This window comes from Mya arenaria, chromosome 5, assembly GCF_026914265.1.
Source record: "Mya arenaria isolate MELC-2E11 chromosome 5, ASM2691426v1".
NCBI classification, from domain to species: domain Eukaryota; kingdom Metazoa; phylum Mollusca; class Bivalvia; order Myida; family Myidae; genus Mya; species Mya arenaria.
This window is the reverse complement of record NC_069126.1, coordinates 33,707,321-33,779,409: the sequence shown is the minus strand read 5'-3', so window position 1 is coordinate 33,779,409 and position 72,089 is coordinate 33,707,321. Positions and strand designations below refer to the sequence as shown.

Here is a 72,089-nt window from a genome sequence, read left to right as displayed (position 1 = left end):
TGAGTTTTGCATCTGGGATTAATTTTATAATATTTCTGAGAAACACTCGACATCGAAGAATTTAATGAAGATTTTTTTCTGTAAAGGTTCTGTCTCGACAGTTTTTTCTTTTTAAAGGCATTAAGCAACACAAATTCACCAAATCTGAACAAAATAAAACTAAAATAAATTGATCTTCATTCGCTGGACTTTGAATCGGCGGTTTAGACAAGTTTTTGCACAAATCTCGTAAGTCGTACATTGTGGTACAACAGCCCTGAATATTGTCGCATTTTCCGTATGTAATCGCCTGTCCTCACCATCCAAAACAATGGTCAAATCACGGGCCACAAAATACGAGAATCGGAGACAATAATGATAACTAGGACTCACTCGACCTTTCTTCGAATATTAATCGCAATTCCACGTCAATTCGTGCGTCTTCACGAGCGTGACAAGCAGTCAGTAATGCTATATGCAAATCAGTATTAAATTTTATCATTTCAACATCCTTTTTGCAAATGGTAAAAATGTTCATAACTCACATTCAATCATTTTTAGTCTCACGAATACTGTACCAATTTCCGCAGTGTATTTTACAATATTGCATCGACTTGTGCATTTAATCGTATAAACACATTGTACATCGTGCTGTTACTGTACACAAACTCGTGCAAAGTCGCATAAATATCAAATGAGCATCGTTCTTATATCGACGAAACACTGTGACAGCAGTGAATTTATTGTTTTGATGTTTCAATACGCATTTGGATCAATTTTTCTCTTATCTCACAATTTTCGTTGGCAATTCTACATTTTTTCTGACAGTGTGACTTGGTACTATTCAACTAATCTCGCAACTAACAATGTATTGTCGCCTATTGTGGTGTTATCTCGCATAGTTCTTACACCCAAAAGCCACAGTCGAGGCATTGTCACAAAATACGACACAAGGCGCGTAACATACGACTTGTTCCGACAAAATGTTCGGAGTATTGGCGGTTTCCCTTCTACCATTCTTCGAATATCTTCGATATCTATACGACTGAATGCGCGTTCTTCGTCTCATGTTTTAGCATTCATTTCAAAACGTAGATTAAAGCGTGATAATCTATTTTGCACCGCATATGGTTGTGTTAAATATTGCCGGAAAAAGTCGTCCAAGTATCGTATCAATTGCCCTGACATGTTATAGTTATGACCTATAATTATCATGCATAGGTTTAGAGCAAACATTGCGCAGACAACTCATTGCCACAAGCCGTGAATTGTGGAAGGTTTATAGTGCCGGCTTTATATACATTGCCGCATTAAGCAGCATGTAGCGAGAAATATCGTGATAGTGAGACAGGTGTTTAAACAACAAATCGTACAAATTAATGTGGAGTACTATGTGTTGATATAAATCTTTGCAAACTTTTGTAGTTAATGAAAGCAAATTTAAACATTGTACTTATTATTTTACTCCTTCACAAGTGTGTTAGGGACTATCTGACACACATTGTAAACTGTCAAAAGAGGATATTTCTTAAAGGAAATCCCTACAATCAAGGCAAACCACCATCACTTCAGCTTTTCTGAACCAAATATCTCACCCTTAAAATCGCTCACTTACCCTCCTCACTCATCTTTACTCCACTCCACGTTATCTATGTACTTATTTATCATTGTATTAAAGCTGCACTCTCACAGATTTACCATTTTTACAACTTTTTTTATTTTTTGTCTTGGAAAGGGCAATATTTTGCGTATATATCTGCAAACCAATGATATAAGATTGCTGACAAAAACTCAGATCGTAGATTTTTATATTTCCGATCGAAAATTAATGTTTTATGGCATGAACCGTTACTAACGGTTTAAGGAAAAATGCATAAAACATCAACTTTTGAACTAAAATATAAAAATCTGCGATCTATTTTTCTGTCAGGAGTCTTATAGAACTGGTTTTCATGGATTTTCGCAAAAAAAATGGTTCGTTCCAAGACAAAAAAATAAAAAAAGGTGTCAAAACGTTCAATCTGTAAGATTGCTGCTTTAAGTATGTTAATTGAGTTTTGACGTGATTTCTACAGCTATTTTCTATCTTTGTTTACTCGATATTTGCTGCCAACAACAAGCCATGTTCCAATTACATGCTGTTGCTTTCTGTAGTGTAGATTACATTGTGATGTGGGATCAATTTGTTGAAATTTAGAATATTATTTGTAGTGTCAGGTGTTCGGTCTAATTGTTAAAATTCAAAATTCATTGTGAATAAATCTTAGCTTATGCTGTCTCCCCTATTTTGACTATTTTGATTAGGAACAAAATGGTCTACTCACCGTCCTTGTAAGTAAAACACATTCAAACATTGTATTTAGATTAACTAGGAGCATGTTTTCATTAGATAACACCAGTATGCGTGTTTATATAGGCTTAAAAAGAAAGATAACTCAAACAAAAGTCACAGATTATGTTCGTTGCCCTTGTTTTTCAAATGAAATGTCTTCAAATGAATTGTTTGTTTGTGTGACACAATCGTAAAACGACATATCCTCAAAACCAATTAATTAAGAGTCATCATAAATCTGATCATTCTTTAAAATAAATATATTTTTAAAATATGTATATATATTGTATGAAATTGACGTCAGAATGAACCAGAAATTGCCGAATGTTGAAGGAAATAATCTCAGTGCAGTGCACTGCGTAGTACATCATGATGGTTTTCATTTTCTTGTTTGCAAGTTTTATCGTGTTTCTTTCTTCGTTTGAATCATTGATTTATTAAAACATTAAATGAAAGTGCATGGATCGTGCTTTACAGTCAATGACAGAAATAGAATTCAAACACACTGCTGTTATATTAACACGCAGGTATAGAAGTGAAACTACATGCATGCCTAACACAAAGGCGTTATATTTGAACCAAATCCTACCACTAAATTAAACTTCCGTGCTCGCATCATGCTTTAGAATGTAATAACATTGTTTCATCGCCATATTTGTTATACCAGATGCGTGTTTTTAACACTTAACCAATCCGGACGTGCATAAACAATGTTGAAAGCTTATTTGCCGGTGGTTCATTGAAGGTAAATGGCCTGTTTTTCATTGTACATTTTATTTCCTTCATCTATTCATCTGGATATTCTACAAACAGAGCCTAACGAGTTTTTATGAACAATGGTCGCATGGAACGCTAAAACTCATATTATATAAACGCATTTCATTCTCAAAAAGATGGAGTTGGATGATTATATGTTCGTTCTAGCAGTTCTTATTGTACACGTGAACATATCGATGAGCTTATCTAGATGTGGACCCGAACTAAAATGTTCTTGCGTGACGAGTCCATCAGGAACAATTGCAATGGATTGTAAAGCAAGAAAAGTTAACATTCGTCAGGTTTGCGAAAGCATTGCGCAAATATACCCAAATGTGTCGGATCTTAATATTGCACGGAATAACATTGGTAACTTTAATGCCGAAGACGTGAACAACTGTCGAAACATCAGTAGTTTGAATATGAATTACAACCAGATTTCGTCACTGCATAGTGGTGTCTTTAAGGATTTTCAGAATATATTGGCCCTTGATTTGAGCGATAACGTGCTCGATATTTTCAACAAGACGGCGTTTGACCCTGGGTTTTTTCCGTCAACTCTAAGAATCCTCAAACTATTTGGCAATTTTCCAGAGGATAACGAGATTGAAAGGAGCTTTGACTACCCAAATCTCACTTATTTACAGAAACTTGAGGTGTTGGAGATGGATGGCATTGAAACAGATATAGGTCTGGAATATGAAAACAGCAGCGTCAGGAATTTAACTCTATCATCAAAAGGACCTTTGGGTTTCTGCTCCATAAAGGAAATTTTTCCGACCACATTTTACTCGCTTGTAAATGTACGTGTGCTAGATATATCCTCGTGCAAAATTGAAAATATTTACAGAGATGCCTTTAAAAACTTGGTGAGTCTTGAAATCCTAGACCTTTCTTTGAACAGGCGTCTTGGATTTAGCTCCCTGATGAACGTTTCCTATTCGCTTCAGTTTACAAATATCCAGTTTCTGAATTACTCACGGGTTTATACAACATTTGGCGTTGGGACCATAATTCTGAACAGAGATATATGCTACCTTCGAAATACATCTCTGAAAGCAATTGCATTTGATGGCAACAAGGTCCAAATGGTAGAAAAGAACACCTTTGTATTATTTCCGAAGCACTTGGAAACAATTTACGCACAAGAGAATAAATTCTCTTTTGGATTATACCTGTTTCAATTTGGTTGCCTGGAAAACGTTCTACAAATCGATGCAAATAATCAAAACAAAATGCACGCGCCTATAAAATACCTTGCGGAACCCAAATCAAAAGACGACAACGATCGAAGCAGGGATTCGAAATGTCAATATATGACGGAAGAAAGTTTGAAGACCATTGCGAAAGAAATCCCTGACTGTACGTATGTTCCACCAAATGAAACAGCTGGTGATTTAAAACCACAGTTTTCTAGGTCTCTCAAAAGAGTTTATTTCTCCGGCTGCAATATGGTTTATAACCTTGACAAAACAGAATTCACTATAAATCCATCAAATAACTCACTGGAAGTGTTGGATTCTTCAAAAAACGCTTATCCTTCCTTGAGGGGCAGGATTGGTCCATTTCCAAATCTAAAGTTTCTGTCGTTTTCACGTTCTTACTGTTCATTCATTAGTTCAGACTTTTTGTCAATGTACAAACTTGAGAACCTTCAGCTAGATCGAAATTATTTGGGAGGAATGTTTGCACATCCGGGAGGTGGAGACACGTTTAAATATCTAACCAATTTGAAAATGCTAAATCTGTCAACAAACCGCATTACACACCTCAAAAGGAGTATATTTAGTCGTCTCGGAAAGATTGAAGAAATTGACCTAAGCGGTAACAGCATCGAACAAATTGACATTGATGTACAGCCTTTAAAAAATCTACTTCATTTGAACTTTCGAGGTAACGCAGTTCATACGCTTAATAAAGATATAACGCAACTTCTTGAAGACAATTCAGAGCGTATAGGAAAGAATTTTACTCTGGATTTGCGAAACAATTCAATCGAATACAGCTGTAGCAATCAGATTTTTTTGTACTGGTTGGTTGATCATAAAGAAAGGTTACAAGGTTTTCATGAGATGGTTTTCTATAGGTTAAATGGGAGCTCTGTAGATGCAAATGGATTTCTGCGCGATGTGCCCCACTTGCGTGCACAATGCAGATCATATACAGTTGCGATTTTACTGTCCGCGTTTAGTGTATTGTCAGCCTGTTCAATTATATTTGGAGTCATTTTGTACAAAAAGAGATGGAAACTTCGGTATTGGTACTACATGACAAAGCAAAGTTATTTTGGCTACCGCCGACTAGTAAACGACGATGAATATGAAAATTACCGATACGATGCATTTATATCTTATTCAGATCATGACTTACATTTTATTCGAGCCGATATAATACCACGATTGGAAGGCAGAGGGATGAAGCTGTGTGTACACCAACGGGATTTTCTACCAGGCATACCGATACAGGACAACATAGTGGATGCGATACGCACAAGCAAGAAAACAGTGGTGATCCTCTCTAAAGCTTTTATAAAGAAGCAGTGGTGCATATTTGAGTTCAACATGGCAAGAATGGAAAGTATTGGCAATCGAGAGTGCGTGAATGGGTGTTTAGTAATTGTACTGTACGAGAATGTTCCCACGAAAGAATTACCGCTAGAAATAATGGATTGGATGGACAATCATTCGTACATTAGTTATACACGCAATCCAGACGGGCAGCTATTGTTTTGGGAAAATCTGACCACAGCCATTGAACGTTGATGTCCATTATAAACTAAATACTTGCAAGCATTGCTATTGTAATTGGTTTTATATTGTAGTAGCTTCTCGATATCTTTATCTGGTTGAATTACAAATACATATAAATTTATAATATTGATGCTAGCATAGTTCAATTGCCTATTTGTATGTTTTAAAATGTTTCGCCCATGTATCTGATAATGTATTCATGATGGCATCCGTACATTAGTGTAAGGAACGTGTATGTAAACTTATTTGTATGTAAAGTGTTTGATGATATGAATGGAATGTAATAAAACATTAACTTTCATGTTGTTCTTTAGAGAGATCGAACTTAACTTGATTGATCTGTTTCCGCTCATTCTGATATGAGTAATGCAAATAAACAGGGATTGACGATTCCAAAAGTCACCCATTTAATGTAAATTTTATGTTGCATAGATACGAATGGAAATGCGAAACAGACAACCAAGAGATACACAAGAAAAACAACAACACTACACAGTCCAACAAACACTATGATATCGTTTATAAAAACACGGAGTTTTCACCTTGGATTGATCGGCGAAAGCAGGGTTTCATAACTAAGATTTCAGTCCTTTGATTGTTTATGAAGATTTTGCTAACTCATGTTATCTTTAAAACCGTGTTTGGCTATCACGTTTTTGGCTGACTCGGAGTGTTTTGGCATGTGATTTCATTTTCTTCAAATATTTTACATTTTCAAACCATTTGGAAGGAATGATTAGCGAATATTTGATTTAAATAATGTTTTCTTTATTTGTTCCCAGTTTTAGTACAATGATGCTTTTTATGATAAAACTCTATGATCACATAGTTTTAAAACTTTTATTTTATAAGGCAGACTGTGTGGGATATTTATAGTTTCTAACAATGACTGCATCGTACCTTTGAAAAGTTTTTGCATTAGGCGCTCTGAATATTTTCCCTCCGACTGCAGATAGAGTTGGGATCTCTTATCATAGAAGTACTTGGGGTTTACCTATACGTTTATTATCATTTGTTTTATTGATAAGTTTCCTCACGTTACTTTCACGTCCATTTACCTATTGTGTTTTATCTTTATTAGGGATTGTTGTGATAAGAGTAAGGTTTGTGCACATAAACTGGTTTAAACCCCCAGTCAGTTTACATTTTACTGACCGTTCCAAGGCGGTACCTTATAATTCTTGATAAACATGTTTGGTGGTTACTGTTTACATCGCCCAACTTCACACTTTCTCTTGTCCAATGATTCCAGGGCTTCCGGTAACTGCTTACTCAACTTCCCACTATGACATGTCCAAGCATTTCAGTGTTTGGGGTAACTGCTTACTCAACTTTTGTTCGAGCATTGCATAAACAGGGTTTGTGGTCACTGTTTACATCGCTCACACTTGTCCAAGCATTTCAGGGTTTGGGATCAGTGTATTTATTGCTCAACTTCCCACTTTGTCTTGTCCAATCATTTTTTTTAAATTAAATCAAAAACCTAACGGCCTTGATCCAGCATCAATTTTAAAGACAATAAAGTATAAAGCGCAACAACTTATTCAATTACTTCACTTACTTAACTACCGCTATTCAACAATTTGTTCTTGTCCACATGACTACAACGTTAAGCTTCAATCAGTCTTGGACGTATGGATTACAACTAAAGGGAGTTGACAAAACAACTCAAAATTAATCACATGTACGTGTTTATCTGTATGCATTTATTGATTTAAACGTTGCAAGGACCGATGCTGTCGGGCGGTCACTTTTAAAAATAAAAAGGATATATCGTATTAATTCGAACAATACCGTTTAACCAACCTCGTTTGCTTTCGTTCCTTTAAAAGTCTCGAATAAATAGTGGAGCATTATTGTATCATTGTCGAAAAAAGTCGTAAAGTTACGTATTAATGGCTTACAAATATTTCACAGATGGTGAAGACATCTCAGACATACGTTTGAACAGACTTTGCGAAGACAACTTATTACCACACACTATGATTTATGTGAGGATTATCTTGCCATATTGAAGACTCGTCTTAAGAATAGTGCTGCATTTCGCAAGAAATTCGTTACAGTGTGCTATGGGTATAAACAACAAATCGTTAAATTTTAGAATTTGGTGTAATTTGTGTCGATAAAATATTTTCAAACCCTTGTAGTAAATTGATTTTTTTACTTGCTTACGATGCAAAAGTGAATATTTATTGTTTGTGTATACTAACAATTGTTCAAGTTCCAGGTAGTCAAATAACTTTGCTTTCTTAGTATTCGGCCTCTACCTCTGTCGTCTAGGCGTCTCAATGGAGAACAACGTTTCAGGCTAGACTCTCAGGGACCAGGCAATGACCTCTTACATTGTGACGTGATTTCCGGTATTGCACGCGACCATAAAGAATCTCAAAAAGTTGTACGGTGAATGGGTAGGAGATGCTATAAATAATTTATCTGGAAATATATCGGAAATTAATTGCATATGTGTTTTTCTTAATGAACTGGGTTTGGAGTGGAGTGGAGTGGAAAGGAGTGGAGTGCAGTGGAGTGGAGGAGGGAAGGAGGCAAGGAGTGAGTGCAGTAATCACACACTTGTCCCAATATTTATACTTTTTTATTAAATTCAATATGTATACTTGCATTTTAAATATATGTTCTTGTTTAAGTACATTCATATAATATCATGTCATATCGAACCTAAAAGGACAATAATAACGTAACCAGCCTAAAATCTAATTTCCTTTAGCCTGTATTACCTTTTTAAATGATCAAAGATACAATTTATATATAATATAAATGTCAGACTGTTATCGGTTTAAATAGGTTTTGTAAATTATTGAGCTATTACTTGAATATTTTCGAGCAATTGGGGCATGTTATTTTGTGTAAATTTTCTTCATTTGCAAGAACGCGTTCTCGATGTTCTTTTATTCGACTGGCGTTTCTTAAATCAGTTCAATGATAAGTCAAACCCTTTGGGAATCTACCACTCCACACAACCAGCATTCTTATAAATGAAAATACGTTTCATTGTCATTATTGTTATACCAGATGCGTGTAGAGAGTTCTAAAATAAATCGGAAGCACATGGTTATTGTTTTTATTTATTGAAAGTTTGAAGTCCATTGCGAAATATATTCCGCATTGTACGTACATCCCAAAAAATGAAACCATTACTGACATGAAACCGCGTTTTCCCAGATCACTCAAAAGCATTTATTTCTCAGATTGCAACATGGCATACAACATTGACAATACGCAAATCAATATAAATCCATCAAATAACTCACTTGAAGTAATGGACTTTTCAAGAAACGCTTATCATTCCTTGAGCGGCAAGCTTGGTCCGTTTCCAAATCTTAAGTTTTTTTTCTATCTCCCGTTCTCATTGTTCATTCACAAGCTCAGACATTTTGTCGATGGACAATCTTGAAAACCTTCAGCTTGATCAAAATTATTTGGGAGGAATGTTTGTGCAGCAAAAAGAAGGAGACACGTTTGAATATCTAATTTAAAAACGCTAAATCTTTCCACAAACCGCATAACACTCCTCCAAAAGAATATCTTTATTCGTCTCAAAAATGTCGAAAAAAAATGATTTAAGCTATAACAATATCGAAGTATTTGACGTTGATGTAAAAACTTTGAACAATCTGCTTCATTTGAATTTTCGAGGTAACGCTGTTCATAAACTGAACCATTTAGTAAGACAACTTCTCGAAGATAATTCAGAGCGAATAGGAAAGAATTTTACTCTGGACTTGAGGAACAATTCAATCGAATACAGTTGTACCAATCAAAGGTTTTTGTATTGGTTGCTTGATCATAAAGAAAGGTTACACGGTTTTCATGAGATGGTTTTCTATAGGTAAAATGGAAGCTCTGTAGATGCAAATGGATTTCTGCGCGATGTGCCCCACTTGCGTGCACAATGCAGATCATATACAGTTGCGATTTTACTGTCCGCGTTTAGTGTATTGTCAGCCTGTTCAATTATATTTGGAGTCATTTTGTACAAAAAGAGATGGAAACTTCGGTATTGGTACTACATGACAAAGCAAAATTACTTGGCTACCGGCGACTAGTAAACGACTTTAAAGCTGAAAATTACCGATATGATGCGTTTATATCTTATTCAGATCATGACTTACATTTTATTCGAGACGAAAATATACCAAGACTGGAGGACACACAGGGATGAAGCTGTGTGTACACCAACGGGACTTCCTACCTGGTATACCGATACAGGATAACATAGTGGATGCGATACGAACAAGCAAGAAAACGGTAGTGATTCTCTCAAAAAACTTTGTAATGAAGCAATGGGGCATTTTTGAATTCAACATGGCAAGAATGGAAAGCATTGACAAGCGTGTGAGCGAGAATGGGTGTTTAGTGATTGTACTGTACGAGAATGTTCCCGCCAAAATAATGCCTCTCGAAATTCTGGATTGGATAGAACATCATTCGTACATTTCCTATACAAGCGACCCGGACGGCCAGCCATTGTTTTGGGAAAATATGACAACAGCCATAAAGCGTTGATGTCCAATATCAATTAAAATTGAACGCTCATTTCCAGCGCTTTTGACATAAAATTTTGGCTCATTATGACGATCCCTCCAGCAACCACACCGAACATGAGCCATACTGAAGAAGCAGAAATATAAACAAATGGTTAACAACTTGATACTCTTTATATGTCAAATGCAAAGAACTTTGTTGTTATAATTTCATTGCATGTAAAGTTCAAATGGATATATTATGATGGCATGAAACTGTTTTAAAACTAGCGATTGATAACATTACTAAGGTGCTATTTTAATTGCAGCTTAATCTTACAAAATATAGAGCTATGTACATTAATTTTAATTAATTTATTGCCCATATATCTAATAATTGAATTCAAGACGGTTTGTACTTAAATGTAAAGCGTTTATTTGAAATCGTATTTGTATATAATGATCATATGAATCGAATGTAATAAAAGGAATCTGTCCTTTTGTTTAATGGAGCTCCTATGTTCGGTTTTCTATAACATTATGGTTGGTGTTTTGGGCAGTGGAACATAACTGATTCAAATATGGAAGGGATTATCCGCCATTTAATGCATGCTGCTTTATGACATTTCACATTTTAAATTGCAAGTGCATTCGTCTAAATGGCAGGTGCCTTCGTGCAAATGATGAATATTAATTTAGCTTTCAATAGTCTTATTACAGTATATAAATACTACATGTTATTTAGTATTTATAGATAAGTTGTAGTTTTGTACACAGTTTAGTAATCAAGTTAATTAAATGTTTGAACTTGATACATGTCATATGTCGTTTAGACGTAAACACTAAGCAATAAAGTTAAGGCAATTTACAGTTGTAAACATAGACAAATGCGTTTGTCAATAACAAATAGGCACGAAGCAATTGCACGAAGGCACCAGTAGTCAAGGCTGGGAGTATAGTCCAGTTTTTTTTTCTTCTTTATCTATATAAAGCGGCCATTTTGAATGAGGGAAAAATGAGGGATTTTTCGCAACCGCTCTTGCGTAACCGGATCGAACCGGCGCAGATGAATACCGACGTTATTGCAGACGATAGTTTTATTAGTGAATGGCAGAGTTTATGTGGCGGGTTAATAATACGGCTAACATGCTTAGACATGTACTCCGAAGTATAAATAAATATATCGCTATTAATTAGCAGACGAATTTTAACTGCCATTATGACGGGATACGATACAACGGGAGACAGGGTGAAACCAGTTCAGGCTTGTTTATTTATTTCAAAGTATTGTGCAATCTTAACATGCTTAGACATGTACTCCGCTGTATAAACAATACAGCGCTCTTAATTAGCAGACGAATTTTAACTGCCATTATGACGGGATACGATACAACGGGCGACAGGGTGAAACCAGTTCAGACTTGTTTATATATTTCAAAGTATTGTGCAATCTTTTCCCCAGTTTATCATATACTATACTTTATTATTAAATCGGAATCCGAGCAGTGAACATCACCGCTGAATAACACTATTGGTTTTACAGCTAGAAAAGTCGTCTAAATTAAGGTGAGTTTTTCACTAATATTTGCCTCAATTGTACAAATCGTCCAATCAGAAATCAGCATGTTATAGGATATTATACAATTCGCTCAGTCGTTGTTTAACCATCATAGAGTTAACATCGGTTACATAGGTAGTTTAGTAGAGCGTTTAAACCACTTATTAAAGGTAGTGTTTGCAAGCAGACGATACATTGCTCTGTGATATAGGCTAGTTTATTGCGCGGGCGCATCGGCGCCCGGCGCATATATTGATTGTTTTAGAAGTGTCCCTGGTGCAATGGGCTTGCGCATGCGGCGTTTTCATTTTTTGATCGCGCATGCGCCGTTTCTTACCGTCCGCTCTCGGATAATTCCGAAGCAGTTCGCCATTAGACTGGTTCCTGCTCGATTTTGCAATAGAAGATTGGTAATCTTCTAATATGTGAAGCTTTGAAAATATAAGGCAAATTAAAACCAGAGATTTTTTTAAATAACTCTTTTAGAGAAAAAATATCATAAATGCACAGTTGTTGAGAAAACTTCTCTTTTTTATTTAAATATTTTTACATAAAAGAACAAACCACGAATGCGCAGAATGTATCTTACAATAATCTTAGAAAATCGGTGAACCAGTCTATTATCTGATTACCCGGTTATGACACGTACGGGTCAGATACAAGCGTCCAGTAGACTAGGGATATCGAGGTCAACACGGTGGCGGTTGGGGAAAGGTATTTTCTTTTTACGTACATTTGTAGTGAACTGAAAAACTATTGTTATTTATCATTTTTAAAGCAGGTTTCGCGTCTTTCGATTTAAACAGTAGCACGTTTTTTTTTGCGGTATTCCTACTTTCATTTTGGACAACATTTGAAGGCTTTTCCAAACTGCGTCATTAAAACCAGGAATGATAGCCGTCCAATGAAAACGCTTCTTGCATTTCAGACATAGGCGAGTGTGCGGTCAGGGTCAAAATTGCGAGAGGGTGATTCGAAGTGAAATACCGCAACAAAATTTGGACATCAACGCGTCTAACTAAATGAGTCACAATGGTAGGGATGATATTTCAAGCCCTTCTTTGTAATGCATGCGCCAAGTTTGCATGTCAGTCTGTATGTAACGAGTTTAAGGTGATTTGTTCGTAGTCATTAATTTTTTGCATCGTTTTCATTTAGTCATTCTAAAATGCCGTCCAGGCTTTTTTTTAATGATGGCTAGCCTGGAAACCATCATTTAAAAAAAAGCCTGGACGGCATTTTAGAATGACTACGTTTTCATTATGCACCAGTTATTATTTTAGACTAATGCATCAGTCAATTGAAACCACGCCTCCCACCCCCCAACCCCGGTCAGGGGAATAGCGAGGACCCTGACCATAGGTCCAGCCAACCTTGGCTAAAATCCCGTCCTGCGAGGATGAACAGATGGTTTAATCTCGCCAAATTCCCCCGCACCCCAGGGGCCCTAGGTAAGGCCCATTCCCTGCTATATTTAAAGCGAAGACATAACCATCCCATTCACCCGGCAATGCAGGGCCACCTGAAAGTTAAAAACATGGTCCATTTCCCCGGCTATCCCCCCGGACCTTGGGGTCGTGGTTACAATTGACTGGTGCATTAGTTTAAAATAATAAACATGTTTTACGCGATTCTGTCTCAATAAAATGTATATTTATATTTATCATCCTACATTCCAGTTTCTACCACAAGAGTTGTAAATATTGAACAGATAGGGCTTCATCTTCAAGATGAAAACTGCAAAAAATGGCCACCAACAATAATGGGCCAGGACTGAGGAGTTCCAAGAAATGAGTATTCTTCAGCCTACAAATATCAGTGCTGCCCCGCTGCCCAAAACCAGGTTTGTTCTCTTTCTTAGTTTCCTGTTAACTTTATGGTTTCTGAACAATAGCCAGCATTCATATTAAAAATGAAATCCCAAACCTTCTGCATTTTGTGTTGTTATGTAACACAACAAAAGCTAGGCAAATCTTTTGCTAAATTTTTAACTGCAACTTAAAAATAACATTGCTTTTGATATTAACATTCAACCTTTAATAAAACAAAAACATATGGATGTTTCAATGCATTTCAATAAATAATTGAATGTATTTACAATTATTCACAATTTCATATAATGTTTAAAAAAAATTAACTCTACAAGCTTACATTATTTCACAATATAATCTTTTTTTAGACATCATTTTGATATTTATTTCCCACAAAATACATGACCTATAAACAAGCCTTCCTAAAAATTAATAACATTTTTTTCACTTTTTCTAACAAAATTGCTTAACTCAATAGCTGAATAAAGGAATGAAATCATTACTTGTATATAAATACTTAATCTTAATTATTATTCTGCAATCTATGCATCAATGTTTGATTTGTATAACCTGATTCAGAATTGACATCAAATTGCAAATTTCCTGTCAATAAACATTTCGAATAAAGCTTATGAAATCAACCTTGAAACCTAACAAATTCACCTCAGTTTAATGTTTAGTTATTTTATTTCTCATGTTTCATGTTATCAAGTCTTCAGTGCTACATTCACTTATCATGATATCATAACAAACTCCTTTCATATCTTTTTAGAGTGTGGCAACAAGTAAATGGACCTTGACAAGTGTATCAAACTTAGGTTAAAGTTTTAGGGCAGGTTGGGATATTTATTAATAACTTCTCTACCATTCGTTCATTTAACTTAATACTTGACACATTTGTTCAGGACCATCACACAATGAGGTTACATAACTCTGTATTATCCTTAATACAAGTTATAGCCCCTGATTGACTTAGGTTAAAGGTTTAGGGCAGGTTAAAGTTAAAGAACAAATTGGGACTTTCACTAATAAGTCCAATACCCTTCATTCAATTGACTTAATACTTTACACAGTTGTTCAGTGCCATCACATAATTAGGTAAGATAACTCCATATCATATTTCATACACATAATGGCATCTGATTGACTATGGAACTTAGGTTAAAATTTTAGGGCAGGTTGATATATTTATTGATAACTTCTATACCCTTCATTCATATAATCCTTAATACAAGTTATGGCCCCTGATTGACTTAAGTTAAAGTTTTAGGGCAAGTTGAAGTTTTAGGGCAAGTTGGGATTTTAATTAAAAAACTTCTATACCTTCATTCAATGCACTTAATACTTCGCAGAATTATTGACAACCATCTTACACTAAGGAACATAACTTCATGTTAGCCCTAAATACAAATAATTGCCCTTGAATGTTTTTTTTTCTTTTTAACTCTTCTTTTAATTTCTTTTGAAAGGCACATTTTTATATTCCTAACCACATTTTCATAAAGGGAAAACAAGATATTTGAATGACCTGTGTCATTGTTCGGGCGGGCTGGTGTTAGAGCAGCAGTTTCCTTATGTATCGAATAATTTTAGCTAGGTTTGACATAAAGAGACCAAACTTGGTATATGCAAAGAGTTTATGGAGACCTTTCATGGGAATGCGTTTGAGGACCCTATGATCAAGGTCAAGGTTACTATTAATAGAAAAAGGGTTGGTTTTGAATAACTTAAGTAAGGGTCTTCTAATTGGTACCAAATTTGGTATATAGGAAGAGTTTATAGAGACCTTTCCTGAGATTGTTTTTTTGGCCCCAAGAGTTATGGTCTAGGTCAAGGTCAAAATAGAATTATGGTAAGTACTGAATAACTCAAGTAAGGGTTGACATAGTGTGACCAAACTTGGTATATAGGACAAGTTTATACAGAGCTTTAATGGATGCTTTTTGGCCCCCTAGGTTCGTTGTCACTGTTACTAAAAATAGATTACTGTTTCAGTTAAGGCTGACATACTGTGACCAAACGTGATATATGTAGGAAGAGTTTATAGCGCGGACACGAGTATGTGTACTCTGACATTTAAATATCTAGTGTTACTTTGATTTTTGAGTTATGGACCCTGGTCAATGTCACTGCTCATCGTCTCAATGAGGACAACATCTGTACCAAGCAAGGTGGTAATCCATCAATGCATAAGTAAGTTATAGCACAGACACGAAATGTTACAGCCAGACGGACAGACAAACTGATGAAGTGTTTCTGTAATCCCCTCCCCACTCCGTGGCGGGGGATTTGAAATTTGATATTTATAAAATATAAATTTTTGCCATTGTTGTGTTTTACCATTCTTTCAATATGTTAGGTTACAGTTGAGCCAATATCTTACAGTCACCATATATGACTTTACAGAACTAAACATTATTTAATAACCTCATCATAATGATTACTTATCTTCCTATTGTTTTATTAAATGTTCTGCAATTTCAATAATTATCAAAACATGTTCCTAAAATCAGAGACATTTGACAGTATTATAAGACTTCTCATTCAAGGTTTTTTTCTATCTGAACACTGATGTTGACATAATGCTCTGTAGATATCACTATGCTTTTGCTAAGTTTAATTCTCATTAATGTTTAAATTAATGTCTTATATGTACATATATTTAACAATGTTCTTTTTTTTTCAACATCTCACTTAAACAGTTACAAAATGTTAATTTACAAGAATTACTTGTATTTATATCACTATGTCATTTTGCCATGTCACCCTTCTTTACTTCCTGTTATGCTTAAAGCTGCACTCTCACAGATTTACCATTTGTACAACATTTTTTATTGTTTGTCTTGGAAAGAGCAAATTTTGTGTAAATATCCCCACAAATGATTTAAGATTACTGACAAAAGATCAAATCACAGATTTTCATATGAAAACTAACAGTTTAAGAAAATTGCATAAAACATCAATTTTTTAACTTAAGTATAAAAATCTGCAATCTTTTTTGTCAGCAGTCTTATATAACTGGTTTCAATGGATTTTCGCAAAATATGGCTCGTTCTAAGTCAAAAAATGAAAAAGTTGTCAAAACGTTCAATGTGTGAGAGTGCAGCTTTAACTCTGATGAATATATCATTCAATGTCTCTTTTATAGGCACTGACTCTCCATTTACAAACATTAGAATTCATAATGCTTAAAAAAGTATTCCTGTTTCAACTTCTCAACTTACCCTGGTTTTTTTTACATGACCCTTAACCATTCTATTGTGTGTTGATGTTTTTCATTTTCGTGATTTATGACTTTTCAAACTTTAAAAAATAATGGCCTTTTGGCTATCAACCATAACAGCAATGCTTATACTGATAATATAAAACTCCAGGCATATCATTTATAGTTTTGGGTTTGACAACTTTCAACTTTTAAGTTAGTAAATCATTTAACAAATATACCTATTTTCAACCCAATTCATTCCAACATAACAACTGAAACTGAGTCTTTTTAAGCCCCCCCCCCCAATGTAAAAGATATTTATCACCCTATAAATAGTTTCATTCAAATACTGTGCATTTGCATGCTAGGTACATATTACTAGGTTTTCATGCATTTTCATTTATATTCTGTTCTTTCATACCTGTTCTATTTCATTGCTTATGAAATAGTGGCAGCATGTATTTTAGTATTGTATTAATTTGTCTGTGTGCATTCTTATTCCAAGTATTGGTCATAATGTATATGTCGCACTTACACCAAATTATAACAAATATTCTTTCTATTGTTTATTACATTTCAGTACAACTCTACCATTCCCAGCATACATACTAACTCTGTATATTTTGTTATCATGCTTATTACTCTTTGTTGTATACAAAATGTATATAAAATGTCATATTGCTCATGTTATTTCTTGTTTGTACATATGTTCACATTTCAGTAATATTCAATGCAGTATTTATTCTTATATTTCAATGTCATATTTTAAGTGTCAGTATATGCTAAACTTGTTTCCTTTGTTTAAAACATTCTGCATGCCTATAAATCATCTACGCCACAGAACATGAAAAATTACATTAATAATGATGATCAGACTTCTTTCTTTCAGCTCATGTATAACCAACTTCTTTTAGTTTATGTTAAATGTATTTTTTAATTGTGTTAAAATCTGTTACATAAGCAAACAGTTTTATGTGTTTTTCAGTTAGAAACAATAGCTTTGTTACACTTAATTATAACGGTCAACTTGTTTCGCGGATTATTAGACAAAAGTAAACATTGTTTTAAGCACATGTCCTTAATTAGTTTTTTGGATAAACATTTGGTGGTTCTCCTGTTTAAAGTCAACATTTCACCAAAGTACTTCAAATTCTCAACGTTTCGAACTTTGCCCAGAACTTAGCAAATCATGTTGGCATATTTAACATTTCAGCTATCATATCAGCCACTCCAAAAGAAAACCACCACTGTGGCCATGTTGTATTTTTATAAATGTGTGTATATTGATACAGTTCATGAATAAAGTTATTTGATACAATTATGGTTTCTGTCATAGATATACCATCAGTTGTACAATTGTTATTGTGTTACGTTTTTTTTTCTCATTTCAGAAACAACAGCCCAATTCTGTCATCTTTTAATCAACTTTATTTCACTGACATCTACAATCAATGCTAGTCCTTACTTTATTTCCTTCGTTCTGACCCTACATATAGAATTGCATAACCAATAGTTGGCCCGCGCTAACATCCAATTGCTGCATCTTGCAGCAACTTTTGTACTTGTATATTCAATGTGTGATTTAAACCAATGCAGTGCATTGGGTTAACTTTAAACGTACAACAAAGATATTGAAGTGTCTAAACATTTTATTTACATCATATTTACAGTAAATAATACATGATACATCATAATTATAATGCAATTTATTAAACATATATGTACAAGTATAGACAACATAGTTGGTCATTTATCATTAGTCAAAATCACTCGCTTTGACCCAGCTGTTAAATTTACGAGGGTAGTATTTCCACTTTACAAAATACTGTTGATTTAGTCCCTTGCCTTTCGTTTTCAATATTTTCTCAATTTTGAATGCACTGTTTTCATTATACGATGTCTTCTGAAGTTCACTTTGATAAAATGTTCCGGTAATATCTTCATCTTGTAAATCCCGTAGTCTGTAAACAGGTAATGCTCCTCTGTAATAATGTTTGTGCACTTTAAAAACTTCACCAGTGTATGTCTCATCATACGCACGTGTAAACACATTTCGCAGGTGACTGATGCGGACAAAATCGCCCACTTTAAGTTTAAACTGTTTTAGTTTGGGTCCTTGTTTTTTAGACTTTGGATTCCGTGTAAAATATGTGGCCAGACGTACTTCTTCCTGATTTGAGGCTTTTACGTCCACTGGTCGCATCCCAATTGTTCTATGATGGGTCTTATTATAACTGTCAGCGATGTCTTGTATCACTGGTAGGAATGTTGCCGTTTCTTTGTACGAAAAATAGCGCATGAGACGAGTTTTGATGGTTAGAATAGCTCGTTCCGACGTCGAGGCTTTTGTTTCGTTTTGAGTTGGGAAGTAGTGGATTTCTTCTTTCTTCATGAGATTTTGGACTTTCTTAGCTCTAAATTCTTGCCCTGAAAATATATAGTCTGATATTATTATATTTGTAAAATTACAATATGCATAAACGTACCGAACAATTTCAAACAGTAAATTAAGATCTAGCGCGTTAAAAGACAAATTCCAATTCAAATATTAAATATGCATAATATACCTTTATCAGTAATCAGCTTGGTCGGGGAACGATTAGAAGTTGTAAATATTTTCTCAAACGCACGAGCAACTTCATCGCCGGTCTTGTATTTCAGCGGTTGTAACCAAACGTACTTTGAGAATGTGTCAATCACCAACAGGATGTATTTGAAACCCTGGTTCCAATCAGAAACTTGACCATATCGATTAAATCAGCCATCCATAGATCGTCTTTACCGGCGCTCACGACATGGTTTCTTTGAAAGCGTCTTCTAGCAGGTTTATGAAGACTGTATGATTCTTGATCATGCAAGAACCGTCGTATTCGGTGCATACCAATGTTAAACTTTCCTTCATTTTTCACCACCTTGTAAAGTTTTTGCGGTCCGGCAAATGCTGCTGCGTGTTCAGGGTTATAATATATGTTTTTAAATAGTCCTTCCAATCATCCATGCTTACAGTTCAGAGTCCACAACACAAATAAACATTCACAAATAAACGTATCTATTTATACATTTTCTTCTCCACTGGCGTCAGACTCCTCCCCACTTTCTTCTTCTTCATCTTCGGACGATTCCAAATCAAATAAATCCTCAAAATATTTCCTGTGTTTTCTAATAACTTTTGTCGCGGCTGAAGTGGTGCTATGTCCTTTAGAAATCAGTTTATCTACTTGAGACATAATTTGCGTGTGCAATCTACTGTTTCTTAGTGGCAAAATGTAGCGATCTATCAGAGATGTGTATAAGCCCAAAAACCCTTTCTCAGTATAGGGTTGTATGCGGTCATCTGCTGATTCTTTCGCTTCGACACTTTCCTCGCCAATGTCGATTAATTTGTTGTAAATTTGATCATATTTTCTCTCATTATGTGTCCGGGCTACTTTCCACAACTTTACATATCCCTCATTATCCTCTACAGGCTCCTCTTGCTCGCTATCGCTTATCTCTTCGTGGGGGCGTTTCTTAGACTCCCTGTGTTCGGGGCACCAACCATTTTTAACGTGTCTCTGCACGTCATGTGTGGTATCAAATAACTGCCCACAATCGTCGCAAGCTTGTCCTTTATCCATATTTTCTGGCTCTTCTGCGATGTTATCCGTTTGAGTACTCGTTGATGAATGACCCGTTTCTTGCAAATTTGCTTCATTTATAGTTTTTCCACCGGTCACGTGACTGATTGCATTTCCTTTTGTAGAACAAAACGCATTTCAATCTTGCATTTTCTTGTGTAAACGGCTTTAAATCCACCAATAAATGTCCGTAAGGATACTTTGTAGCCTTTGAAAACTGTTTCATGAATATGTCAGATTGCCCGGGATACATTTGTCTGGCCAATGTCATCACTGATTGTTTATCGACGGGGTTATTAAATAGGACTAAATAATGACAATTTCGGCGCTGAGTCTGGTCTTTGTTTCCAAATAAATTCTGGTTGATTGAGATCACGGACAGGGACCTGTGGTGAGAACCCTCTGTGAACAAATCTGTGACCCGTTTGTCCCTGCCAGCTTCGGAGAATAAATCATCCAATATCAACAAGTTGCTGATTCTGAAATCATCGTCTTCCAGATCGGTGGGAATTCCTTGCACAAACTCCACTCTCGGTAACACGGTCTCCTTGATAATCGAGTACAGCGGTTGCCATATTTTGTAAAGCCAGACTATGCGTTGAACATTTGGCTGTATATTTGTACTATGATTCTGCAACAATTCTTTGACCATTGTCGTTTTTCCACATGCCGTTGGCCCGGATATCATCATTGTGAATGGATGTTGAAACAGAACATTTTTGTTTCCCTCTGGTGGTGGAAGTGAAGATAAAAACGCTCCCAAATGTTTTCCTAAGTGCGCTTCCGGTGGTGGTGCTTGCGCTCCACTATGCGCTCCTGGTGACCCTACATGCGCTCCTACATGCGCGCCTCCATGCGCTCCTTGCGCTCCTACATGCGCTCCGAAATGCGCGCCTCCATGCGCGCCTCCATGCGCTCCTGGTGCTCCTACATGCGCTCCGAAATGCGCGCCTCCATGCCATCCTGGCGCTCCTACAGCCGATTCTTCATGCGCTCCTGGGTGGAAATAAATCTCTTTATTTTCATAATGGAACTGTTTCCGGTGTCTCAACATATTATATCTACTGCAAAATGACTTGTTACACACTGGGCAAGTAATGTTTTCCATGTTAGCTCTCTGGTGGCTTACTTCAGAATGATGTGGTGTTACCCGACCCCTATTTATATCCATATCTTTACCTTTTAGCCAATCAAATGCATTCATTTAGAACGAAATGAGTATAAAGATGTTTGAAATCACATAAAATTTCATTTCTATTCTGTGAGTCGAAACGATAAGAGGAATATTAGAAATAAAATAAGGTAAATAGACATGCTTTTATTTGTTGTCTCGCCTGGCTTTATGTAGTCTCGCCTGGCTTTTTTGTTGTCTCGCCTGGTGTCTTAGTGATGGTTAAACACGAAACAAATGCTGAAATATATGGGGGTTTTTAATTGTATTCGATGTATATAAACTCGAGACAAATCACACAACCTCATTATATTTTCAGACCATGGTACTAAGGTGAGGAATGCATTATAAATACCTCCCAAAGACGTTAACTTTAATCATGATAAACAATGAAAAACTTTCAGTGCAATCGCTCGATCAAACATCTAAAGGGTATGTATGGTTTCGTCGTCGGATACACTCAACTGACCCATTCCGTTATACTCAATTCTTCGTGGGTTTCCGACGAGAGTTTGTGTTATGAAACATTATCAACATTTTGTAAAGTTTGTCAACAGTATGTTTCACGGGTTATGATTGACCCCGTCCGGTCAATGCTTGTATTAATTCATGGTCTATGCTTTTTGAACTAAAGGAATCCCTAATATGCGATTCTCTACCATGTTCCAAGCTCCTGTGGTTTGGCTTGTTTTCTTTATATAAAATACTGCATATCCTTAAAAGCCCGGTTGCCTGACCCCAAATATCCTACCGGACAGCAATTAAGCCACCCCGTCCGGTCAATGCTTGTATTAATTCATGGTCTATGCTTTTTGAACTAAAGGAATCCCTAAGATGCGATTCTCTACCATGTTCCAAGCTCCTGTGTTTTGGCTTGTTCTCTTAATATGAAATACTGCATATCCTTAAAAGCTCGGTTGCCTGACCCCAAATATCCTACCGGACAGCAATTAAGCCTATTTGGCAGAGGATGCGTGGTTAATCAGGTTTATGAGGTTTGTTCTGGTCAGCAATTTTGATTGTAAACATTTACATGGCTTGTGGTATTATATGATTCTGATAGAGTGGTACAGACGAATTTGTCCATTAGTTTCTCATTTGAGATGAGATTAATAAAGTCTCATATACCATACCATATATCATTGACCAATACTTCAATGAATTGTGTTATAATAAGACATTTGATAATATATATCACCCTCAGATAATGGCTGTTTCCCATCATATGGCAGTTACAACCTCATACTATGATGGTAAACCTGTAGTAAACAGGAATTGGTATTGAAATTCAGTTGGCAGTAGAGGGTCATGAACTTTCAAGATCTCTCAATCAACATTGCTGGGAAATTTAAATTTGTTTGACAGTTAAGAAAACAAATATTTGAAAGTAGTATTATTAACTGTTTGTGAGCCTTGAAATTCACACGATATGTATATAATACATTCAATTAACCATCTGGCAAATTTTAGCAATATTTGTTTGTTAATTATTTGAATATTTGAAAAAAATGTACTGGCAGTCTGTACTAGCAGACAGCTCTGTGAGGTTAAGTGAAGTGGCCATTGTTCTGACTGTCTGCCTTTTATACTATTATCCCGGCCTTTAAAATAGAAAATATTTTGAATATTTAAATAAGATCATACACTATGCAAAATATTGGAATTACACAGTTTGCACGAAACAAGCAGGGCTTACATATACTAACGTCTTGAGTTTTATACTTGATATTGATATTGATGAAATGATATTAAATATAGAAGTTCCAATATATTTCAGCAAGGGATGGTTATTTTTTATGTTATGATTATTCTGTTTTAATAATACATCAAAAATCACCTTGCCCGGACGATACTGCCTCCGATAAAAGTCTTGAATAAAAAAAGTTTTCTGGATATTTGTCCCCCAAAAAATACGATTTTCTTTTAAAGACTACGACTGTCTGTGCACCCACTATGTATTCAAACCGGTAGATACGCTAGATTCATCATTCTAGATTCTAGATACGACATCAAAGATATTTTCTATGTTGTAATTCCAATGATATTGAAGATGAATTTCATTTTGTCTGTGTATGTCCGTCTTTTAATGATATTAGAAGGCAATATATTAAAAAAAATGCTATTGTATAAGACCGTCATTAATTAATATTTTACAATTACTGCAATCATATAAACGACCTGAGATGATTAACTAAGTATGTTTGTTAAAGACTCTCTTACAGTAAGATCTTCTATAATACATGTTAGAACTTAATATGGTGAAATTGGTCATCCTCTGACTTAGATAGATTAAAACAATTAGAACAGTTAACCAATTTGTTGTAACGTACTAAATGTGTTTTTTTTATACTCGTTTGTACTACAATGTTTGTTGCTTGCATACACGTTGGCATTGATCATTATAAACATAATGTATTGTTGACGATATACATTGTACAAGTCAAAATAAAATGTCTGTCTGTCTGTCTGTCTGTCTGTCTGTCTGTCTGATATAAAAACTTGTTCGTTTTTTCACCCTTGCTCAGATGCAACTGAATAATGGCTTGCTCGGGTTCTTTTTTTCTGCAACTGGACAATCAAAGTCTCCGGTTTTGGCCCTTTTGATCGTATATGTGACAAAGTGTTCAATGACAATGTTTGTTGCTATACAAATTTTCCACTTTATCAAATTACACCCTTTAGTAGTATATGTCTGCTTGTTTAGTTATATAATTGTTTACGACCACTTGCGCTTGGGGTGGGAAGAGAAACATGGGTATGAAGACTCAAAATCAGATGATATTTCAGTCTCTTTAATTTTGCATTAAAACTGAATTAAGACGAAAACGTAAGCGAATAAAATGGCAGTTTCTGGTAAAAGAACACTGATAAAATTGATTATAAAAATAGTAATTTTATCTATAGTATACATTACAAAAAGGGTGAAACCCGCTTTAGCATTGATGAGATGTATCTTACCAATAGATAATTTGGTCTGATTAAATTTGTTTATTGGCCTAAGTGACACGCCAGTAAAATAATGTAGTTAAATTATGATGCAGTTAGTAGAACATGAAAATAGGTTGAACTGAATAACTAAATTACGATAACTTGGCATAGATATATAAAAATTCGGTATACTCGAACAAGTGAATAATTCATATCCTTTAATACTAGAATATAACCTATACATTGTATGTAAGAAAACATGACAAAGTTTTACCAAAATCTTATATAAGAAATACCTTTTAAATAACATAAATATGAAGACTCCAAGGGTGCGTTTCAGATAGATTTTACGATCTGCCATTATCGTAAATTTACGATCATAATAACGACCAACTTAACGATAATCATAAAGGCGTTTCAGAAACGTCTCGTAAACTCTCCGGTCGTACGTAAAAAATAACGATAAAGCACAGCGTTAAAGCGAGTGACCCAGTCTGAAGTGAAATGACGTTACGTCATATTAACCTGATGAGCACCTGTCTTTTTTAATAATAATAATAATAATAATAATAATAATAATAATAATAATAATAATAATAATAATGATAATCTCTTGAAGGGAATCAATTAATGTAACTCTCCTTTTTATAATGATTGACACAAATGATACAAACTCGTGGTCTCTATTCTGATTAACCATCTGCTATTTATGTTACAATTGTATCTTAAGTACATCATCATCCGTGATTTTTTGTGATGGAGGCAGTGGCGGGTTCAGATCGACGTTCCCTTTAAAATTTGTATAATTATAATGAAAATTGGACAACAACAAAATACGTTTTTTTTTCAGGCTGGTGATTTTACTTTGATAAGTAAAATATTATAGTATGCGTATTATGAATGTTCTGTAAAGTAAATGCAAACGTGCAGCATGGTGCTGATGATGATAGTCACGAAGATGCGACGACAACGACAATGATGATTTAATAATAATAATGCGACAACGACACTATAATCATAATAATGGTGATGCGATGACGACGATAGTGATAATGCGGCGACGACGATTAAGATGATGATGATAATAATAATGATGATGCGACGACGGCAATGATACTAATTATGATGTGACGATGACGACAATGACCATGACGAGATGATGATGCGTAGATGTTGCTGATGATTGATTTGGATGATGATGAAGGTGGTTAAGTTGGTGGTGGTGGTGGTTGTGTATGTGTGGTGGATGATGATGATGATGATGATGATGATGATGATGATGATGATGATGATGATGATGATGATGATGATGATGATGATTACTGATTCCAATCATCAACAACCGGCCTTAGTTCAGATAACGAGTAATGAAAACTATATCTCTCTATTAAAGGCTTTAAATTCACAGCGAGGCGGTCTGTTCATGTGCATTATTAATGTTTCAATGGTCTTTTAATTAAAATTATTTTTTCTATGGTCTTTTTTCTATGGTCTATTATTAATGTTTCTATGGTCGACAAAAATACGCCAGCTCGTTAACGTTTTCTGACAATGATCTTCAGAATTGGGTGCCTAAATGTCTTACGATATAGTATCGGCAATGTGATGCGTAAGTATGATAAACGTTTGAAAAGCTATTTTTTGTTATAAATGTATTCAGTGCTAACATTGTTCTATGTTACAAATATTCGTTCTGCATGTTCTGTTGCAATAAGGAAAATAACACAAACCATACAACGAACTGAACATAATGGAACATAAGACAGAGTTCGCATAACACAACTAACCTCTCGATTCTTTTATCCCTAATTTTTTGTAAGACAGTTTTTTTTCTTTTTTAAAGGCACTCACTCATATATTGTTTTACTGTTGAAATTTAGTCGTATTAATAACTTTTATGTACAACCACCAAACAGCAACTCGCAGATACCCGTTTGAGCAAAATATTCTAAATTCAAACATAAGACAATTCAATTTTAATAGGTTTAATAAGTTTAAAACAAATATATTTTCAGAGGTTATTAACATATTTCGGTCCAACATAACTTTTTTCTGTAACGTGATTCAATTAGTATTTACAGCAGAGCACTGTTTATCACGTTTGATGCATTCGGAGCACCTCGGCCAATTTTCATCGAAAACAACCTCGGATGTATTTGGACGGTTTACGATGTCAAAAACCTTTACATTTTACTACGCTGCAAGTAGATCGCGTAGTAATTTTAATTTAGCAATTCAACTTTGTGACTTTACTCTTAGGAATCTCAATTATGTATGCAACAATACACATCACTGGCAAGCATTTCAAACTAGGATTTAAACTACTATAAATGATTAATACTATTATCTAAAAAAATACTAACTACTTCTACTGATGTACCGGCATGTAACCTAGGTTGTTTTCGATGGAAAATGACCGGGGTGTTCCGAATAATGTGTTATCATTGTAACAAACGTTTTATTTATATTTTAACAAAATGATTTGTTTCGATGCCTGACTCGACGAACATAAACGAGTTCCTTTAAACCAAAAGCTTGTCTGTCAGAACAAGCAAGAAATAATGCTAATAAATGAATCATCCGATGACTTGGCTTATATTATATTACACAAAGCCAAACTAATGTGCATTTTATCAAACGAAATCTTTTTCGTCCATTGTTTTCACGTTATCACTCCTAGTCTTTTCAAGTGCTCACAAGGACAAGCAATACTGGCCTGAATTGGGATAGATTGAGGAAAAATGGAAAACCAGCACAGTGTAAGTGTTAAGTAAACAAACAAATTAGGTAAAAAAAATAAGGAAAGTTGGAACGGGCGAGGCGAGCTAGTCGTACTAAGTTTCAAGATTTTACCCAACATGTTTAAAATATCTTATAGCTAAAAGGCGCGTAGCTGCCTATACGCGAGTACGCGGCGGAATACACATGATTCTGACAAAAAAACAGCCAAAATTGCAGTATGCGTACTTGACTACATGATTCTAAAACCGTCCATTTTCTAGTCCTAAGTAAAGCAACTCAGAACGCCCAGAATGCACAAGACTGCACCATGGTTTTCAAAATAATCCGAGGGGGCATGTCCCTGAACCCCCCCTTGCATAATTATATGAATCCACATGAATAAAGGGCTAGCTACGCCCCTGGTGTATAACCTGTTTCGCTTTCTCCGCCCAGCTTGATCTTTGAGATTGTATCTTATATGTTGTAAATGTCTTAGACCCAATTTGAGAAGGCGGGGAACCAAATTAAATGTCATTTCTGTAAAATTGTTAAACTACAAATCTTAATAACGACTAGTCTTGGTACTAATCAAAGACTGAAAATGTAGGTTATAATTCAACAATAATCTCTGCTGCCTACCAAATGTTCGCATTTTAAATGATTGAAAATGTTCATGTTCATTGTACATGTATAGATTATGTTTGTATATTTTCTATATGTTCGAGAGGACCTAAATGCATTGTTAGAATAATCGGTAGTTGAGGAATGGCCACTTTAAATAATTTATAATTAAAAACAATATGCAACCACAGATATGGCACTTGAGTTGCTTTTGCCAACCGAGGGAGACAAGAACTAGTCTCACCCCGCCCCCCAATTTGAATTATTACCCGCCCCCCAATTTGAATTATTACCCGTCTTCGGGAAACTTCCCCCAGGCAAATCTACCACCAATAATGACCCTCATTGCCCTCCCTCTAAGAGTGCGGACTCTGCAGACCCCACTGGCGGTGTGACTACATCATCCTCTGAATTAGGCACCTAAACCTTCATATTTGCCCCATTTTCAGTTAGAGATACCATGACAACGAATGGTTGAACCTGTACCAGGCGTGGATCAGACACAGAAACAGCCTGTTTGGCCAAACGTTACCTGGGAGAATTCTCTGAACTTTATTTTGGGCCCGGAGACTGTTCAGCCTCGGCAAAAATGAAATCTCTACTCTTGTACGACAGATAAAGCACCCATCCCTTTTCCAAAAGGACGGACCCCCGAACGTGCCCCACCCCTCTCGAAGTTACTACCAGAGGAAGCATTTCTACCTCTCTGAGCTAACCATTTGACCGACAAATTGGCATTATTTGCACAAACAAACCTAGCTACCCGCCTCTCAGACTTCAAATACTTTCCAATTAGAGGACCATCAAACTTTACCCCCACGGTTTATCTTGGGCCTTCCTAACTTTCGCCCCCGGGGCTGCATGATTCAGGTTCAACCATCTTGTCATTATGAACCACGTCAAATCTCCCCCTTCGCGCGTACTCTTACGAATTCCTATTAGGGTTTAGCCACCTCCAATTCCCTTGGTCGGCCTCCTGGTGTTACCAGAAAATCCGATAAGTTCAAGTTCAACCCAGCCGGTAGAGTCGTAGGAATATAAGTAATCCCCTAACATGTGTCTTAACCACTACCTACAGGTGTGAAACTCAGATATCTCACCTCAGATTATATAAACCCATAGAACCATGCAATCACCCACAGGGGTCATATTCCCCCGCGTATTCCGCCCCATAGCTCGCGGTCCATTGTCGGAGTCAAGGTAAAAACCCTAAGTTAACACCCGATCCTGGACATGGCGAACCAATAGCAACATTTTAATGCCCAATTCTCTGCACTGCTGACCCGATTCCCCTGATGCGGTACATGACACATTGCCCTAACCGGTACTTGGGATCTGTATGACTGAGATAGATCCCGAGGATAATTCAGGTATTCACAAAATGACTAAAAGAAATACATCTATTTTACAAGCTGGTCTCATCAAAACACATTATTCAACAAAAAGTATCTTAACTGGTGCCGATTGCCATAGTGGTTAAGTGTTCAGAGTTTCATGCAAATATTATCTATTATCTATTTCAATCATGTTATGATATACAAGTGAGTATACACTTTATATAGCATTCTGTGTTTAAACATGAGCCAGTAAAAGTAAAAATAAATGTATTTAGAAATATCAAAAGATTCACATAATTTCTATAAAAGATAGTATGAAGGTTTACATGATCAACAATGGTAGTGTGTGTTTTATATTTTATCATAAGTTTGAATAAATGTATCATTTCAATTTTCCTATATAATTCAAAAGTGTTTTAATCCTTAGAGGAAACATGTACAACTCGATATACATCACAGTTGAAACTGTATAAAAATACATATATTTTTGAAAAATCTAATGCTAATGGCTTTTAAATGCAAAATCAAAAAAAAAGGAAAAAGAAATTTCAAATATTAAATGAAGATTACACACAAATGCCTCACTGCCTTTTTAACCGTTTAAAGTATTATGCTGTATTGGGATATGCAATTAATTTCAAGTTCTGTTTAAATATATCTGTAGTTATCTGTTGGGTCTGGTATCTCCAGTGTATGTAGGTATAATGTACTGTTCTGACAAAGTCTCCTAAATCACACTGGAACTTTTAAGGCGAGTATCTTGAAAACTGACTCTGGGCATATTCTAGATGTTTGAAACATTGTGATTTCTCAGTGTCCTGAAAAAGACAAAAAGTTATAAAATATTGTTTAATACAGCACAATATAATACATTTATGAAAACGCCTTTTAATGGTTAAACTACAAGTAACACATAATTTACATTCCCATTTTTCAACTGAAATAGTATGCATATTTTATGATAATTATTGTCTTTTGAAAAAAGAAATAAGTGGGGTATTTAAGAAAACATGTAAACACCATTCTGGTCACTTTTTATTTCTTGTTTAATGTTCATATAAGTTAAATAACAATTATGTTATACCAGTTAACTGCTCAAAGTAAGATGCCCAACATCATCTTATTGTATTATTCATAAAATTTGTTTATATCCTATTGCATTTTATCATTTCCTACCTACTTTTACACTGCCCTCCATTGCCATCTTGAAGCATTCCTGGTAGTTTTTTTATCATGAGCCTGAAATAATTAACTAAAACAAATATTTAACAAGCAAAAAAACTAAATAAATGAAAACATATTATATCAATAAGCATTTGTACATAGCCTGTACATTAACTGCAGATATATAATATGGTTTTGCAGTTTAGTTTCTACATTAGTCCTTATGTGTTCATATGTTGAATATACCTCTTATATTATTCATAAAACCAACATTAGAATTTAATTCCCTTTTCCATACCATTATTAAACAGAGGTCAATGAAGAGCACAGCATTTTCCACCAAGACCATGACACTTCTGCTGTCAATTTTCATTTCAGTTTTTATTGTACACTTGGCATCAAATGGTATGACTGAAAAGACAAGATTTAACCTTTGTCAGTTGAAAACTCACATATGTACTATACTACAGAGTTCTACATAAACCATAGGATACCTTACTAAAACAAGTTTCAATTACAAGTAAAGGTGAACTAAAATGATTACGTTGTCACCCGATAGTGTTCATGGTATTAAAGTAGCCAATAATCAACTTATTTGTTGTGACAGTGTTGTTTACATTACTGTACAGTATATTTATATATATTTAGCATCAGTTTTAGATTAGTTCTGGCTTCCATAACTTTAATGTTGATATTTATTTTTTTGATGTTTACAACCAAAAAGGTAATATATAACGTGTTCGTTGAAGTTCTTTAGCTAGTTTAAGATGTGCAAAAATAAGAAAAATAATAATGTTATATCCTGACATGATAAAATGGTAACACTGTTTAATAATTCACTGACTACATGCCACAAAGACCGGTAATATTACAACAAAATATGTACAGACATTTATTTATCCGAATTAAAAACCATCCGAAATAGAAAAATTTCAAGAAAATGTTTTACATAACATATAAAACAGCAATGGAACCAAATCAAATTCTACATCATATTCAATGTTTTAGATGTACACAATATCAGCACATTTACTAAATATAACAAAAAGCTTACATCTTCTACAGTTAAAATCCTTTTTTTTGACAGAACGGCGAAAATAGAACATTGTCGTACTGTTTTCAGCTATTTTTAGACATAGTTTATAAATTCCACACCAGCGAACATGCTACACGCAATATTAAACTCTCAAATGTTGGTAAAAAGTAAAAGTATACTTTGATATGGCGAAAATCTTCATCCGCCATCTTGATCGTTAAGTTAACGAGTGCCTCTTACTGGTCGTAGGTTTACGAGCAAAATTAACGATAAAGCAGGTGCACGTTGCGTCTCTGAAACGGTGCCGATCGGTAATTTTGGTCGTACTACCAAAATCAGCTAACGATCGCCTTAACGATCGTCTCTGAAACGCGCCCCAAATCCGTTGATATTTCAATCTGATCTATCTGCTTCAAAACCAAGTTTTATACTAAACCGGCCAGACGCGGTTATGCAAGATAGGAATTAACTGCGTATAATATCATATGATAACTGTGTTGATAATATTTACACCCAAACTTCCATTTTCCTGAATGAACTGCCTTTCGGTAATTGCGTTTATCAATCGATGAACGCAACATCTTCGGATATGTTCGGATCGTAATTCATCGCATAACAATATACATGAACATTTTTGATCTTGTTATTGTTTGTATTGTGTCAGCAGGTGCCGTAAAATATAAATAAACATTTTAGAAAGTGTTAAATTATGATATGTTAAATGTTTCGTTGCCATAAGTGTTTCAATTTTTTGTTTAAAAGTGATTTCAAGTGGTTGATCTTTTCCCGCGTTATCGTGACGTCATTTGATAAAACGTTTCCGGTTAGAGTCGGGTCGTTCTATTAACATAATTGGTACGAAATGATAACTGAAAGGTTTTCTTAAATGAAATAAAGTATTTTTTAACAATTCTTGAATGAAATGATTGGTGTTATAAATGAATTGCGGGATTGAGGTCATTATCGGGGATATGAATGCAATTGGCCTGGTCGAAGTACGCGTGGATTCCTTCAGACTCCAAACACTTTGACCAGCCCAATTGCGTTCATACCCCGATAATGACATCAATCCCGCAATTTATTCCTTAAATAAATGACCATTTGCATAAATGTTATATTACGTTTATCCAATGGTCAGTCAGTCTCTACAGCTTTTTAACGCATGCGTTCTTTGATTTAGAAAAATGACTACAAACATGAAAACAACATGGATTACTAAAAACATGAAAACAAGATGGATTACTACAAATATGAAAACAACATGGATTACTAAAAACATGAAAACAAGATGGATTACTACAAACATGAAAACAACATGGATAACTACAAATATGAAAACAACATGGATTACTACAAATATGAAAACAACATGGATTATTATAGATATGAAAACAACATGGATTATTATAAATATGAAAACAACATGGATTACTACAAATATGAAAACAACATGGATTACTACAAATATGAAAACAACATGGATTATTATAAATATGAAAACAACATGGATTATTATAAATATGAAAACAACATGGATTATTATAAATATGAAAACAACATGGTTTACTGAAATAATGATATTGATTCTATATAAAAATCAAGATTATCTCTGTTAAAAAAATTGAAACAAAACAATACGGTAGTGAGAAAAAATTGAATAAATTTCGTATAAAATATATAGCTGAAAACAAGCTAATTTTCGCACGTGATTGTAGAGAAATCTTCTCAACTCACCAAAGGAGATCACTGCGTATGAGATTGATCACTACTTTAAGAGTACTAGATAAACAAAATACAGTTATAATATCAATATTGTGCTGCTTTAACTTCTGCTGCCATATCAAGGATCTCTTTTAGGAAAAATCACTCATTTATTTTTCGTTATTATAATATAAATATTTCGTTCTAACAAAATCATGTTAATCATGCATTCTGTCCTAATATTTCGTAATAACGGATTTTTTTTTGTTATTACGATTTTTTTGGGGGTTAACTTGGGATAAGAACATTATTATTGTTATAACGAAATAAGTAAATGCCTTAATCAGATACTATTGTACATTTAGTCTTATACCATGACAAATTGATTCTGTATTAAGCGTCATCGAGCGAGTACGTTTTCAGCATTCAGAATCAGTATAAGATACATTTATTAAAAACTAAATTTAGCAAAGAAATATCACTTTCCAGCATATTGATAACCATGACAATAACTTTAGTGTAGAAATTTACAGGAAGTGGCTTTTAGATCTTCTTCGAAAGCGCTCTTTTGGTAAAGATGATATTTTGTTTTCTACGGCACTTTGTTTGTGTTTCTTTTCTACCGGGTAGAGGACTAAAACACTAGCCTAAAATCAAAACACATTTTTTTATTCTATGATTATTAGTCCATTTACAGGATATGTATATAAGCATTTAACTTAATTGGTACTTGGGTGGCATGTTTTTATTGAAGGTAAACAACCGCAAACAAGAGCTGTGGAAATATCTACCCATATGCGTATAAAGAGAAGACGGCCTTATCTAAATATCGAGAAGCAATAATTCTCAAATAAAAATAAAAAATAAATAAAAGACTTGTAGTTTTCTGAAGTGTATATTTTTTTCAACAAATTGTTTGCTTTTCAAAAACAAAACAAGAGTTAGATAAATGATATGACAGAAACTACAGGAACAAGCTTATTAGACAAACAATTAAAGAAGAACATGCTACGATGCATTATATAAATAGCCTAACAGACATTACATTGGATACCAGGCATTCAACCACAAGTTAACAGCCTAACAGACATTACAAAGGATACCAGTATTCAAATTACAACGGATACTAGGCATTCAGACACAAGGTAATAGCCTAACAGACATTACAATGGATACCAGTATTCAAATTACAACGGATACTAGGCATTCAGACACAAGGTAATAGCCTAGCAGACATTACAATGGATACCAGTATTCAAATTACAACGGATACTAGGCATTCAGACACAAGGTAACAGCCTAACAGACATTACAATGGATACCAGTATTCAAATTACAACGGATACTAGGCATTCAGACACAAGGTAATAGCCTAGCAGATATTACAATGGATACCAGTATTCAAATTACAACGGATACTAGGCATTCAGACACAAGGTAATAGCCTAGCAGACATTACAATGGATACCAGTATTCAAATTACAACGGATACTAGGCATTCAGACACAAGGTAATAGCCTAGCAGACATTACAATGGATACCAGTATTCAAATTACAACGGATACTAGGCATTCAGACACAAGGTAATAGCCTAGCAGACATTACAATGGATACCAGTATTCAAATTACAACGGATACTAGGCATTCAGACACAAGGTAATAGCCTAGCAGATATTACAATGGATACCAGGCATTCAAGCACAAGGTAATATCCTAACATACATTACAAAGGATACCAGGCATTCAAGCACAATGTAATAGCCTAACAGACATTACAATGGATACCAGTCATATAGACACAAGGTAATAGCCTAACATATATTACAATGAATACCAGGCATTCAAGCACAAGGTAATAGCCTAACAGACATTACATTGGATACTAGGCATTCAAGTAGAAGGTAATAGCCTAACATATATTACAATGAATACCAGGCATTCAAGCACAAGGTAATAGCCTAACAGACATTACATTGGATACCAGGCATTCAAGTAGAAGGTAATAGCCTAACATACATTACAATGAATACCAGGCATTCAAGCACAAGGTAATAGCCTAACAGACATTACATTGAATACCAGGCATTCAAGTAGAAGGTAATAGCCTAACATACATTACAATGAATACCAGGCATTCAAGTAGAAGGTAATAGCCTAACATATATTACAATGAATACCAGGCATTCAAGCACAAGGTAATAGCCTAACAGACATTACATTGGATACTAGGCATTCAAGTAGAAGGTAATAGCCTAACATATATTACAATGAATACCAGGCATTCAAGCACAAGGTAATAGCCTAACAGACATTACATTGAATACCAGGCATTCAAGTAGAAGGTAATAGCCTAACATACATTACAATGAATACCAGGCATTCAAGCACAAGGTGATAGCCTTACAGACATTACAATGAATACCAGGCATTCAAGCACAAGGTGATAGCCTTACAGACATTACATTGGATACCAGGCATTCAAGCACAAGGTAATAGCCTAACATACATTACAATGAATACCAGGCATTCAAGCACAAGGTAATAGCCTAACATACATTACAATGAATACCAGGAATTCAAGCACAAGGTGATAGCCTTACAGACATTACAATGAATACCAGGCATTCAAGCACAAGGTGATAGCCTTACAGACATTACATTGGATACCAGGCATTCAAGTAGAAGGTAATAGCCTTACATATATTACAATGAATACCAGGCATTCAAGCACAATGTAATAGCCTTACAGATATTACAATGAATACCAGGCATTCAAGCACAAGGTGATAGCCTTACAGACATTACATTGGATACCAGGCATTCAAGTAGAAGGTAATAGCCTAACATATATTACAATGAATACCAGGCATTCAAGCACAAGGTAATAGCCTAACAGACATTACATTGGATACTAGGCATTCGAGTAGAAGGTAATAGCCTAACATATATTACAATGAATACCAGGCATTCAAGCACAAGGTAATAGCCTAACAGACATTACATTGGATACCAGTCATATAGACACAAGGTAATAGCCTAACATATATTACAATGAAAACCAGGCATTCAACCACAAGTTAATAGCCTAGCAGATATTACAATGGATACCAGGCATTCAAGCACAAGGTAATATCCTAGCATACATTACAAAGGATACCAGGAATTCAAGCACAATGTAATAGCCTAACAGACAGTACAATGGATACCAGGCATATAGACACAAGCTAATAGCCTAACATATATTACAATGAATACCAGGCATTCAAGCACAAGGTAATAGCCTTACAGACATTATATTGGATACTAGGCATTCAAGTAGAAGGTAATAGCCTAACATATATTACAATGAATACCAGGCATTCAAGCACAAGGTAATAGCCTTACAGACATTATATTGGATACTAGGCATTTAGACACAAGGTAATAGCCTAACATACATTACAATGGATACTAGGCATTTAGACACAAGGTAATAGCCTAACATGCATTCCAATGGATACCAGGCATTCCGACACATGGTAATAGCCTAACAGAGATTACATTGGATACCAGGCATTTAGACACAAGGTAATAGCCTAACAGACATTACAATGGATACCAGGCATTCCGACACAAGGTAATAGCCTAACAGAGATTACAATGGATACCAGGCATTCAGACACAATGTAATAGTCTAACAGACATTACAATGGATACCAGGCATTTAGACACATGGTAATAGCCTAACAGAGATTGCATTGGATACCAGGCATTCAGACACAAGGTAATAGCCTAACAGAGATTACATTGGATACCAGGCATTCAGACACAAGGTTATAGCCTAACATGCATTCCAATGGATACCAGGCATTCAGACACAAGGTAATAGCCTAACAGAGATTACAATGGATACCAGGCATTCAGACACAAGGTAATAGCCTAACAGACATTACATTGGATACTAGGCGTTCAGACACAAGGTAATAGCCTTACATGCATTCCAATGGATACCAGGCATTCAGACACAATAAAACAGCCGAACAGGCATTCCAATGGATACCAGGCATTCGGACACAAGGTTATAGCCTAACAGAGATTACAATGGATACCAGGCATTCAGACACAAGGTAATAGCCTAACAGAGATTACATTGGATACTAGGCATTCAGACACAATGTAATAGTCTAACAGACATTACAATGGATACCAGGCATTCAGACACAAGGTAATAGCCTAACAGAGATTACAATAGATACCAGGCATTCAGACACAAGGTAATAGCCTAACAGCGATTACAATGGATACCAGGCATTCAGACACAAGGTAATAGCCTAAAGGTAATAGCCTAACAGACATTACAATGTGACAAAATAAATGTACATTACAATGTGACAGAATAAATAGACATTATATAATTATGTTGAAAAAGTAAGTATATACAACAAATACAAAAAGAAATTTAAAAAATACAACATTTTAAATCTGATTTTACGTGTTTGTATTATTGAAAAGCAACCATAATATTTAGGTTTTAATTATTTGAAAATGTCAGTAAAACAGTGCATATCTTATAATATAATATGTGTAACACAGATATGTTAATTACAAAGTGACACAATAAATGTACATAACAATATGAAAAGATACATGCACATTACAAAGTATCAAAATAAATGTACATACTTATGTGGAAAGCTACAGAAACAAGCTCAGTAGCCAAAAGTTAAACATAAACCCCGTTTAATGAAACAGGGTAAACGCAAAAGACATGGAACACAAAAACAATAATGGAAAGGAAATCCCTCCTAGTAATCCTATTGGGGCTGAAAAGAAGGAGTTATATTAATGTTGTGACATAAAAGTATGGAACATGATTTGGATAATGAATCAGCAGGGTCTGCGAAACTAAACATTATTTGTTTTGGCCTTCCAATAATTTTACAACAACACTACAATTACAAGTAGACTTGACACACGGGTGATGGTCAAAATCGATCAGAAAAAAACCCACAACCAATGTTTACGCACGGACAATATGTAACGCGTAAATGTAACGAGTGTGACTTTGTCTGTCAATACATTACACTCATTCAAGAGGCACAGAAACAGTTATTACAGAAACACTATAATAATATACACAATACATGATTATTTTGGTATATGTCTACATTACATCATGTCAAATCTATCTGACTGAATTTAGGATAGCAAACATTAACGTTTATATCTTTACAAATGATCCGAAGATATGTGTGCCCCGAATCAACATCCTTGTAATTATCTTTTTAATAGTACCTTTAATATATATACCAAATTAAAAGTACTAGAATGTGTTTTTAACATTTTATAGAACTGCTCTCACTTTGCCTCTTGGCACTGTGATTTACAAAGCACATATATGAGCCGTGCAGCTTGTTTAACATTATGCCCCAAGTCTCTCGGCTCCAAGTATAGATGTGAGCCCTGCCATGTAAGCTGGTAAGAGACAATCAATCAGAACGTCAGTGATACATTCTCCCAAACCTGAAAACAGTAAGACACATTCTTTGGATCTAGATAAAATCTAACGAAGTACCACCATATGATGCCAATGCTCATGCATTTCTCTCAGTTGGTCCAGGGGCTTAACTTGATAATTTGACAGGTATGAGACTTGCTACAAATATGTATATTGTCATTGATAACATGTCTACTTAGTTTCAACTGAGTATCCTTATTCGTTTTCATTTGTATATTAAAAAAACACAAGCTTTTAACAAAATTATGAAAAGTGTTTATATGTTCAGTTATTGTGGCCATGTACGTCTCCCGCATTATGACACTTAACCTAATCAAAGTACCCAAATAACAATACCACATTATAGCACACGCTTTCCATATAATTGCATTACTTCAATTATCCTAATAGCGCATTATTGCACTTACCAAGACGCTGCATTATGGTACATATCCTAATTCCGCATTATCAAATTTACCCAAAACAAAATACCGCATTTTAGTACATACCCTTATAATACATTACGACACGTTCACTAATACCGCATTATTGTATCTAACTAGTAAATAACACTACATACTGACATTTACATTAATTCTGCTTTATAGCACTTATCCATACATACTCACTTTCACTTACTTCATTTTGGTACATACCCGAATAACACTTAGCCTTTGTGAGAAGAATTTGAGAATATCATCTTCATATCTCTGCAAAGACAAAAAATACACACTAAGAAAATAATACAATATTAACTAACCTAAAACAATACATTTGTGTGTCTCATTGTTTTAAAGCAAATCAAGTTTTTGTTAGAGTCATTTTTCATTTTCAACGTTGCATTCATTTAGCATCGCCTTGTATAACAAGTTCTATAATCATTACGTCACATATCGATTATTGTTTTGAAAACAAAGTGCGCTATGAATCGTAATCTAAACCTGGGGTCTGCTCAATATATAAATAATCTCAGCGCTTGATAAGTAATATACATCATTATTCATACCTGAAAAACGTCTTTGCAAGCTTATATAATAGAATTATACTATATAATGCAGAGAAACTTTATTGATATATTTTCAATGATGACATGACTTATGACTTCTCCCGTTTGAGACATGTAAGCTTTGTATTGTACGATATTAGATATATATTTTTGTTTAAAATAATTGTTTTGGTACAAAATATGCAAGTTTTCATCATTTTACCAATTTGCTTCAAAATAACCGGGTTAATATAAAAACCAAATTGAATACCCAATTGCCAAAAAGCGTGGAGTACCCAACTAAGTGGGAAATCATATCAGGGACTCAAGGCAATTCGTATTGCTAATTTAATATGTTTTCAGATAATGTATTTTTGTAACATATTGATTAAAATAGATTCCTTATCCGCTCTGTTATATATCTAACTTCACAATAATCTATGATTTCTTACAAAATAGTGCATACAAAATAGTGCTGACATAATATGTAGCAATTAAGTATTATAGCCATGCATTTCCAAGAGTGATAAAATATCATGGAATAGTGAATAAGTATAGCATTGCCTGAATAAATACCAAACAGGGCGCTATTGCAATGAATTCTTTAACCATAAGCATGCATAAAAACAAAACAAAAAGTGGGTTATTTTTATTTTATTTTTTTCCATCTCTCATAAAATATAAAAACAATTAAAAACAAATCATCAAAACTGAACAGAGCTACACTGTGCATCAGAACAGTATATTACATTTTCCCAAATTCTTCATTTTACTTGATACACATAACTATCGTCCAAACAATCTCAAAGTCAAGGTTCAAAGGTTACAAGAGATAGAACAGCTTTTCAAAACATGAAAGTAAAATACTTCATGTACTAGTTACAGAATATCTTCATATTCATAAACATGTCAATTCCATTGTTATATGAACAACTTATGTGAAAAACTACAGCAACAAGCTCAGTAGCCAAAAGTTTAAAGATAAACCACGTTGGCACAGGGTAAGCGCAAAAGACAAAACACAAAAACAAAAAAATCACAAACAAGAATCATGGAACAACAACACAAGTCTGCAAAATACAGTCAAGTTTAAGTTTGTCAAAGTGGGTGTTACCTCTCCGGTGAGGTAAGCCCCTTTCCGCGTTTAAGTTTGATACAATGTAACCCTTTATGTAAGATAAGCTTATATTTAAATGAAAGTTTGACACAATGTTATCATAAGGGGAAATTTTCTTCTATCAAAGTTTAAGTATGATACAAAGTAACCCATAATATGAGATAAAAACCTATCCAAAGTTTGAAACAATGCTATCCCTTATGTGTGGTAAGCCCCCCCCCCCCCTTATGTTATTTTTAAAATTCAATATTGACAAAATGTAACATTTATGTTTACCCAATTCAAATTTAAGTTTGAAACCATGTAAGCCATTTTGCGAGCGAGGCTTCAAGCCAAATTTAAGTTTGATACAATACTACCAATTATGTTAGGCAAACCCTAACTGTTGTTGAAGTTTGATAAAAAGTAACCAATTATGTAAGTTTTTGAGTAAGAACTGATTTTATAAACTAAAGTTTGATACAATTTTACCTTTTGATTAGGGATAGGCCCTTATCCAAGATTAATTTTGATTCAATATAATCCAATATGTGAGATGAACGCTTTAGTCACTTTAGTTTGAGTTTGATATAATGTAACCCATATGTGATATAAACTCATACTAAGACCCTGAACTTTAGTTGAGTATGGCAAAATGCCCGTTCTGTAAGATACCCTTACCAAAGTTAAGGTTTGACACAACAAGCCATATATAAGTTTGTGTATGGCATAATGCAACCACTTATCTGAGATATGCCCCTATCCATGTGTGAGTATGGCACAATGCAGCCCATTATCTGAGAAAAATCCCTATCCTAGTCTGTGTATAGCACAATACAGCCCTTTATCAGATATAAGGTCCTATCTGAAAGTGCGTATGGCACGATGCAGCCCAATATGTGAGAAAATCCATATTCAAATTTGAATATGGCAAAATGCATCTCTTTATCTGATAAAAGACCTTATCCAAGTTTGTGCTAGCCAATGCTATCCCTTAATGAGGTAAGCCCAATATTTAACCTTTTCATATGCTAGCCCCTGGTCTGAGATAAAATACAATTTACCTCTTCATCTGCGAAAAAGCCCCTATCCAAGTTTGTGTATTGCACAATACAAAGCCTAAATGTGAGATATGCTCTTTCCTGGATTTGAGTTTGACACAATGCAACCCCTAACCTGAGATAAGACCCATACCCAAGTTTGAGCTTGGCACAATGCAAGCCCTATGTAAGAAAAGCGATTATTCGAGTTTGTTTATGGCTCAATGTGGAGTCTGTATGTGAATCCCTTTATCTATGTTTGAAATTTAATGCAAATCCTTATCCGAGGTAAGCCCTTTCCCAAGTGGGAGTTTGGCAAAATGCAACCTCTTATGAGTTATGCCCATTCTCAAGTGAGAGTTTGACTAAATGCAAACCCTCTTACGAGATAAGCCCATATCCAAATCTCTGTACGGCACATTGAAGCCCTTTCTGTAAGGTAAGATAAGCGCTAACCAAGGTCTGAGTTTGACCCAATGAAGCTTTTTATTTTAGGTCAGCCCCTATCAAAGGTTGTATATGGCATAATACAGTCCCTTATCCGAGTTACTATCCAGGTTTGGGTATGGCTCATTGCAGCTACTTATAGGAGGTTAGCCCATATCCAATGGCACAATGCAGACCCTAAAGTCAAATAATATCCTATACATATTCATATTTGACACAATGCAGCCCCTTTTCTGAGATAAGCCCTTACAATGCTCCCGCTTATCTGAAGTAAGCCCCTATTAAATCTTAAGTTTGATACAAAGCTCCCCTTATATGAGATAACCTCTAACCCATGCTAAGTTTTGATACAATGTTCCCTTTTATAAGTCTTATTCCAAATTTAGGTTTGATACAATGTTCCCTTTATAGGAGTTGAGCATTTTCTAAACTTTCAGTTTGACACAATTATTGCACGTAACTGAGCTAAGCCCTTATCGTAAATTAAGGTTGACACAATGGGTCTCCTTATAGGAAGTAGAAGCCTGTCAAATAACACAATTGAAACAAAAAGAACAAGTCCCGTAGTCAAAAGTTCAGGTATGCAATCTGTTAAAAGGCACAAGGTAAATGCCCAGACGACACTGAACGAGAGACACAAACGTACAGACAGCTCAAACGGACCCCACATGCATCAAAATAGCTTTATCAATAATTAATGGTATGAATGCCTTAGAAAGGTAAGTGGAACACAACTTTATGCATCCTTTATGTGGGATAAGCCCTTATCCGATAATTTACACAATAAACCCTTATTTGAAATACGCCCCTACCTTCATCCCTGATATTCATTCTGTACAGGACCTCTTGGGCTGGCTCGGCAGGTTTATTCTCTTTCACTGAATTATTTTGTAGAGTCGATATAATCCACTCCAAAGATTTCTGAGTACTTTCCAGCTGCGAAGAAACAATTAAATCATTTCATTAATTCATAAACATTCAGAATGAAAATGTTGTTTAGTACCTACTTGTAGTGTTTAGAAAGCAGTATTTTATAGCATATTGTAAGATAAAAACAATATCATGTACTGCAATGCTTACAATTTGAAACAGACTCATGTGTTCTTGAAGCAATTCTTCACCCCACCTTATCGGACGGTTTCTCCATGTTGGTCAGTACATTTCCAAGCCTCAGTGTGTTTTTAAGTATATTGCTTGCAGGCTACAGAGTAATCCTCACCATGATCCTTTGTAGCCTGATTTTACCTTATCTATATCAACTAACCTATATTATCATGCTGATCAGTTTACTGTTCACTTCAACACCTGCATATGACAGAGACATCACTCAAGCTTATCTTATCCTATGTTATTATTATTAATGTTTAAATATTCTTTATGTTATCCTACCTGTTTTTCAATGATGTTCAGCCTTCTATCCAGTCTAGGTTCAATTTTCACTTTAAGCTGTTGCAGGATCTCCTCAATGTTTGTCAGCCTACTATCCAGTCTAGGTGGAATTTTCACTTCAAGCTGTTGCTGGATCTCCTCAATGTTTGTTAGCCTATTATCAAGTCTAGATGAAATTTTCACTTCAAGCTGTTGCTGAATCTCTTCAATGTGTGTCAGCCTACTATCCAGTCTAGGTGGAATTTTCACTTCAAGCTGTTGCTGGATCTCCTCAATACTTAAACAAATGATGATTAAGAATTTGCATTAAGTGATATTCCTACCTTGATCAAACTAATACGTGCAAAATGCAAAACAATACTACAAGTACTAATAAGAAAAAAATATCAATAAATAAAATGTAACAAAGGGACACATATCATTATTTTTGAGAGTTGTCAAATATTGATGCAGGCAAATATCTTTTATGACTGTATAAGTATAAAAAAAACTTATAAAGGGTTGCGAAAACGTAGAGCAAAAACAAGGAATTTTCTTTGCCAATAAGTCATGTTAAAATTGCGTTGAAAGTGCAAATTATATACACTCACATGTTGTGTGTGCTATCAACCTTGTGTTCAAGATCCGCCACATCTTCCAGTTCCCGTTTTCGATGAAATGCATGAGCAATCACGTTCTCCCATTTTATCAACTCGCGCTCATTCTTAAACTTTCGACCTAAGGATGAAGAATTGTCTATATTTACTTGTTTTATTATTGTATATTACATGATCTCGTTTAGAATAATTCATAGAAAAAGAGGTAGACCTTAGAAAGTGTGTTTATATCCTTATTATAACACATTTTACAAACATCTATTGAAAAGAACGATTGTGTGGCTGATGAATACAACTTTTGAAAGCATACGCGTTTCAAAGCAAAGCTTTCAACGTTTTCAAGTAACATCTGAACTACGAATTTTCTGGAAAAAATGACAAGCAAAATAGCAAGAATTTATTATTTTGTAGTAAAGTCTCTTCACTGATAATTATTTCTTAAAGGCAAATATCCATATAATTGGTGTTTTAATATTTCAATTGAAAACAGTGTATAATACATGGTTTTCATTTTTCATTGGCACAAATTCCATGATAATCATTGTTGCACATTTCGTGGAGCCGTGTAAAAATATATTTGCATATTTACTGCTTTGAAATGCATTGGAAACAAGCTGTGATTAATGATACAGGAAATATGTCTGGATACATTCACTTTGAGTGCCAATTCTCTTTAATCTGTGATGTGTGAAACACGGTTTATCCATGTAATTACAGAGATATTTGCCTTTAAACCATTAACTAGATTACTTCAATTTTCACGTATATCTTAAAATACTTACAAAAGCAATTTTCGGTTTCTTCACGCTGCTTTTTCATAACCTTACAGCAGCACGACTCGCATATAAATCCGAATAGCAAATATATATGCGCGAGAAGAATAAGCGGAGGGAAAAGTACAGGTCGATTGTAGTATTCGTTGATTAGAGAGTAACGCTGGAAGTGCCAATGTTTGTCTGTGTTGTCCTGGACTTTTCGGAACGTGTTGCTGAAGTAAGAGAAACAAAACGTTTGCTATTTAATAATTTACAAAAGCTGTTCCACAGAAAATGCAACTTAAAGTAAAATATCTGAAAAAAAACCTCTACTTTGTGAATCGAGAAAATGACATCTTATCATACTTATGAATGTACAATGGAATAGTCATAAAACACTTCCATCACCTTGCATGTAACTCTTACACCAGTTTCACCATTTACTCAAATTGAAGAGCTAGTTTGATTGGGCGGAAAATTGAAACAATACTTAACTACACTTGTAATTTTCCATGAAAACATAACTTTTTGGAACCACAAACAGAAACACAATCATTTCCTTTAACAACTATAAATGCATTTCGAAATGTTCTGCAGTGAATAACTTACAAATGTTTATATTCCATTTGTTCGTTTTGTTTTTACAACAGATGAAAGGGCACAAATTATAAACGAAAATTTTAAAAGGAGAAACGAGGGCAGAACATGTTGTCTTGTTCTTGCTATGTTTTCCCCCATGATATTTTTAGAATGCATTTATTAGGATTTGTTAAGAATGTTCTAGAAATTTATGGTTATACATTGCATAAACGTTTCAAAATAAACAAGATTCTTATAAAATTTGAGAGAAAGTTCTTGATAATTTTTGTAGTACGTTCTGGAACATTCAAATTTGCTATATTAGAGCATATACGTTCTCTGATTTTGGGAGGGGAGTAAAATTAAATTTCTATAAAATAGTTACCAGCGCAAGAATTTTTATAATTATTATGTGAGGATTAAATTTCAATCTATTGTGGGAATTATTCTGAAAGTGTTGTTGAATATAAATAGTGTCAGTCTGTGGACATTAAAAATACCGTGATCAGTAAAAAAAAAAGTGAACTTTTGAGCTTTGGACACTTTTCTTTATTCTGGCATTTCAAATTTAGCATTTCTTATTTGAAATGTCTTTTGTTCAGAAGCTTGTAATTGAATTGTGTTGTTGTTGTTTGAAATATTGTTGCATGTTTATCTTTCTGCGTTGCGTTTGGTGCTCGTTACAATATATAAATGATAGAGGGAAAAGGTTTTAGTGTAAGATTGTTATATATTTCACCTCGTGAACACAAAAACCTTTATTTCACGAGGAGTGTAGCCACGGGTATAATATTTCCCATTTTGATGCTCACAACGTAAAATATATTGCGAGCTTACACTCAAACGACCAATATTCTTTTTATTATATGCCTTAAAAGACAGGATATAAAATGAGAGTTTGATGAACTGATTTTAAAAATTGCCGCCAAATTGCATTCAAAACTAATGTCATTTCCCATCTCTGTGTGCGCTAACGTTTGATTTGGTATTGAAAGCGGGTTAAAAAATCAAAAAACGTGAAAGATCTTTTATGTTATTTATCTGTTTGGAACAGTGATATATATATTTTTTTTATTTCACTGATAAATCTCTATAAACCATCTGAAAGCATATAATAACAGTGACTGTCAATATTTTCTCTTTTTGGATACATCTTTTTTACTTTATAGAGCATGGAGTTAACGTCAATCTAGACCAAAGGGTGTTGTTTTGAAGTGCGATATTGATATTCAGACAAACTGTTACGTGATTTAAAAACAAAACACAAAATATCTGCGACCTAACCTCCAAATCTTAGGGGGCTTAGCGAAATTGGAAACACACATTTATTTGTTTGTTTTGGCGGATGCATAATTATTGGAAGGCTTTGCACCTTATGGTCTTTTGAATCATAACAAGTAAAAATAAATCGCAATTAAGTCAAAGTAAATCTGACTTAATCGGTAAATATGACGTCATAGTTTTCTGGTGGCCCACTTTATAGCGTTTAAATAAAAGGTACACTTATGTTTAATATATAACCATTCATCACCCTTTAAATTCTCAATTGATTTATTTTCAAACCAAATATTTAGATATTTAAGTCTAATACAACAAACATAAAAGAGGTCTTTTTTAAAATACTATGTTGAACCATAAACCGTACCTGAACATTGCAATAAGAAGATTAAGAAGTAATACATTGGCAATCATCATGTAGATGCCCATCATGATCGGCACTAGCCACTTTCCTGTGTCGGTCGGGCACCTGGCTTGGGTACCATTCAGCCATAATGTAGCGTCGTATGAACAGTCAGCTTCACCTGGGATATAAAATTACATGATGTCTAATAAGGTAACAAGCTATTTAACATATAAGATAAAACATACGTTAAACTTAGCAGTGCAATTGCACAACCAATAAAAAACTCTTTCAATGGTATTCAGATCAGAAAGATATTCAAACCAATTTAACCTTATAGTTTTAACCAATGTTAAAGGCTTGCACTACAAAGCTGTCATGGACACCGATGCTCAAGCTATCACAATACCTGGACATATTTCTTCGAAAAGCAGCCGAGCTAAACATAAAAGCAGGGAAGATACGACAAACCTTCAATTTCTTCAAGAAACAGCTCTCCATAGATGTTCCAGTAGGATTTACGGATGATCTGAACAGCCGTGTTCCAGGTAAGTGGGGAGTTTGGATAGAGGATGGAGTTGGAGGAAATCGCGTACGAGAACACAAACACCATCAAGATCAACAGGAAGTACATTAAGTCCTGAATCTAGAATAGTACAGCAGTAGGGTCGATATTAGTATTATGGTATTGATTAGTGTGCAATTTATGAACACAAACATCAATACGACAAGGAAGTACATCAGATCCTCGATCAGTAAAGTAAAACAGTTTGGGTGACAGATGTAATACGGCATTGTACAAACACACGAACCCTTTTGTAATGACTAGGGCGTTCATCAGACCCTTGATTTATATACTTGACAAAATAGGATAAACCGCCATAGTTATGGTTTAACAAATTATCATGAAATTACCAACAACATCTATATAGGCAGGAAGTACATCAACTTCTACATATAAATAAGAAAAAGTATTAGGTATTTCATATTGTTGGAAAACACAAAAACAATAAAGATGACAAGTAAGGACATCAGAGTGAATGCTTAAATCAGTTGAATTAAAACAAGTCCATCAATGGTTATGAAAATAAAAATGGAAATAGAAATCATTGCATATCAATTCAAAAATGTAAAAAAGACATTGCATTAACTTACCATTTTGCCAATCATAACAAGTTTTGGTCCCAGTTCTTTGTGGACTGAGAAGATATGTAGCAGCCGCAGAAAAAACGTTACAAAGTTGAGAGCAAGGACCACTCTGGCAGCTTCGAACGTTCTCTCGTAAGGCATAAATCGAAGGATTATTCCGATAATGAATACCACTATGGTCATGGTGTCAACTTTGTTCCATGTGTCAGAGATGTAGCTTTGAATTTTCTTGGATAATGTTGTTGAAGAGTTCATTACCATCTGAAGTGTAAGTAAGACAGATATATTTATTATAATTATTCGATTCCCGACCTGGGCGCATACGTGTTATGGTGATGACAAGCCGTACATGTTGGTTTTCTCCGGATTTTCCGGTGTCCTCCACAATACAAGACCACACTCTCGCGCAACAGCGTGCCAACGAGAGTGAATTCGTGTAAGCTAATGCAATTTTCTGTTCTATCGCTGTAAAAATCAAACAAATAAAGTTCAAACAAAAATACATTAATATCAATCCTCTCTTTGCAAAACTGTTTACATTTACGGATTGGAATTCATTTCGGGGGCATTCATGCGATCTTGAACGACCCGCTCAAAATGGCAATTCCCGTATAGCGCTTCATGGATAAATTGCCATTTTGAGCTGGCCATGATCGCAAGATCGCATGAATGCCCCCAAAATGAAAAATCCACAAGATTATCATAATCAGAACGTATCACTGTCACTCTTTATTTTCATGCCTTGAATTTTACAATTCAGTTTAGTTACATTGAACTCGTATCAAGAAGAAAAACTTTCTGTTATAAACTTTGTATTCATGATGTCAAAATATATGAACAGTGTATAAAATGTAAGTAAATTTGTTGCTCTGTTTGTATCGTTTCCAATGTCAACACTTAATAAAAAAGAAACGCGGCCTATAAGTCTTCACTAGTTATAGCAAACTAACATACTTAAGCCTAAACTGTGTTTGCCTCCTTTTCAAATTTAAGAAATTATACTATTTGAAGGGATAAATAAATTGTGATTATGTAGTTAATACTGCACTCGGTCCATTTCGATTCAAAAGTGAAATTTGAATTCACATGTGAACGTTCAACAGGGCCTGGCCGCAAAACTGATAATCGCCGAGTCATGAAATAATCGCGGGAACCTTATACAAATGTGTTACTATTTATACTAACATATTATTAACACCATACACTATTACACTTTACACATTATACACAGATTTTAACGTAACGATTGAAATTGTAGTGTGTAATGAGCATGCGCTTAAGTAACATTTGCCGAAGGTCGCAGAAATCTCTACGCTGGTGCTTCGTCGGGGGCTTTCATGCGAAAATGAACGTCACTTCATTTGTACAGTAAAGTACAAGAAAGAGTGAATTGTTCACTATACCTTTATAAACATGACATAAATCAAAAACAGTGTTCTATAGCATGCTTTTTGTTCTCATAAATATTCAGGTACAAATTTCAAAATAGGTCATTTCCAACATCAAAAGGGCCAAAATGGCTCAGTATCGCTCACCTGATTAAAATGACCAGCAAGTAAGTGGATTTTGCTATTGAATGAATTTGCTACATACTAAGGAAGTTAGTGGTTGCCGAGTAAGTTGATGGTTGATAAGGAGGTTGGATATTGTAAAGGTCAATCAATAGTATTTCTAGGAAAGTCAAAACGTCAGCTGTTTGTTGCCCGGGACAATGGATGTCATAATATGGCAGTCGTTGTTTGTTATGGATGTAGGTGATTCTAATGGAAGTCATTGTTTGCTAAGAAGTTCATTTGTCGGTAAGGAAGAAAATGGTTGCTAAGAAAGTCATTGGTTGCTAAAGAGTAGGTTATTAGTAACTGCTGCATGATTTAACGTACTAAATATCACTCGTCTTGGCCATGTGTTTTTTCCAGGGGTGGATCACGCTTTGACCAAAGGAAAATGATTTGAACAAACTAAATAAGAACTGGATACCTTTTAAGTGAATGAAGTAATTAAATGGTTAAATCATGTTTACCGTATTGAAATTCTGGGTTAGTGTTAAAACTGCCTACCTGTTCCAAGGTCCAACTACCAACTAATCATCAGCTATCGACATTAATTTGGACCTACTGATTTCTAAATCAACAGAGGCCTTTTGCTGGTCATGACCAACGTGCCTATCAGGTTATGAGTCCTTGACCCCAACGTCTGTCAGTTTTTAATTTGAAATAGGTTTTGAGATGAAGGTCATCACGACCTTGACATTTGACTCACTGAGCTCAAAATCAATAGAGTTCATCTAATGATTATCACTATAATGTCGACCAAGCTTGTGGTCACTACATTATACAAATAAACGGTGTTTAATAGGACATGTATATACCCCTGTCTTCGTATTGATATGAATTTCTAAAAAAGTCAACGGCAAAGAGTAACATTTTAAACTTAATTAAAAAGAGAAACGTGAAGTGGTTGTATAAATGAGCACCGAAGCGAGGGGAGTAACCCAATACTGATTTAAACCAGAGATACGCGCCTTGCTGCACATTGTATCTAGTGTACAATGTTCCATTTGATTAGATTTAGAGATAAAGATTTTGCACGATGATGCCAACAACAACAACAAGGCTGTGACAATACCTCGATTTAAGCTACACACAAGTGCAATACTGTTAAAAAAATGTTTAATCACCTGTCTGATTTCCTCCGTTGTAATTGCAAACACCCAGATCATGAGAATGATCTCTTCCAGGTTGACTTGGCGGTCAAACTTGAAAATCAGGATGTACGTGTACAGGCTGAGAAACACGAGGTAAGAACACTGCAAGGCACAGTCAAATACAATGTGATTGTAAAGAACTGCATGAATATGTTTGATATTATAAGACTAAACAGATGAGGAACAAGCAGACACCATCCCTAATCTGATTTGCTCATTATAATAGAAAAGACCACGTTGTCCACAAATATAGTAAAAAGGGTGTTTGAAAAGATCTCATTTTACACAAATATGGTGGAATAGGGATTTGAAAAGTAAAATTAAATAATACAAAGTCGGATGTGGAAAGTGATATTAGGTAATACAAAATCGGACACATAGATGGTAAACAGGACGTTGAAAAAAAATGGTATGATACCACATTGTACACAAAGATTGTGTAATGGGCGTTAAAAAGTAATGACAGTATATATACAACATTGTACACAAAGATGGTAATATGGGCGTTAAAAAATAATAAAAGGTTATACAATAGTGTACACAAAATAGTAAAATGATCGTTGAGTTGTAAATACCACATCTAACACAAATATGATGAAAGGGGTATAGAAAATGAATGGTAGGAAATACCTTTTGTACACACACAGATGGTGAAAGGGGTGCTAAAACATAGTAGCAGAACTTACCAAATTATACAAAAAGATGATGACAGGAGCTGTGAAAAAGTAGTAGAACTTATCGAAACTGAAATGATGAATGAGACAACATGCATTTCAGTTATATTCAAAATGTATGTTGGCGACCTTATATTAGAGGAACATTATAAACATCAAATACAGGGCTATTATTAAAATTGACCACAAATTATGTGGCATGCCATTTATGAAACCATTTTTAACTTTTATAGTTTGTATTTCTAATTCTCGAAACAGTCTGTTACTAAATTAACCTTTGAGTAGGTTTGTATCACGTTGGAGTCTTTTCTTTATTTTCGGTTAACATCCCGTCATCGATACAGTTAACAGTTTAACACAGACCTTCTTATCACTGTACAATATCAATAGTATAAATAAATTACAAAGTTATTCGCACGCTAGACATTGAACCATGTAGACTTGGCAATTTCATCAGCTTCCCTCATGATTGAAATTTTACAGTCGAACTGAACACAAACAACACATACACTGATAGCTCGCTTCCTCTTGTAGCCATAAGCTGGCGCGTTTTCTGTATCTTTATCTTGTTGTTGTGATAATCTTGATTGTTGTGAGAATCTTGGTTGGAATCTCTGTTTTTGTTGTCACCCTTTGTGTATGTTGACTGATGAGCACAGGTATCAGGTTTGGTGAAGTCCAGCAGAACACAAATCAAGAATGGGCAAATCAAGCACAACAGGAGCTTAAAAAAGGGAGAGAAACACATCTATACGTAATATACTTGCATTCGTATGCCTCATCTTAATTACGACCGATAGTTACACCGGTTATAAGACCTTTATTATTTTAAAGTCCCGATCTTAATTATATTCTTGGTTTTATTATGTTGTCTTTGTAGAAACCATGTCAATGTTTGAGAGACCATGAGAAAGTTAGGAACCAAAACCGCTTGTGTGATGGGAAGACACATATTATTAGTTATATCGTTAGTATAAGGTTAATCCCCCCAGTCGCTTCATATTTGTTACAAGGGCGAAGTATAACCCATATACCACCAGCTTCTAAAAGTCTAATGATTATATATCACCGACTAACCATTGTATTTCCAAGACATTTGACACATGGATAAAACTTTCACTATCAATTCTGACTGAGGACTAATGTTACTGCCTGTTCAAGTAGGTCGAATAGTTCAGATGATTTTTATACTATAATTTGTTATTAATTTTTGTTTTACAATATCTTATTTTCATTGCTTATAAATAACAAAATAGTCAGGTTTGATTTTAGAAATGTGTTTTGGCCATATCACATTTTATTTAACTTTTTTGATAAATCAATATCCTGGTAACAAAACTCATGCTGTCCTATTTATATATGGACTTCTTTTATTTATTGTTTAGTGTTACTATGTTTTCGCCACTTTTTCAAATGTTAGGGAGTAATATGGACATATCATCTTTATGTTAAGAGACAGTCTCATTTGCAATTCGCTGAGATTTTTACGGGGTTATCAAATTTACTAAGGCTGTATAATATGTACACATTGATCAATTGTTAACGCTCTTAATTAATTGGATATCATTATGTAGGAGGTAAGATATAACACAAGAAACAATTATCTTCCGCTTCAACAGAGAGGTTTAATAATCTTTAGACACTAAATTTTACTGTTGAAAAGTGCGTTCGTACATGCCAAAAAGCAGCGCGTCCACCAGTCCTACGAAAATCATCCCCTGATTATCTACTGTGACCTAATTTTAAAGTAGTTATACTACATTTATGAAAACATTTTTCGAGTTGTTTAATTTTATTTTTGTTGTTGTTTTTTTGTGTTAAAAGCTTGATATCCCAATGAAAATGAGAACAACAGGAGTTTATATTATTATTATTATTATTAGAAAAGCAAGTCATGTATATAAGTGTCCTACCCTCCATCTCGATATGTCCTGAACAAGTCTGCCATTCCATATCCTGTTTAGCAGAGACTGGCATGCGTTTTGCGATATAAAGTCCTTGTTTTCTGCCTGCACAGCCATCAACATACACGATGTTTTGCCCCATTTGCTTTGCTCCCGTACCAACAAGGCCTGGGTAAAGTCTTCGTCTGTTGAGTGACAATCCGACAATACTCCGGTAGCTAAATCTGACCATTCACTGAAATCAACGGGTAAGCCAGAATTGATAAATAAAACTTAAGAAACGCTTGAGGAGTAGTTTAATTGAAATCGAGTTGTTTAAAATATAATTCATTTCTGTTTGATGCATGTTTTCATTGTATTTTACACACGTTGAACGTATTTCTACTACAATGTCTAATCGAAACTCTTAGCACTTTTCCACAGAAAGAAATACCCTACCACCTGTATATGCTAATGTCAATTATACAATTCATTTGAATTCATAAAGAAACATGAACATCACCAGCTCTAAGGATGATAACTATGTTTTTGATCAGACTATATCGTTGTGTATCGAAAATGATGAAATATCACTTTGTTTGTATATATTGTGCGTTTAACATTTTATTTGTAAGTGTTCAGAAGGGAATGCCCCTGACCTGGTAACAAACTTGAAAAAAAAAACAAATATGTAAGCCCCATATAGAGAATATTGCAAACAGTAATTCAAACACTTTTTTCTGTCTTCTTTTGTAAAATAAATATGTGAATTGTAATTGTGAAAAATTATTTTAAAACCTACCTGACTCGACAAATAAAAACAAAAAAATAAAGACTTATGGCCTTTAACTGTCCAATAACACTAAATTAAGAATGGATTTTACATGGTCTTATGGTGACAACAAAAGCAACACTGACAATAAAAGGTTAAAGAAAAATTCAAACCACACTATTTTTTTTCAACTAACACTTATATGTACCATTGCTTAACACCATGAGAACAACTAAACGGAATTTCATATGTATTCCAAATTCTGAAATACTCTTACGTTATGAATGCCTGTATTCTCTTGACGAGCTCCTTGTCATCTGTTTTCCTTAACATGGTCTTGAGCAGGTTGTTACCAACCAGAGCCGTAGCTATGGGATCCTGTAATACGTAAATAAAAGAGAACGTTTAATTTTTTGTTCAAAAAGCAAGTTTCAATTATGAGTACAAAACATCTACTCTTAATTTGTGTACATTAAACAATTTTCAAAAAGTGTGAAATAAATAACTTTCAATTAAAATGTAAATCAGACAACTTTCAGTTCGATTGTTCGATATTAAATAACTTTCTATTATTAAAGTGTATGCATTGAAATGTTTCAATTGAATTGTATACATTGAATTAGTTTCAATCGAAGGATGTGCATACTACGACTTTGCACTAAAATGAGGGTACTGACAAGAAATCATTTGGTCTGCATGGTACAAATAACTAGCAATTTATGTGCATCAAACAACCTTCAATCTGTTTGCATATCTATATGCATCAAACAAATCTAATTTATGTGCATTAGCTCTTAAAATGCAAAATAAATTCATTATAGTCTGATGATAGAGTTGAAAAGTGTTGGTCAGGAAAAATGTGTTTAAATGCCCTTTAAAATTTGCAACAACCGAAACTGTCATTGTCAAAGATTTCAAAATAACTGGGTACAAATGGGAATAAGTCGGACCTAGCCTTTTGTCTGCTTCTCACATGTTGATTATAGACGCCAAAATGCGTATAAACCCGAAATATCTTACTTTCCCTTCAGCCCAGCACAGTTTTGCCATGTCTTGATACATCATCAGTATCGACCAGACAAACAGTTCCAGAAAAGGCTGTTCAAATTGACAGGACATATAATCTTCTTCTGGAAAATAATGAAAGAAGTACATTGATGCTTTTAAAATATATTATTAAAATGCAGGGCTGGACCAAGGATTTGAAGTTAGAGAGTGCGCACTTCGTACGTACATCACTCGCTCAGGAAGCAAAACAAATAGGCTCTAAATATGATATGGGGATTGAGGACTTCCTTCAGAACATTGTGTTTATTTTAAGTCTAAACTGGTGCATAAGGTTGCCTTGGTTACCATCTTTACATAAAATTACCTTCTTTTGAATAATTTCAGATGGATCATCCGTACCGTGCATCTCCAAGAATAGCTTGTCATTATATCTTAATCATATCCCGTGTAAACCGTGTATCAATATTCATCCTATATTCGTTAATATGCATGTTAAACTTAAATCAGAATTTTCATCAGACTAAATCGACGAAAACATAGCAGGCATTGGATTTTAATTGTTCAACTTTTATCAATACCCTGTTTAAACTAAAAATACGCCTAAACTGAGTATTTGGTGTCGCGTAATGTCTATCCCTGTAATGGAAAAAGGAAATGCCAATCATTAAATATTTGGTAAAACGATAAAAAAGTATTTTGGGGGCAGTTTTACTTATTGAGTTATGAAATTTGGGAGTAAATGCTTTTAAAACAATAATGCGGATTTCAACGTTGGTGACCCTATTCACTTTATTTCAGCCTGTTATACAGCCTGTCGATATTAATTATGTTTTATGCGGATCCCGCAGGAACACAACCTGTTGAAATCAAGTGTCCTTTCTCGAAGTCAGGTGTCCCTTTATCTGTGAGCTAGTAGGGGCTTTTAACCGACACTTTGTTAAATGATTTTGTATGACGGATGGTGCATAAGGTCTCGTTAATGCTTCCGATTTAAATGTAAATTTAAAGCTGCTTATTAAATTAAAAAATAACAATATGTCTTGAATACTTTTCATACGAATGAAATGCGTATGAGTACGAATTATGCCTATAAAACACAATCAGTACGCAACAGAAGTTTTACTGTTGGAATGTTTCGGCAATTTTCAACAGTGTGTTTTGCTTTCCCGATACAAGTGTTTGCAAATCCATGTTCTCCAATAATATAAAGAATTAGTTGTAAATAAAACAAAAACAATCAATTTAGTATACAAACAATTTGAAACCGGAATATGACTAGCAAAAACAGAGGTGTGCTCTTTAACACCAAATGGGCTTAATTATAAGCAATCAATTTTTTACGCTTAATTAAATTTTGCTTCCACTTAACATGTATTTTGGGTTTCTAAATAACTTTCTGACAACAAAATATCTTGTCTCGACTTCAATGTTTTGAAGTACTGCCCTTAAAATAGGTACCTTCGAGATCCAGGGACCGTTAGTGTCAAATACGATAAAACAAATATGTTTGTTTGGAATTGTCACATAATCTGTCGGCAATCTTAAGCGCATAATTCAGAGAGGGTTTAAGGATTTGGCTTAAGAGAAATTCCACTTTTAGAGCGCATCTAAACAAATACGCCCTCTCAAAGAATATGAAGAAAACATGGTTTCAATGAGTCATTTCAACAAAAGATTTAATCGTTTAGGTGTGAAATAGTGCATTATGGTGCATTTTGTAATTGGTTATTAACATGAAAAAATAAATTATAACACTTTGAGATAGGGGTGCACGCCGGCTGTGCGCTCGTCTATAACCGCTAATGAAGACTTCACATGTAAATTAATTTGTCTTTTGGAAAAATGAGTCTTTTAAAACGCATAAAATGTATACCCGGGCATTATACGAGTATATGCATAATTTTAACAACTTGTTGCCATGTGATAATGAAAATATGTTCAAACAATAATGCTACCAATTTATGATTTGCTACAAAAAGAAGATGCTAAATTTCACTTACATTAAGCGTTAATGAATTTATTCCACGTACACGTGTGGTTCATACCTTCATCCCTCCGATAAAATGTTATGTTTAAACTTTTTGCTACTGAACTTGTTTCTGTAGCTTTTCGCATAAATATGGACTTTACTATAGTATGCTTTTATGTTATCATCACTCTTCATTAATTACTGTGTGGCAACAGCATCGGCTGAATGGTCCGTCGTAGCCTATAATAGCAAATAGCGACACTCGATTACCTTGCGTTGGCTTCATTTTGTCCAAGACATAATCAAGACCGAGCACCTTAGGGTGAAACGTCTCTCCCAATAGGTCTCGAATCAGCATTCCTACGTCCTTCAGTGAAAATTCAGCATTTTTCTGAATAAAATACGATTCGAGTTAAATCTTGGAAGAGACTCGTTCACGGATTTTATGTTCCAAACGATTTTAAAAGCAACAAATTGTTTAGACTATTTTGTTATATCACTTTTGTTAACAAACCTGCAAATGCTCATTTATACAGAAGTTTATTATTTTACAGCATTTTTCAGCCATATCTTTAAATGAAAGTCACCAATAGCGCTTTTTTTAAACTGATAAGGATGTTTTATCTTTCATTCATGCATTTTGTTAAAAATTCAAGTGAAATTAACGTTTCGATGTCTGACCCTTTTAATCCTGAACCGCCTATTTAATAAGTTTTACAAGATGCCGTCATCAACAATGGCGCCGACGATGACACATAGCTTATAGCAATTATCTGGAACTTGTGTCTTTAAAGAAATAGTAAACTCATCAACAGCATGCAGAAAGAGACACATTAGCATGTCAGAATACATAAAAGTTTACATCAGCTTTCTTTGAGCTCTCCAGCATGGTTCGCAGTAAACAGTTGGACGGAATCTGAAACAAATAAAATACACTGATGTTTGATCAATATTAAAAATAATTCGATAATAAATAATACGTTTGAAGTTTTTTCAAGATTACTTTCTGATCTGTAGATATATCGGTTTAATCCGACCAGTGAACACAGTTATTTTTCAGTTAGAAAAAACCCCAAAATCAACCGAAACGAAATAGCATATCTTTTTTTCAATGGTTTCAAAATAAGTGTGTACAAATGGGGTCATTTTCGACAGTTTTCTATAGAAGACTTAGTAGATATATTGATTATTTCATATGCACGACGATGATACAAAACTATGATCATTTTTAACTTTTTAAGAACACATCCAATATGCAACATAATATTTACAAATGAGCTTTGACCCTAGCAACTAATACAGGTAATAACTCAACAGTCATTAAAGCCAGAATTATGGGTTTTGTCATTAATGTACGAATGTCAAAAAAATAACTAGAATTAGGATTTTACCTCGACGTTTCACTTCAAAATATAGACGAGGTAAATATTCTGTTGTACACAAATTTTTCCAAAAGCTTTGCATTTGCTGAATACGTAAGGAACAAACGTGAGGCTTATTAATCTTGCTTTAAAAATAAACTTTTATTTAACCTTTCATCAGTCCTTTACCCTTCGCAAAACACACTTCATCAGACATATTGTGATCAAATCAAAGACATCGCTAGACAACCCACCGATCGGCTAATACTGAACTTCTAATATCTAAAAACCCTTAAATGACCGCGACATGCCAAATAATGCAAATGATATGCAATAACATTTGCCCTTAAGCACGCAGGCCGCACACGACTTAAACTTAAGATTTGCAACACGTCGCATGCAGGGATAATGCATATCACAGCAAACAATGGTTGTTTGCAGTGCGAATTCCTTTTTAATGGGGGAAAACACCAACTTCCTAAATGAGCCTGTTTACATTAAAAGTACCTTGTTGTACAGCATTAAAAGCCTTCTCTTTGTAAGGAACTCTTTTAGGTTTACACCGTGGTCGAGAAAAAGATTGATAAAGTCGATCCGGTTCAGTAGTATGGCTGAGAACGTAACACCATCCAGTTTCTTTGTCTGTAATGTATGAGATACAAAGGCTTTTTAATCTATATCAGATACAAAGGCCTTTTCAATGCATGTCAGATACAAAGACATTGCAATATATGTCAGATATAAAAAAAGACTTTTCAATACATGTCTGATACAAAGGCCTTTTCATTTTATCTCAGTAATAAAGGCCCTTTTAATGTATCTCAGATACAAAGGCATTTAAATGTAAATCAGAAATAAAGTAAATCAAAACAAATATTTGCTAATGTAAAGGTTTTAAAGAACATTAGAACAACACTGTATTTTTTAATCTTTAATAAGACTATTTTCATGCATCACATAGCTGTTCTGATGAAAGGACTGATTCTTTTGTCATCGTTACGCAATGTCTTGATACATTCTTCGTTATTGTACCCTTTAAATATTATTACGTAAGGCCAGGAGTGTCAGCCTTACCGGCAATTTATGGTCATCGATGAGGATGACGCTTTTTGCCACATCAATTCTGTTCCAGGCCAGGGCTAGCCTTAACTGGTCCATCACTTGGTACTTGTTGGCTAGATAGTGGAGAAAAACTTAAAATAGTTGGCAAAAGATCGTCAAAATAATCCCATGTATTGCTAAATTGGGCGGGAAATACAGCCAGAAACAGTGGGAAATAAGGCTTGAAATACAATGTAGTAAAACAAATAGGTAAAAATTATCGCAAATTGCCAGAAAATATCCCTAGAAATAGTGTGAAATAAAGCCAGCAATATCGGGTAAATAAAGCCAGAACTACTGGCTGTTAAGTTGTTCCGACCGAAAGCGGTCCGACAAATTGCTTTTTTGTGTTCTTTCTTCAGATCATCTTAAAAAGTTACTGCAATTAAATTCTACAGTTTCTAGGCAATTAAAAGCTGAAATTCATACCGAGACACGTAAGTTATATTTATTATTATTTTATGTTCATGTTTATTTTTCATTTTGTACACCAACTCGAACGTGAGGGTCGTCACGCGCACAGAATTACGCATGCGTTCGAACCTAATTTGCATATTAAATAAAATCTACAAGGTAATCCTAATATCAATATTACTAACGATGCATATTGTGTACATATTTACGGACAGTATTGCCGTGCTAGTTTCACCCCCATATTTACTTAAATACAAGCACATGTTTTATCAGAAATGATATCAAATATTTTGACTTTAAAGAAATATTGATTCGAAATGGTAGGATTTGTTTGTTTTGTAAGTGTTTAAAAATAAATTACATTACTTTCTTATTATAACCTTATATTTAGTTTAACAGATAAGTAAAAGTAAGTAAACAGATAAGAAAACACTGCAAATCAGAACGGTGTAAGTACCCTCTTGGCGCCCCTATTAGATATTCTATGTGTGACATTACACATGTGAAAATTTATCAACGATAGCGAATTGAGCTGCAATTATCTTAAATGTGAACAAATTAAATATGAATTTAAACACGTATGAATAATTTAATTAACACTTGTAAAAATGTCGATAACTGCTTCTAAACCAATATAATTAGTTTGAACATTGCTAGATATAATGGGAACAATAACTAAAAACATATGGTTGTCAATATAGCTAAATACAGTTGGAAATAAAACGTAAACAATATTTAGAAAAAGTGGGAAAACATTAAGAAATATAAGCATATGGAATAAATGCCGAGTAAATATTGAAGTGCGCCTTTAACACTTATGGCATAGTTCATTTTAGTACAATTGAAGGATAATATTTTAATTTGAAACAACACTAGTAAGACATGGCTTTATTAAAATATTGTTGTCCCTTTTAATAAACACTAGGTAATAAGAGGAAACTAGAAGCAAGAAAGAATAATCACGAAAATAAAATTTAATCAAGTCTTATTCTGCTGTCAGGTGTAATGGACTTTACGAAATGTACCTTTTAATAGAGCCTGAAGAATAGTAGCTTCAATACCCTTCACCCCGCCTTTCCCTTCTATGTCGTACACAGATATGAAGTCGCTTTTCTCGAGGCAATCACAAATGTGTTTCAAGTGTGACATCGTTTCCTTATTGCCGAACTCGTGTTCTATCATTTCCCGAACCTTGATTTGCACCGAGTCCTCAAGGTACTGACGAGTCCTGGTTATACAATAAATAATAAATGACCCTTATAAACAGTAGAACTGGTTATTAGTTTCTATACATAATAATTATACAAACTTTTGGTTATATTTAGTCAGTAACTTCAGTGCAGTTGCACTAAATTGAATAAATGAAAAAAAATTGTCTACTAGTATTTGTCAAGACATATAATTACTCTTATGCAACCATATCATTCACACTATAATATAGATCAAATTGAAAAAAAAAATCAAATAAAATGTTAGGTGCTTTTCACATATGACATGCTTACTTTACAGTACTCTATGTAGTTACGTGATTATGCATTGTGATCCAAGCATTATGCTATGACCTTACAACAATATGCTATGTGCTCAATTTACGTTTTGTACCTTAAAGTTACATCTTGTCCATTCACTTGTTTACTTTATGTTACACCTTTTGTGTTTTAAACATTGTATTTTATACTCTAAACGTCAAATTCTGTACTTTAAACATTACTCTTTGTGCTTTTTCCCAGCATGGTCTGTAGCTTCAATTCCCCCTTCCTTTGCATTAAGGTAGGCGTACGCGAGGATATCCGCTGCCCGACCTGAGCTCTTTACAACGACTATGGGTGTGTTGTTTTTTATCGCTTGATGAACATTTTCTAGCGTGCCAAGATCTCCCGCCAGAACTAGCAGAATGCTAGGCACCGATACGGCATCTACTGGAAAATCCTATGTTCATTAAGTACATATCCTACCATTGCCATTTGAAGGGTCCGCTACCAAATGAATACATGCAATTGTAGCATAGCCTCAGTGGTCAAAAGTAGCAAGTCCGCAAGCCCTGCACAGGTGAAATGCTTCCCGGGCTTACTAAATTTAATCCAGGCTTGTTCATCCAACATTCTAATTTTAAAGACTGTAGCTGGATCCAACAATGCTACATATCTTAGTTTAAGAACTGACTTCCTTAACTGGCTGAATTTATGAATTTATTTTTCAGTTTAAGACTAACATAAAAAGAACCGTCACACACTACACAATACGTCACTGCTGCCTACTAAGAAATAGAAACGAAGATTACTAAAAGCAAATGCAATTACTTGCCCATTTTTCCGTTTCCCAAACCATCTTAAATTGGGCGGATATTGAGATTTAGCCAAGAATAAAACTTTCGCGAACCACACAAAGGAATGGCAAGACACCTTTATGCGGTGGAAAATTAACACAAGCTTAACACAAGCTAAGCAATCAACAGGTTATCGGCTTTTGTAGGTTTCGAATACAGGCCCATCTCAATACAATCCAGTCAATAGTCTTCCAAACTACCAGAAAAAATCCCAATGACCTTTCTTTTTACCATCCCAAAAAGAAGCATCGTTCTGTATTTGTTACTGATATATTAACATTTCCTTCACGAATTCTTTCATTAATTTTCTAAATTTAACCATTTCGGGGTTTTATTAAAAAAGAGCTTGGCATGGAAGTTCACAATTGATGCAAACCTCAATATGAATTTCCAATTTTTGGTACGGTCATGATTCCAGAATAGATGGAAAAAGGTGGTAAATAATGCCTTACTTTCTCCCGTCCCAGTATTGTTTTTGGCTATTTCCTTCTCGAAATTTTCCCTGAATTGAATCTCAGCAGCAGCGAACGTGTTTTGTGTGGCATTGTCGACGAGGACGAAATGTGAGTGATTCGGGTCTAGAAAACTATCTGTCTTGCTTTGCCCTTTTCCTATCAAGTATTTCGCCGGCCAAAGTCCTTTGCTCTATAAATAAAGGGTATCGTCTAATTGTAAAATTGATAATACAAACACAATGAACAAAAACATTAGCAAACAATTGAATGGATTTGCGCAAGGAATGTTTACAAATTCTTGTTGCTTTACTGCGAATCGGAACCTCTTGCCATTCATTGGAAGTCTAGAGCATGAAATCATGAAATTTTGGACTCTTTGCATCACATTCAATCCCCTGGCAGTTATATCTTAATAAAATTACGTTATTTTAGAAGATAATTAAAATATATGTATATCAGAAGGAGCAACAATGACATCTACATGAAATCAGATACAATAACTGTTCACGATTATCTATTAAAACTTACTTTTGTGTATGTATAACCTTAGAACGTGGTGTAGCAAATTAGTATTAATTTAGTGAGCATCTCTAAAACGATTGAAGATTTCATCAACAGCGCATGTATGCTAGCACAACGTAAATAAATTGAGCTTGATAAAACCAGCTTAAAGCACATTCTAACGATGCTAATTTGGTATCATATACAAAGGTAGAAACAATATCGAGGTGTGAAAGCGAACATTTTGTAGACAAAATAGAAACACGAAGAACGACATTGTAACCGTTTCATCGATGAGAGCCTCTTTATTCTGTACACAGCCCCACGGTGCTATTCCAATGGAGATGACCTGGTTTTTGTTTATCGATGCTATACTAGAAGCCTCCACAGCCTTTCCGACATGCTTCATCACTCCTTCGTTTGTGCCGCCTGCTACAATCCAGGCACCTAGCAGTGACAATTGAAAAAGCTTATCATTTCGCCAGTATTTCAAAATTGGTGAGAATACATTCTGGCTTATTCTTGAACCTATTTTTTACACTTGAAACAAAGTTATAATTATAACATACCCTCCACAAATATGTACTTAAACATTAATTCTGTTTGTGAATTGCATAGGATTTGGAGCAAGGTTTGTTTTGCATTATATTTTGCTTTTCAATTAATGTGTTCCTAGGCTGCATGGTAAGAGCTTCAAAAGCAGCCAAACCTCACCAAGCGGGCTTGAATAAACAACCGATTAGATTTTGAATAAAATCATTATTTTCTTAAGTTTAAGCATGTAAGTATGCTTGGATTGCCTATATGAACATATTTCGAGCTTAAGACAGTAGCAACTGAAGAACTAAAAATAATGAAAACAAATATCAGTTTTTAGTCTAGAATTATAATGACAATGAAGAAAATCAAAATCTTCGAAGTATTTTAACCTGTAGTTAGTATGGTCGTTAAGAGGCCGTGTCGAAATGTGTCCCGGAGTCGTTTGCTCATGTTAAAGTTTTCAGCGCCCCCTATCACGGATATGAGAAGCTTTGGCTTATCGAGCCCCCAGACCTTCATCATTAATTCCAGCATGTCCGACATCTTTGTCTCCACATCTACCCTAACATACTGCAATGCAATAAAACACACGGTTTATTTGGATGGAAATAATTCAAAACTTATTAGACTGTTCTTGGCTCATAAAGCTCGAGTCGATTCTAAGACTGATATTATGTGATACTCAACACATTTGAGTCCGAATGTTGGTCTCACTGGCAATTTTAATATGGAGCATATCCATAACCAAAGATACCTATAATGGAAAGATAAATATATATGAAATGTATTGTGTGTATTACTTAGCGAATAAATGTAATGCATTTAGCCGTTTGATAAATGTTTCGGGTTTAGACCAATCAGCATTTAAAACAATTATAGTCATGCTAATATCGACTTCAATGAAAATATAATACGGGCCTTATAAGGTGTCTGTCCTGATGTATTTAGACATATGACACGTTCTCTTGAGAGTATATTGCTATGAAAGTTTAGAAAGTTAATTGTAAATTCACTTTATTAATTGTATGATAATATACTGATAATATTCTATTCTCTGTTTGTTAAACTTGCTGAATGATATGATGTGTATGCATTAATTGTTTATGTTCTGTCTATTATGTTGCATATGTATATACGTTCATCTGTGTATATGTGTTTATGGCCTTTGGAAACATGTAAACCATATGCTGAATATCTAGAACAGTTATGACCAAGCTTAATATGTTTTGTTAAAAACAGACTCGTATAAGTCATTATTATGAAATGTACATACCTTCCTCACATTTCCACCGTAGCCGATAAACTCCATTTCCCCGAAGGCGTTTGTCATTTTTGGCAGAGAATGTTTCATGTAGTCCCATTTTGTCCCTTCCTCTACGGCACCCTCCTGAGCCTCATTGCTGTGCTCGTTATAGAGGTAGCCGCAGTAGCACCGCCTCTCTCCTCTGAAACAATTATTGAACACATGTAAATACGTAGCAGCCTACAGGCTTTGTCTTACAACAGTTTGTTCAAAATAATTTGGTGTAAAAATAATGCAAATACCAGTCGGATCAGTCTAAAGTAGGGTGCTTTTAGAACACCACCATTATAAAAGTATTGCTGAGTTAAATATTGTCATCCTATTATAGAGCATACAAAGTATTCCCGCATTTCATGTTATATTGGGCGCACTTCATTTGTGAGATTTCAGTTATAGCTTAAGGCTTCACCAAATTGTTGGTTCGTTCCGCGGATTTACCACCCCTTTTTCTCGTAATTCAAACAATAATATATGAACAACGTAGTATCTATGGTATGTTTTTTTTAATAAATAGCCATGCATGGAGTTTTATATATGATACCGATTAAAAACTGGTATCAATCGTTTTTAACAAAAGATTAAAAAGCAATTGAATAAGAAATATGCCTATCATTTAAGTATCGACTGTTTGTCAAGATGAAAAAAGAAAGAGTCTCTTATCAAAGATTTTACTTTTTCGGAGTATTTTTATTTAAAAACAACTGTTTTTATAAAAATTCATGATAATAACATCTTGAATTGACCATTGACGTTTATGATGCAGAACAGCCTCAATCCCAAATGAATATGTTTAATCATTTATCTCAACTGATTTTTGAAAGTAATGTTTGAACAAATACTTATAAAAACAAAAATCTTGTACAAAAAGCTGGTCACAAATTGCGATCGGTATAGAAAGGAACATTGGTTACGTAAGCCTATTGTGATGTCTGTTTTTCCTTCGAAACATAATATGGACTAAATGAAACAACTACCTGTCCAAGATATATAGCTTGGAACATACTGTTCATTTTTCTTCGTGCATGCTATTGCCTTTGCACTGATATTCAAACCGACTTGAAACCAAGAAGATTAAATGTATATTATCTCCTATTGTTTTATCCTATTGTTAAAGCATATTAGCTTTTCAGGGATTTTTTAAGTATCAAAAAGTCAATCAACTAAGTGTCTTAATATAGTTGCAGTGAATCAGGTAGATAAGCTGTTCAAACCTTTCCCAAAAGCAGGCTTATTGTTCATTAAGAATATAAATGAACATTTCGTGTAAAATATGTTATAAATATCCTAGAAGTTCGGTGTATCCATTCTTAGCTTACTATGTTTTCCCTAAGAATGTTTTCAAATGGGTCTATTTTAATCATCTTAATATAAATAATACGGGACACATTTTTACCGCAAGTTAGCTTACACATTCAGAAAAGGAAGAACTCGCTCAATTGCTCGCTCCTTTTTTTTCTTCAAACATGCTTGAAATAAACAATCAAATTAGTGTGGCCTTAGCCCAATTTCATTTGGATATACAACATATGCAGTCGAATGTATTTCAGATTAAGATGTTTTAGTCAAACACACGCCATAATCCGTCAAGTATTATAGTCAGATATATGGCCCTTGATATACTTGTATTGTCTCTGGCACCAAGTACTGTACGAGTTTTCATTCGAAAATCTTGAGCGGTGTTTGAGCAATGGCTACTTTCAGACAGAAAAGCTTATACCAATATACGCACTTCGGTGTTTGTTCCTGATTGGGGTCCTCAATAAATTGAGAACATTCTCTCCGCTTGATATGCCCTCGGATCCATTTTGTCTCCTCATCAAATTCCTGAAACGTTCAATGGTATATGTGTTATACTAGTTTATTGAAGCTCAATTAGAATGACACGAAATGTGAGCCTAAAGAGGTTGTTTGCCAGAGATAGTCAAAAGTAACACTATCAACCACGCATTTATTTGCACATTTCGCACATTTTCTATTAATCATCGAGTCAACGCGATACGCGGCGTTGTGAGTTATTTAACGCTAATTTAGGTAGCTGTAATGTTTTACAATCCGCCTACTAATAGCAATACCTTTTTTAAAAAACACCTGACACGTTGGAAGCACTTAATCTTTCATAACGTAGTCTAATTATTTCCTGATTGTCTTTATGTGACACGTTAAACATAATTGTAATATTCATAAATAGTAAATGAATTTAACAAATAAAAATCACACTTAAACAAACGCTTTGTGCAATGATAACTATTTAAACGAAAACAAAATTCAATTTTGTTCGAATGATGCGCATGTTAAATCGTTAAAAATGGCTGATTACTTGGTCGCAATACTGGACGATGGTCGACGTCAATTTGCAGGCAGACGGCTGCGTCGTCCGGGAGTGGTAAGGAACCGGATGAACATTTATGAATTAAAATGGTAGCCACGCTATTCGCGATATCTTGATAAATGGGTTCGCGTGACGTCTAGATTGTTACAAATGTACGAAAATAAATTATATATATATATATATATATATATATATATATATATATATATATATAACTAAATACTATCAAATCGTTCATGCATTCAGTGTTTGCTTTCAAATGACACAATGTATAGAATGACCCAGCTAACGTGAAAATAAAACATTTAAGTTATGATATTCAATTAATTCACTTTTAATTATATAAGTAATGATTGATAAAAATGCGTACATTTGATATCTGTCTGCATAATATAAATGAAAGCAATTTATTTAGAATTTTCATTCTACTTGCAAATCATTTGATAGGACAAACAAAATAACATTTTTTTTAATGTTCATATACATTAAAGCATTTCCGGTTATTATAACAATATTGATAAAAAAAAGGTTTATTTGAAATTAACTGTCACACTCTGTCACACTCTAGCTTCCTTTTTGGAGTACGAGCACTTCATTTTTATATTTAGATTGTTCATCTTTAGTTCATGCTCCTTATGTGTCAGGTTTTTGAAGAATTCAGTTGCTTTATAGTGCGAGGAGGAACACCATAACTAAAATATGTAAATAACCTGACATAGGCTTCTAAATCTTACTCAAACAATAAGTTTGGTACATGCTCTTATATAAGTGAAGGCATGATTTATGAATTATTATTGAAGCCCGTTAAATATTATATGAAGCCTCCTTACTTGTTTACGCGCGTGCCCTCGGGTCGGATTTTTCTGTTCGATCTGGAATCACTTGATATATACTTATAATCTATTGCACTCAACAACCATATTATTGCCCTAGTGGGACTCGAACACTCTACCTCGTTTTTAACCCCCAACAACCGATCAGACTATCGGATGTAAATGAGCTATATCTGAGAGAGCAGCTAATATGTTGTAATGCTTTCCGATATTGTAAGATAATAGATATATAGGGTCTCAATTAACAAATTATAAAACAAAGTGTTAACAAGTTTGGCCTAGAAATGTTCCAAAACGCAAAGTCTTTAGCCCTGACCAACTGACCCATGCCAATAGGAACAGTTTATAGATTGAATGGGTCTTTTTTTCTTTTGAAGTAAAGTTGCATTTTTATATTAAATGCGTTTTATTGCTTTAAAATGTAATACTCAAGTCTTCAACCTATGTTTTGAAGATTTTCAAAGAATTTATATTGACACAATTGTGCATAATTACTCTAAAAACCAACCTGTGTTAAGGCGCCGTACCCTATTATATTTCAATAGGAAAGTTTATTCCTGGCGGGAAGTTTTAGGTTCCATTGCATTGCTCTCACAGTCATTCTTTTGGATAACATCATATTGATGAAAATAAGCAGTTTGGTCTTTTATTAAACGAGGAGCACATTTTAACCGTTGAAGCATTATTTAATCACAATAATTGGGATTCTGTTAAATTTGACAAATAAATAGATGTGAAATAACAGTCATAGCAACGGAACATGAGCCGAGAACACATTGCATTCGACATCAGAGGGAGCATTTTGGAAATTATATTATAAATATACATGGAAGTGAGAAACTGATGAAAATGATGTTAAACATGTACATGTGTTTATGTTCACCATGTGTGACAACACATGAACAGGCATGGCTCTGTGTAGAGGCAACAAATACCACAAGAACAAGATATGACATCTAGCAGAGTGAGATATAACAAGTTCTGGTCAATGTTAGATCGAAGAAATGCATGAAACAATCAAAATAATTTAAAACAGAAAGCTAGACTAATGAATGCAAAGGGATAATGGGACAATGTTGATGACATTATTCAGAATGCAAAGAGAAATAATGCCAATATGTGTACTTGAAATGTTCTGATCAAAATACGAAAATCCAGCTGGCATTACCATAATGATAACAATCTGTTATATTCACTGGAATTAAGTTGTCCCTGTTCAAGAGAAAAAATGCAGCTTTACCCAGTAAGTTTATATGCATGGCATTTACATAGTTCAAACACTGATTCTAGATAGACTTGTCTAACATGTACTACTGTTTACAAACAGAAGATCACATGATCAAGTAAGTTTATTAGCCCCTCCTACAATATTTAAATTTTGAAATTGGTGATATGCATTTCTTATAATCAAGACCATTTTTAACATAAAACTATGATAAATGTATACATTTATGGACACACTTTAAAACTTCATGCCTAAATTACTATGATATATAATAATTGATTTAAGGTTTAAATTTTGAAAAATTGCTTCTCTGATTTGAAATGCTTTCAAAAAACAAGGGAAAACACCCACCCGCCATTACCTCTCTTTTATACCCCAGTTGGGTCTTTAAATACTACTGATAAACAGTTATACCATCCGGATAAGCACTACTCCTGAAGACTAGGATGCAATACTTTAATAACCATATGTAATATCTGCAATTACAAACCACTTTAAAAAATAATAATAACACACAGTACCCATGAAATATTTTTTTTGTCAAATATCTGCAATTACAAACCACTTTAAAAAATAATAATATCACACAGTACCCATGAAAGTACAATATTGTGAAAACAAAAGTTGCAGAACGGTTTTAAACGCCGTGTTATCTAGCAACACGGTTGCACTCTGAAAATGCACAATATAGTTCGAAATGAAACGCAACAATATTCCTGAAAACGAAATGACACACCCACCATATTCCCGAAAACATTATATACCCAAAACTAATTCTAAAACATAACGTTACGATGTAAAATAGTATTGTTTGCAAAAAATGGTTATCATGATACTTACTTCGCATCTTTCATTTTCGACACAACCATCTGTACTCGGTCCTGCAGTTAGTAAACCTTGCTTGATCGGAATAAGAAGAATTTCAGGACCATCATGTTGGTCATACGTTTCCTCTAAACTTTGTTGATGTTTAATATTTATAACATCATATGTATCATTGAATTGTCTCAGTCCGGGTGTAATCTGATCTGCCTCATCCTCTAAGTCACTTTCATTGTCACTATCATCGAATTGATCATCAGCATGACCTCTTTTTGCAGTATCAGTACGTATTTCATCTTGATTGATCTTGTTGTGAGTGCGATCTTCTCTCAAAGAAGGTTTATTTACTTCCGCAATATCTTCCTGAGATCTTATACAAAAAGCTTCTTCGGACGTTTCTGCAGAAAATTCGCCTTGATTTTCTGAATGAGTTTCCATGTCTTGTTAACACGGACGTAAGATAAAATATTACAAGTATCCTTGCGATAAATAGATATATATTGCACATGCGTTTATATCTTGACACTTCTGATCTAGTCACTCCATTGAAACAATATTTAAACTTCTGTTTTAGATAAACATTAGTAAGACATCAATCATTTACAATTTATCCAAACTACTGAGCATTTTACAATAATCCAAACAAAGGTCTTCAATGCATTTATACAAATGTCATTCACCGTACAAATACTAAGACATATTGAATTTCATTACTTCACAGACAATTACTAGTATAGCGAATAAGCGCAAGGGTATTTCGTAATGGTCGGTTATCAAATCGGCCTCAATGAATATACTTACACTAAGCATATTCAATTTCATTACTTTAGAGAGAATTAAAGTTTATTGAAGCTTCTATGAAATACAACAGGATAAAGACTTCAAATTCCATGAATACTGAATCATAATAGAACATTTTTTATCTTTGGTAACTATTAAGTTACTTACCGGATTAAACTAATTTTATCATGTCTGAAGGGCATCTGAGAAGGGGATCGTGTAAATTATATTAGTGATGCAGATATACTTAGAAAACAAGCGAACAAGCGCAAGTGGATTTCCAAACGATCGGTTATAGAAACGATCACAACAAATATACTTGCAAAATACCTAAAACAATGAAAGTTGTATATCAAATATTTCATTTAACAATATATAAATCTAGAAACATACTGTGAACTTATTTTATAATATTGTAGTGTAGAACGCTGTTTGATCACAGATTTTAATTCCCCCTCACAGTTTATGTTTAAACATATTATATTACGTACAAGTGACATTAGACCATGCACAGGCATAATGCGAGGGCAATGTGCTTGCGTTTTACTGCATTGCAACCACAATGTGTATGTACCATGTGCACCCATGCATTGCATATATAGAAAGCACTATATGATTAAAATTATCAAACCAGATTTCAGACAATCGTTAACATTTATACGTCCTTATATAACCATATCATAACTGACATCAATGGAGGGGTAGGTGGATATACGTTAAGCTGGTTTAGGACGGTTAATGCGAGTTTGTTTAGTCCATTTTGAAGATGGTGGTAAAAGTGTAGAAAT

General features: G+C 34.4%; 2 protein-coding genes and 2 long non-coding RNA genes across 9 annotated transcripts; 2 read left to right on the top strand and 2 right to left on the bottom strand.

Annotated features, from left to right (window-relative positions):
* The first annotated feature begins 3,101 nt into the window (after window positions 1-3,101).
* LOC128233897 (toll-like receptor 4) lies at window positions 3,102-6,101 on the top strand. 2 transcript variants are annotated; one of them, XM_052947768.1, is made up of 2 exons: window positions 3,102-4,429; window positions 5,426-6,101. In XM_052947768.1, the coding sequence occupies exons 1-2, from the start codon at window positions 3,205-3,207 to the stop codon at window positions 5,827-5,829; spliced, it is 1,629 nt and encodes a 542-aa protein (XP_052803728.1). In that variant the 5' UTR covers window positions 3,102-3,204; the 3' UTR covers window positions 5,830-6,101. The 2 variants fall into 2 exon arrangements, with proteins under 2 accessions (XP_052803728.1, XP_052803727.1); XM_052947767.1 differs by having other exon boundaries at window positions 3,102-4,960.
* Window positions 6,102-12,475: 6,374 nt separating this feature from the next.
* On the top strand, window positions 12,476-13,650 carry LOC128234744 (uncharacterized). The gene is made up of 3 exons (XR_008261028.1): window positions 12,476-12,570; window positions 12,785-12,891; window positions 13,536-13,650. It is a non-coding gene; the product is annotated as an uncharacterized LOC128234744 (long non-coding RNA).
* Window positions 13,651-29,519: 15,869 nt separating this feature from the next.
* On the bottom strand, window positions 29,520-34,621 carry LOC128234743 (uncharacterized). The gene is made up of 4 exons (XR_008261027.1): window positions 31,486-34,621; window positions 30,730-30,842; window positions 30,448-30,506; window positions 29,520-30,085 (listed from the first exon to the last, which is right to left on the bottom strand). It is a non-coding gene; the product is annotated as an uncharacterized LOC128234743 (long non-coding RNA).
* Window positions 34,622-34,647: 26 nt separating this feature from the next.
* On the bottom strand, window positions 34,648-71,806 carry LOC128234741 (transient receptor potential cation channel subfamily M member-like 2). 5 transcript variants are annotated; one of them, XM_052949198.1, is made up of 28 exons: window positions 71,695-71,806; window positions 70,540-71,086; window positions 67,042-67,136; window positions 65,283-65,454; window positions 64,399-64,579; window positions 63,753-63,916; window positions 62,966-63,158; window positions 61,899-62,106; window positions 61,213-61,415; window positions 59,747-59,847; window positions 59,180-59,314; window positions 58,174-58,227; window positions 57,582-57,702; window positions 55,355-55,464; window positions 54,612-54,712; window positions 53,593-53,818; window positions 52,189-52,403; window positions 51,692-51,749; window positions 50,979-51,107; window positions 48,308-48,562; window positions 47,624-47,798; window positions 47,177-47,333; window positions 44,980-45,185; window positions 44,192-44,318; window positions 43,602-43,878; window positions 43,025-43,148; window positions 39,301-39,354; window positions 34,648-38,670 (listed from the first exon to the last, which is right to left on the bottom strand). In XM_052949198.1, the coding sequence occupies exons 2-27, from the start codon at window positions 70,957-70,959 to the stop codon at window positions 39,347-39,349; spliced, it is 4,215 nt and encodes a 1,404-aa protein (XP_052805158.1). In that variant the 5' UTR covers window positions 70,960-71,086; window positions 71,695-71,806; the 3' UTR covers window positions 34,648-38,670; window positions 39,301-39,346. The 5 variants fall into 5 exon arrangements, 4 of the variants coding, with proteins under 4 accessions (XP_052805158.1, XP_052805157.1, XP_052805159.1 ...); XR_008261026.1 differs by lacking the exon at window positions 71,695-71,806 and having other exon boundaries at window positions 39,284-39,354; window positions 70,540-71,260; XM_052949197.1 differs by lacking the exon at window positions 71,695-71,806 and having other exon boundaries at window positions 70,540-71,260.
* Between the last annotated feature and the right edge of the window lie 283 nt (window positions 71,807-72,089).

Coding starts and splice junctions, on each gene's coding strand:
- LOC128233897 (XM_052947767.1), top strand. CDS start 3,205: ATGGAGTTGGATGATTATATGTTCGTTCTAGCAGTTCTTATTGTACAC. Junction 4,961..5,425: donor ACTTCATTTGAACTTTCGAG/GTAACGCAGTTC, acceptor TATCTTATTCAG/ATCATGACTTACATTTTATT.
- LOC128234741 (XM_052949198.1), bottom strand. CDS start 70,959: ATGGAAACTCATTCAGAAAATCAAGGCGAATTTTCTGCAGAAACGTCC. Junction 63,159..63,752: donor AGGCTCTCATCGATGAAACG/GTTACAATGTCG, acceptor CTTTATTTATAG/AGCAAAGGACTTTGGCCGGC. Junction 48,563..50,978: donor CAACGGAGGAAATCAGACAG/GTGATTAAACAT, acceptor CTTACACTTCAG/ATGGTAATGAACTCTTCAAC.